The following is a 72,089-nucleotide window of genomic DNA, read 5'->3' on the forward strand; positions in this document are numbered from 1 at the left end:
GGAGAAGAGAGCTTGAGCTCTACAAAACCCTAAAAGAGAACACACAAGGTGAGAGGCTGAAAATCTTCTTCTTCTTCACACAACACTCAACACACCATATACAAAGATAAGAGTACACACAATATGAAAAGATACTCAACCAAATACATACTAGGGTTCTCTATAGTGTGAACCCAACTAAATGAGCTAGCGCTATAACTATGCCAGTCTCTAGGATGGCTTTCACATAGCCTGTCATCCCACTGGCCGCATATCACCCATGATCTCACCAACCATGCCAGTGGTGTAAGTGTGGGGCCTATCCCCCAGGTGGGTCATCAGTGTCCACCGCCTCACTAGATGAGCTCGATATCTCAACACAAACTCCCTTTGAAAGATGTCCCACCATCTCATTTATGAAATCTTCTTCTTTATCCTTATGAGGCAAGGGAGAATATGGGTCCTCATTGTTGATAGTCAATGTAGGATGCTCATCCTCCATGTGTGCCACTCATTTCCACACATTTATTGAATGCTGACACCACCTGAAGGACTGAAAGTTATTTGTTGATGTAGAAGGCTGAAAGCTGAATGCTAAATGCTAAGCACACTAAAAGTTTATTCCTAAGCTATTGATGCAAAGGCCACAATCAAATGCCAAATGCTGACTAAAAACTGAATACACAAGCCAAGCACTAAGAGCGAACTGTGGAAAGCTTAGCCAAATGCTATAAGCAAAAAGCCGACCATCAAATGCTAAAGGCTCAAGCCTAATGGCTTAATGTGGAGACTCTGAAGCCTAATGGCTGAATGTAGAAAGTCTGAAGTTGAATGGTTAAATGCAAAAAGCCTGAAGCGGAATGGCTGAATGCAAAAGTCTGAATCGGAATGGATTAATGGTTGAGTGCTGAAGCCGAATGGCTGAATGCAAAAAGCCTAAAGCCAAATCATTGAATGCTGAAAGCCTAAAGCAGAATGGCTGAATGCTGAAGCCAAATGCATTAATGCGAAATGCCTAAAGCAGAATGGCTAAATGAGGAAAGCCAAATGATGCTAAATGACTGACTGGGCAAAGCCAATTGAAACAACTAATGACAAGAAAGTCTGATGTCGAAAGCCGGAAGCCCAAGGTTCAATTGTTTGCTGATGACAGGGCAAAACCGATGAAAGTAGATGAATGGCTCATCAATCATCAAGTACAACTAAAGCTGAAGCTGAATACGGGATGTGCAAGTGCTGATTGCGGAAAGCCAAAGGTTGATCTATTGACCAAGCCAAGCTAACAGATGTAGCTTAATGGCTGATCAGGTAGAATCGACGAACACAAAAGTCCAATGCTGAAAGGAGTGTTGAATGGCTGACAGGTAGAATCAATGGACTCAAAAGTCCAATGCTGAAAGGAATGCTGATACAATAGTAACAATAGCAAAACTCGACGGATACCAAAATCCAATGCTGAAAGCTTCTGAAATCTTAAGCTGTGTAGTGCTAGTGTAGTTCTGAAATCTTAAGCTGAGTGTAGTGCTAGTGTGTGGGATTGGCCAAAATGTACAGCAGCATAAAGAAAAGATAACCAATGAATATAGAGGAGGCAAAAACCATAGATCTGCATAAAGTGAGAGTGCAAGAGCTTACCTAGCTGGAAAAGATGGATGGATGTACAACGGTGTAGATGTAAAACATTAATAATATACATCAAGCTTCACCGCTCCTCCAGAGACTAATAGCAAGGAGCTAATGGCTCTGAAACCAGCTTTGAAAAGCCAACAGGTGGCCACGCCAATGAAAGGCAAGGCATCAAGGCCAATTTTGTAGGAGCTCAAGTCAAGAATAATAGCAATCAAATGTGAACACAGTCTTAGAAAACAAGACTCTGACAATACTACTCTGATATACCAATGTTGGATAAGGGAGAAGATGCTCTGCACACTCACATAAACACACGCACACACACACACACATAGTGATAAAGAAGCTCAAAGAGAAAGAGAGACAAAGCTCAATGCTAGAAAGTCCTCGATAACAATAATAAGAAATAAGTGGAATACAAGAGTACTAATAGAAGCCCTAGCCCTAGGCCGATGTGGCTAACACACGAGTGTGTTTACATGGGGGGAAAAACCTTGCCAACACAGGGTAAAAAGTGCCCGTGTGTGTAGGGTTGGTCACACACCATGGACTTCCGAGCTAACCAGGCTAACACCGCTCTCCTTAAGGCTATTGTTTGATGTGCTAGATGCTACACTGAAATAAGTCCTCCTCTACTCTCTCCTTATCTCTCTCTTTTTCTACCTCCTTAATGTCTAAAGAGAGTTAACTATGCTATAGCTTGAAAACGTGCAAATTGGGAACTCTCTCTAATATCAAAGATAGCAAGAGGAAAAGTTATGATGAAAAGAGGCAAGAACCCTAATTTGGAAAACCCTAATCACACTAAGAAATCCTATTGATAGAGATTAGTGTGAATAATGTGCACAAATGCCAAACTTAGCTAGGAGAGCAAAACTAGGCTCTAATACCATGTTAAGATCATGGATCAAGCTCTCCTTAATGACAAGACATCTACCTAATCATAAACTAATCTTACACTAATGATAATACTAATCTGAGGTGGATAGAAATGAAGAAAACTCAAGTATAATTACACACTAATGAGACTGACAGGAACCACTAAAAGGTAAGACTCAGAAATATTATTTATACGTAAAAGGTTTGCATACAAATAAGGTTCAAAGGATTTCAAATAGGAAATACCTAAACAATGGTTAATACGCATAAAAGTTAAAGTAAAAGGGGAGGTAAAAAGTGTACAATGGAAGCTCGAGAGACACAAAAGAGGGTGCCCCCTTCCAAGGGTAGCTGAAGATTCATTGGTGGCTAATGAAAAGGCATGATTAGCTAATAAAAGGTCAAGGGGATAAAGTTGGAAGGTCATGCACCATTTAGGCCTATACAGCCATGAGTTTAGGGTCTATTTGGAATATGGTTGGGTGGAGAATCAAAACTCTAGTCTTACAAGTCCTCAAGCTTATAATGCAAGGAGCATTACATTGGTATCATAGCCAAGTTCTTTCTCTTCCATGTTTCCATTGAACCACTCATTGCTAATTCTAATTATACTTATACCCATTAATCTCTACATTTCAATCTCATTTCTATTTATTGCCATAAGCTAATCCCTATATTTCTCAAATCTTGTCCATACAAAATACCTCTTGCCTAATAAATTGGGCATACTTTGGAGTTCTACATGGAGCAAATGGAGTACATGACAACCTTGAAGAATCATTGAAGCAAATATCAACGAGTAGGAATCCACAAAATTATTCTTCACATCATTAGGGTCAATTCATAATTATCCAACCAAGTAAGGCCATTGTGACACATTTTTTTTACTTTGTAAGAAAATTTCCATTTGCTTAGTGTTAGAGTAAATGGCTTCTCAAAGTGGGGAGAATGAAAATGTTGAAAAGGGGGAAAACCAGATGTCCTCTTTCCTTATGGAAGAGGATATTGCAAAACAAAATGAAATAGATATGCAACATTTATACTTTAGTGATTATGAGGATATGGAAATGGAGATGAAAGAAAAAATCTCTAATATAGAAAATAAACTTGACAAAATGATGGTCTTCTTAGCTCCTTGATGGGAGGGAAAGGATTGGGAGTAAAAGAAAAAAATCACATTGGTGAGGGAAGGGAAAAAAATCTAGAAAAAGGGTTGAATGAAACCATAATGGAAGAGGGTTCCAAAAGCAGAGATCAGGGTATGGTATTCAAAGATTTAAAGGCACCCACTTTCAATGGAGAAGAGAAGTAGAGAAACAAAGATGTGGTCCATATTTTTCTATAAAAATGGCAAGATTTTCATCTTTTAAGAAATGTGCTTGAACATAACCTCCCCATTGAAGCTAGCCTATCGTTACAAGGCAAAGCTTATAAGTAGTGGATGAGTTTAGCACGGAAGCTAAGCAAGTACCCGATTCTTGGGATTCATTCAAGGAATTATTCTTAAAGAAATATCTTCCTAAAAAATAAAAAAGATCAAAATTGGGAGGAGTGGGATATTGTTCTATGGAACAAAATAATTTAAATCTCACTAAATATATAGCTTGCTATAGAGAAATTGTCTTAAAGCTTAACGGCATAGATAATTTTCAAAAATTAAGAGGCTTCATTAGAGGCGTGAAAAGGAAGTTCAATCTAAAGAGCCAAAAAACTTAGATGAGGCTATAAAATTTACAAAAAAAATTTGATGATACCATGGGTAATGGTAATCGTAAAGAAAAAGATTTTAAAAAAAATCATATAAACCTCATGAAGAAATTTTGGCTCTCAAATAAGAAAGGGTTTTTCTTTAAAAAGGAAGAACCTCCAAAAAAAGTAAAAATCCAATCCTAGTACATTTCTTAAAAAGCAAGATTTTGAGAGAGTGATTAGAGAAAAACTTTATTTCTCTTGTCTTGATTCGAGAAATGATAATAGGAATTTTCCTAAGTCCCAAGGACAAGAACTTACTGGGAATGACAATGATAAGCCTAAAGGAAAAACAATGCACACTTGAATTATTTTCATTGTGGAGAAAACACTTTCGAGAAGCTATTTGTATAATACACTAACATTTGAGCATAAAAGAAAATTTAATACATTGCAAGGAGAGCACAATGTACCATCTTCTCCTTTGATATGTAATATTGAACTCCAAAAGGTTCAGCAAGATAATGAAATAGAACAAATTGTGAAAAGTTTGATGTAAGTATTTGTGAAGTAGATAACTCTTCTTTGAACAATTTATTAGTAAGTATTTGTGATAATGTAAGTATTTGTGAAGTAGATAACTCTTCTTTGAACAATTTATTAGTAAGTATTTGTGAAGTAGATAACTCTTCTTTGAACAATTTATTAGAAGAATTTAAAGATGTTTTTTCGGAAACATTTCCAAAAGGTTTACATCTGGATAGAGGAATAAATCATCCCATAGAAGTTTTAAAGGATTCAAAGCCAATTAGTAAGTTACCTTATAGAGTAAGTCTGACTCAAAGACAAGAAGTTGAAAAGAAGTTGGCTGCATATTTAGAACAAGGCTTTATTAGGCCAAGTAAGTCTCCCTAGACTTCACCAATATTATTGGTAGAGAAAAGATGGATCTATGCACTTGTGCATAGATTATTATGGATTAAATGCAACCACAATAGAAAATAAATTTCCTATTTCCAAGATAGATGAGTTGTTTGATCAACTCAAAGGTACTAAATATTTTAGTAAGATAGATTTAAGGTCTGCATGTCATCAAGTAAGATAGATTTAAGGTCTGCATGTCATCAAGTAAGAATTAGACAACTCAAAGGTACTAAATATTTTAGTAAGATAGATTTAAGGTCTAGATATCAAGTAAGAATTAGAATTGAAGATGTGCCAAAAGCATTTAGGACATCTTTTGGGCACTATGAGTTTTTAGTTATGCCTTCTGGTCTAGCTAATGCTTTCGCTACTTCTATGACAATGATGAACACGATACTTCATCCTTATTTAGGAAAATCTGTGGTGGTTTTTATTGATGGTATATTAGTCTTTAGTCAAAATGAACAAGAACATATTAAGCACCTTAGAAAAGTATTTTAATTTATTGAGAAAAAATATATTATTTACTAAAAAATCTAAATTATTTGAAAGTAAAAAGTTAAACAAAGCTCAAAGTAATTATTCAGCTTATGAAAAATAACTATTTGCAATTGTACATGCTCTTAAAAAGTGACGTTATTATATGTATGGTGCCAATTTTGAAGGATTGCCTGGCCATGAAAGTCTTATATGGTTAAATACTCAAACGGAGTTAAGAGATAGGAAGGCTAGATGGGCTGAAATTCTATAAAATTTTGATTTTCAAATCAGAAATAGAAAAGGAAAATTTAATGTCTTGGCACACCCATGATAAATGAGCTAAGTTTTACTCAACTAGAAAGTGAGTTGCTAACTCACTTAAAAGAAAAATGTGCTAATGACCCTAGCTATCCAGTAGTTTGGAATTACTTGATTAAAAAAGATAACTCTCAAATAGGGAGTAAAGAAAATGCAGCTACTGCTAGTGATATAAGTGTCTCACTTAAAAAAGATAGTGGTTCAAAGGAATCACTTAAATAAGGGTCAATAAGTGAAAAAGATAATTAGAAACATTTTTTCATCTCGATAATGGATACTTGTTATATAAAGGTCACATTTCGGTACCCAAAGAAGAAAATATTCTTGAGAATATTTTACTAGAATGTCATGACAATCCAAGTGCAGGGCACCAAGAATTTCTAAGCCCTATGCACTTGTTAAAAGACAGTTTTATTAGGCAGGTTTAAAGAAGGACATCCAGAATTATGTTATAAAATGCCCTAAGTGCTAAGTCAATAAAACTAAGCACCTAAAAGTAGGCGGTATATTATAACCACTACAAATACCTGAGGGTAAGTGGGAAAGTATTTCTATGGATTTCATAGTGGAACTACCCCAAACAAGTAGAGGGGATGATTCAGTGTGGGTAGTAGTGGATAGGTTAACCAAGTTGGTATAATTTATACCAACTAAAAAAGAAGTAAAAACACTAGAATTGGCTAGAATGTTTATCCACCATCTATACAAATTGTATGGATTACCAATAGATATAGTAAGCAACCGAGATATAAAGGTTACAAGCCATTTTAGAAAAGAAGTGTTCAAAAAGTTGGACACCAAACTTAGTATGAGTACATCTGAATATCCACAAAGCGATGGAAAGGGTTAACCAAGTCCTAGAAGATATGCTTCGAGCATATGTTTATTACAAGCAAAAATAGATGTAGGCTTTCTTAAAGACATGCAAGACATGCTAAACATTGCAAAAATCAATATTAAAAGAGCACAAGATCATGCTATTTATTATGAGAAAGGTAAAGGAAGACCAATTGAGGAAGGTGACTTGGTCTATGTAAAAGTTTCGAATAAGTCAGAAACTTTAAAAAGTGGAAAAGTTCCAAAGTTAAGTCCAAGGTATTGTGGTCCTTATACAATACTTAAAAACGTGAAGTGTAGCTTACAAGGTAGCTTCCAATGATCAACTTGGGAAAGAGTGGCTACACTAAAGAAAATGTTTCCTAAGTTTGTTTTTGAGAACAAAAACTTTTCTTTCAAGGGGGAAGAAATGTTACGAGACTGACAGGAAACACTACAAGGTAAGACTAGAAAAGATTATTTATATGTAAAAGGTTTGCATATAAATAAGATTCAGGGGATTTCAAATAGGAAATACCAAGGCAATGTTAATAGGCATAAAAGTTAAAGTAAAAGGGGAAGTAAATGGTGGAATAATGGAAGCCCAAGAGACACAGAAGAGGCCCCCCTTCTAGGGGTAGCTGAAGAGTCATTGGATAATGAAAAGGTATGATTAGCCAATGAAAGGTCAAGGGACTGAAGTTGGAAGGTCATGCACCATTTAGGCCTATATAACCATGAGTTTAGGGTCCATTTGGAATATGGTCGGATAGAGAATCAAAGCTTAAGTCTTACAAGTCCTCAAGCTTATAATGCAAGGAGCATTATAAAGATGAATTAGCTTGGACACATAAAGAGACTTGAGATAAGTACAAGTGATATGTTTATTGCTTGAAAATGGCTAGTTGGGTACATGCTCTTGGGTTTCCATATGTGAGATTGTCCTTGCTTTGCCTATGTGTCTTCTTACTAGGCTTTTACTTTATTTGGGCTACTCATACTCACTCCCTACCTCTTCCTTGTGCTCAATTGCACCACACTTCTCAACGCACTTTTCTTGATGCTCTTGCCTCAACCTATTTTGTGACATAATTTATAGCTATTAAAATGTACCTTGCTTGGGTGCCACGTGCAACATGGACTAATGGATCCCACAAAATCAATATAAAGGGTTCTACAACTTTAGCAAGGTGTAAGGGCATCATGTCCTTCTTTTGTGGTTTAGTGCAGTGTTAGCACTTGTCACATCCTCTGACAAATAATTAGTGCACAATCTTTGAGGAGTCTGGACCACCAATACCCTAATTGGAATATTTTCCTTACAGTAACATATGTTGAAAAGTGACCACCAACTACCCCTTGGTGTGCTTGTTCGATGATGTATAAGTATTCATCCTCCCTAGGACAGCGTCTTAATATGTCATCCTTACTCCTATAAAGAGTTCTATTAATCAATTGGTAAGGTTATGTTTCTTTAAGCAACCTTCTTGCTAGATCTTAACTTTGCTTCTTTCCCTTTGGAAAACCATTTGCTAGGAAAATCATTAGCTAATTCTTTCCTACTTCGGTCTCTTCTATGCAAGTATAGCAGTATTGCAATGGAGCTAAATGAGTGATGGCATCCGAATGATTTTCAAAAAGTCCCCCACTACCCATAGGATGTACATGACTAGTTCACAATGTTGAAATATACAAGTGAATAGGGTTTGTGCGGGAACAAGCCCTTGGTTAGAGGCTATAAAAGAGAATCTGTAAATGTGAGAGAACCTGTGAAAAGGTGAGAAGAATCTACTGGGAGAGAATAAAGGGTAGCATGAGAAGATTTAGGAAGTGTGGAGATATTCTGGGAGATATTCTAGGAAAAGTGAAGAGGTGGAGAGAATCAAGCAAAAGAGGTGGAGTGAATCAAGGAGAAATCAGTGGGATTTGACACTTGGATGTAAACTCTATAAATTGAGGCATTGGCCTAATGAGAATTTGCTGGTTTTTGATTATCCATGCCTACATTAAGCTATTTGCTAATTAATTATGTCTTAATTATTTACTAATCACTTTGTTAATGATGTTGATTCTAGTATTTGATCCACCATAGCTCATCACATTGCTCTAATTTCAATATGGTATCAGAGCCATGACTGTTGCAACAACAAGTCTCTTCTTAGTTAAACACATATCAAATGCTTCCTCTAGCATTCTGGCATAAAACAATCCTTTAAAAGAAAATAGAGGTTCTATACGAGTAGAATTCTCGGTTTGAGATTGGTTCCACAAAACCCTTTTTTCTTAATCCATATTTTCTTAATGAGAGTAATTGATCTCTCATCAGGGTAATCTACCCATCATTTGACTGAATTTTCAACTAGATTCTTGGTGATTTCGGTTAAGGAAAAACTACGCTAATTCAATGGTAGTCTATTCTTTGTGTCAAAAATTTGGAATTGGTCACGAGGTTTTTGCTTGATTCAGATTCGAGAGATGGGCAAGTAGTTTACTGGCCACCATTCTCACAGTCGTGGTCTAACCAAAATTATTCGGTTTACTTCTAATTTTGATTCCTAAGGATTTTCTTCAGATAAACATCTACTGAACTTCTAACCGTAAGGAAAATTCCAACTTTATGAATTTCATTCCTTCCTAACCATAATAGATTAAGAACTGGTTCTATATGAGAATATCAGGTTTTTATAAAAATACTCTTCTTCCATTAATCTAATTTTAGGTATATATCAATTTGGTGATTTATCCACATAAAATATCTAAGAATATTCTTTCTACCAGTTTAATTATCAACCCTAATTTTCTAGGTGAAATTATGGTGAAAATTCCTCTTTTGTCACCAAAATTTAATTTAAACCTTTCTCTACTTAAAATACCATAAAAATTCTTCTTTTAATTAAATACAAATATCCATTTTTTTAATATGCTTAAAATCCCCCTTTTTATATTTAAATGATTGAATTTCGAATGTCATGGAAATTTCTCTTTTATCATTTAAAAATGTCTTATGCATAAAATAAATTTGTCTAAAATTTCTCTTTAAATAAAATAAAAATAACCATTATTTTAAATATACCAAAAATTCCTCTTTTATCATTTAATTACTTGGATCTCAATTATCATGGAAATTCCTCTTTTCGCATAAAATAATTTTACCAAAATTTTCTCTTTTCTTTTAATTAAATATTTATGCATAAATACTAAAAATTTATTTCCCATGAATATGATGAAAATCATTCTTTTTGCATAGAATGTCCAATCCTAGAATATGGTAGGAAGTCCTCCTTTAGCATTATGCATAAAAATAAGATATGTATTTTTTTCAAAAAAATTTACATAGCTTCGCTGCTGCTATTACTGATAATTTTTAATTTTCCTAAAAGAATAAAACATTATAATGAAAATATGATAGAAGATATATTTTTAAGCTTAAATCTAAACTATGAATTTTAATCATAATTTTAATCATAATCATAAACTTAATTATGATTATCCTTCTAGATTAAGCTAATTCCATTTATTCCTCTTTTTTTAATTTGATAGGATTATCTCTTTCTCATTTAGAATCAATTAAAGTAGTTTTTAACTACTTATAAATAATCTAAAAAAATTAACCATTATTTTGTTGAGATAAAATCATAAAAATACCATTCTCTTATTCTCTAGCTTAACAAGCCTAGAGTTTGGTTTTGAAATAAGAATTTATCAATGAGAAGCATTCTTTTACTAAAGAATTAGCCATAGGAATGACTATTCTTTTTGAGAGAGATATACATAAGAAAGCATTCTAAATAAGCATAAAGATTGACTTTTTCCTGATTGCTCATTAAGATTCTTAGGGAAAGCTTGATTTATTTTTAAAACAACCAATTAAAAAACTTCTCAAGCTTGTGAGGGGTTGAGAAGAGAAGTCATTTGAGAAAATTAACAAAAAACCATAAAATTCATTCTTACCTCAAGGATTAGCTTGCTTCTTTTTCTAGAAGTGAAGCCCCTAACCAATGAATTGGTTTAGCAAGTGGAGAAGAGAGCTCCAAGAGTTGTTGAAGAGAGAGAGAAGCTCCAAGCTCCCCAAAAGTAGAGGAATTTTAAGGGATAATAGAAAATATGATTATTTCAATGTAATACTACATGGTATAGCTCACAAATGATAATACAAAAGAATGAGGGTCTATTTATAGGTGAGGGAGGCCACTAACTGAATCCAACTGGGTTTTAGAATTTTTCAACTTCAATTTGACTGAATTTGGACAAGATTTAGACCAGTTTAGCTCCCCTTTTGATCCAGTTTGATCCAAGAGAGAGGAGAGATAAAAATATCATAATTTTTTTGAATTAAAAACCCTTCCACACATGTGAAGGAGGCGCCTACCTCAAAGGTCCCCCTCTCCTTACCAAGGTGTCAAAAATTTATCATTTCTCCAAAATATCTCATTTTTTTAGTAATATCTCTTAATTTTTAACTAATAAACCTTGTACTCAGTCAACTCTTCATCTTATGTGAGCATTTACTCATTTTTGGGTATTTTCTTTTATTCATTAGATTTATCTCATCCCAACACTTGGATTAATCCTATTGGCCCATTGGAACCTTAATTGGACCATAATCCAAAAATTTCTGAAAATCTAGACCCTTAGGCTAAGGTCCCTTATATCATTTTTGATTGATTCCTAATGCACTTTGGAGAATTTATTTTGAACTTTTGTTTGAGGGAAATATATTTTAGATATTAGGAGAATTTTTATATCTAAAAATATCTCAATATTGAATTACTCTCTCTCTAGAATTTTTCTTCTCTCTAGGCAAAAACAAGGAAAAATAATATTTTCTTGTATTCTGAAATAGGGAATGATTACAAGGGATTGAGGTAAAAGCTTATTCATTATTCAAGCTGAGGAGGAATCTTACAAAGAGCCTTGATCTTTAAATCTCATAATATCACAATAGGTTTAGCGATAGTCCCATCAGCATCCATCTTGGATAATGATATCTGAGACTTCTAGATGTGGCTTGGCCATCTTCTCCCAACATTTCTTGGTGATTATGCTCACTCCTACAACACCATCTAGGACTCCCATTACTGTGATGCCCTTGGCGATGACTATGGTAGTAATGCATTAGACTCATCACCTTCAAATTATTGTCCCAATTTATTAAGTGGACTTTTAACCATAGATTTGGCATTTTCTTCTTCCACTGAGATTGTTGGTTCAGGAACGACTCGAGGTGTCTCCATCATATAGTGGGACGTGCCTTATGCATGTCAGCAAATGGTGGTAATCCTACATTGAGTTATCCATTAAGGAGAGCACTTGTTGCTTCAAACAATTGAGGATCTCCACTCAATTGAGAGGTTATCGTTGTACTTGTTTGTGAGGCCATAAAATCCAACAACTTGGGGATGTTCAGTGGAAACCCTTGAACTAATTAGGGATCAAACTACGAGTGGTGGAGGCCTCAGTCTCTTTCATGTTGACAATGGGTACATCCAGGGGTTTGTGAGGCTCAGTAGTAGTTTTTAAGGTACTAGGGTGTACACTATCCGAGACTCTCACCTGCTTGGGCTTTGATTCTCGCTCCTCTTGTGTTTTAATAACTAAATCACAGATTTCTAGGACTTGCTTAATCTCCTTTTGAGGGTCAAGATAAGAGCCTAATTTCATCATGTCTAATCTAATTTCAAGAATTATAGGTTCCCTTGAAATCTCCTTTCTTGTGCTTCTAGTTTTGAGTGGAATCTCCCTGCCAAGTTTAGAATCAAACCTTGTGTGTCTAAGGAGTCTGAGTCCTCATCCAGGTCCCTAAATGAAGACTAGTTCTTGAGGTGTTCCCAGATTTTTCTTTTTAGTCTCTTTTATTTTCCCATTCTTAATCAACTTTTTTCTCCTATATGGCCCTTCTTCTTCTTAGACTCTGCTATCGAGGCACTAGATAATCTCACATATGGCAACCAAAGAGCACGTACCCAACTCCTATAAATGGAGCCATTTTCAAGCAATAAACATATCACTTACACTTATCCCAAGTCTCTTTATGTATCCAAGCTAATTCATCTTGGTGTCTAATTGTACTTGAGTGCATTGGTCTCTTCTCTGCAAGTATAGCAGTATTGCAACCTAAATGAGCAGTGGTGTGTCCGTACGATTTTCAAAAAGTCCCCCACTACTCATCTTGGTGTCTAATTATACTTGAGTGTATCAGTCTCTTCTTAGCAAGTATAGCATTATTGCAACAGGGCTAAATGAGTGGTAGTGTCTGAACGATTTTAAAAAACTCCCCCACTAGCCTTGCTAGATCTTGCCTTAGCTTCTTTCCCTCTCGAAAACCATTAGCTAGGACATTAACGATTTTCTCACTCCACTCTGGTATGGGCTCAACTTTGGATAGTGTAGCGTCAAGTAGATCATCATCTACCCCAATTGGTGCCTCACCATTAGGTACACGGAGATAGATAATCAGGTATGACATGCTTTTTACTAGGTCTTACAACCACTGTGAAGTCAAATTCAAGAAGAATCAACAACCACCTAGTGATTCTCCCTATGGAGCATGGTTTAATACAAGATATGGGAAGGCTTGATGATCAACATAGGAAACAAATTTATTAGCTGTAAAAGATAATTTCATAACTTCTTCACGGCATATACCATTCCTAAACCTTCACGCTCCATGGTGGTATAATTCATCGCAGTCTCGTCTAGTTATCGACTTACAAAACTAATAGGATAGTCTAGTTTATGTTCACCTGGCTAAGCTAGGACGCATTCAATGGCAAAGTTAGAAGCATCAATATGAACATGGAAGTTAACATCTCAGTTTGACACTTGTTTATGTTCACCTGGCTAAGCTAGAACGCATTCAATGGCAAAGTTAGAAGCATCAATATGAACATGGAAGTTAACATCTCAGTTTGGCACTTGTAATGTGGGAGTGCTGGCCAAAGCTTGCTTTAACATATCATAGGCTTGTTGGCATTCTTCTTTCCACTCAAATATGATGAGAAACTTGTATAAGGAATGTGCCATCTCGGCATAAAAGAGGATAAATTGCCTGTAGTAGCCTACATGTCCCATAAACCTTTGGACTCCCTTGTAGTTTGTTTGTGGGGGTAATTCCAAAATAAATTTGATTTTACTCTCATCTATGGAAATCTCATTTTTGGACACTATATGTCTTAAGATGGCTCCATGTTTAGCCCAGAATTGGCATTTGAACGGGTTTAGAGATATGGGATAAAGTACACATCGTTAAATACCTTTCATAAGTAGAATAGTAGGATAAATGCTCTTTCCATGACCAATGAACACATAAATCATCTAAGAAAGCTTTCAAGAATTCCCTTAGAATATCTTTAAAATACCTTTCATCTCATAAGCAAGATAAATGCTCCTTCCATGACCAATGAACACATAAATTATCTAAGAAAGCTTTCAAGAATTTCCTTAGACAATCTTTAAATGTAGTATTCAAGTGTCTCTAAAATGTGGCTGGTGAGTTGGTTAGGCCAAATGGCATAACGTAGTAGACATCAAACACAGTGTCTTCGGTGACAAAAGAAGTTTTAGCTTGATCCTCAAGTGCAATAAAGATCTAATTGTAGCCCGAGTGACCATCTAAAAAGCTATAGGCCTCCTTGCCTACAACTCGTTCAAGCATATATTTTGAATATGGTAAGGGTAGTGATCTATGCTCAAAAATTCATCTATGAGATTGAACACTCGTACCCTTACCATAAGAGGGTAGCATTCACTTTCTAAGTGTTCAATCTCATAGATAAATCTGCACTCAATGAGTTTGTCATTTTTTTTTTACAATTTTGGCATATTTAGGATTCATTGGATAAGGTCGTTGATGGATAGGTTTAGCATTTGGTACCAACCTCAAAAAGTACTTCCTTCATATCATGGCGAAGCAATCCTTATGTTCCTTGAGGAGGTTAATGAGTTCAATTTCCTCACTTGGAGTGAGGTCTTTTTCTATAAAGACTGGCTTAGGGTCTTCCCTGAGTTTAGCCAAGTCTACTTCCTTTACTTCAGCTAAACCATCATAGAATTCTTCTACCTCACTTGTCAGTTGTGTGGCATTATCAGATACTAACTTGTGGTCCCCAATTGTAAAAGATTTATAGTGCTCCAGAGCAAGGCGCAAGCTAGGTGTTAGCTCCTAATTTTCTTCAGCTACCTTAGCTATAGCTTCCGCTTCCTTCTCTTTTTGGGCAAACTCTTTGTTCTTCTTTCACCTCTAGTAGAACAATTAAGATTTGGTTCATTGGTGACATTTATTTTGGCTATCAACTCAATGGGGGGATAATTGCAATAGATAACTTTTTGTCATCTCCCTAGTCATCAATAAACTTATGATGTGCATCTAATGCAACAACATACTATAAGCCATTGAGTCATAGTTGTTCTTTCTAAAGCCTTTTATAATGATTAGCTATATATCATTTATGTCTCCATTATTTTTTAAGATGCTCCTTGATCTTTTGAGGGACATCTTCCCTTTCTTCAGATTGGGGCTCAATATCAGATTCAGAGCTACTCCTCACAATTTTGGTTTCACTTCCCACGGTTTCTCCTGATGATGTCAACTCTTTTTTTTTGGCTCGTAATACCTAAGGAGTTAGTGTCGCTTCCGATCTCTATTTCAAACTCCTTATACCACCGTTGCTGCTTGTGTCAGAGTCATCCCATGTAGACTCAAGTTCACTATAAACCAATCTCTTCAACATTAGAATGCAGAGAGGACTAATCATTTGTAATGGCCCAACCTTGGGGATCTCTTCACCATCAGGTGTAGCCCATGTAGATCCTCTTGTTCCCTAACTATCGATTCTAGCCATCATATGTATACAGAGTTTAGATCATCTTCAAAAATCAATAACTTGTTTTTTAGCAGGGGTTCTTCCCTACATTGGTCTCTTCTCTACAAGTATAGTAGTATTGCAATGGGGCTAAATGAGTGGTGGTGGTGTCCGAATGATTTTCAAAAAGTCCCCCACTACCCATAGGATGTACGTGGCCAATCCACAAGATCAACTCTAATGATAGAATCATCTAGTTGAAGGTAGACATGGTTCTTAGACGACCAGTCATGTACCATCTTTGCCTCTCTCATGAAGGGGTGTCCTAAGATCATCATACGATTTGGGTTATTTGGAAAACTCCATAATGATGAAAGTATGTTTAACCCAATGTTTAAGAACCTTGTTCTTTAAATCTCATAACATCCCAATAGGGTTGGTGACAATCCCATCAGCCATCTTGAAAATGATATCCAAGAGTTCTAGACGTAGCTTAGCCATATTCTCCCAACATTTCTTGGTGATTATGCTCACTCTTACACCACCATCTAGGACTCCATTACTGTGATGCCCTTATGCTGTGTGGTTGGTCACAGGTGGTGCCGTTATGAGGGGTATAGTACCCAATACCATCGAGTCTAGGATTGTGTTAACAACATCTTGGGTGGGTATCTCTCTACAATCGAGGAATGTGAAGCCCCTGCTCGTCGATTCTTGGAATCTTGCATAACTTTGAGGAACAATAGCAATATCTAGGGCTTGGTCCATCGTGTAGCCAGGCGTCACCATATATGTGGGATCAATAGGGGTGATTGATGGTGTTTCCATCTCACTCAAGGTAGAACCTTGCACATTGCTTGTCCCAACCTATGTCACACGGAGTCTCGTGGGGCATGGTGATTCCCTGTCTGAGCCTCTCTTGCTCTACCATAGCCTAAACATATTCCATGACTATCCAAAGTCACTCTTCCTTGTCTATGGAGAGATGGCTTGCTTAATTTCCTCCCAACTAACACCATAAATAAGGCCCATATCTAGGTCCGTCAAGGTTTCTTGGGTTACATCGAATTCCCAACTCTCAATTTGCAGTAATATGCCTAAAAATCTTGCACCTAGATTCACCTTGGATATGAATTCATGTGGTGTGGCACCCTCTAGGCTGTCAGTCACATGGGCAATTGGTGCAGCTTGGGTGGTTTGCACAATTGGTGCAGTTTGGGCCGCTAACCACTATTGGGCTTGACCTAAGGTCTCTTCCTCTTTTTCCCTAGCAACTTGAATTAGGCCTTCTACTTCTTGCACTTCCTCTTCCGTCCTGCCATCTGCCAATAAGGTTTGAACAAGGTTTTGGTCTATAGGCATTAGGTTTCGGGTCAAGATTGTTCCCATCTAGACAAGGATTTCCCACATCCATGGGACTTGTGTGAGGTGACACTAGGTGTGGCCTTGGCCTTGGAGCTAACCACTCCCTCATCCCCAAATTAATATGTTGCCTGGTTAGGTGTAGAAGTTGTAGTCGAAGTCGAATCCCTGAAGTAAGGTGACACTAGTGTGGCCTTAGAGCTAACCACTCCCTCATCCCCAAATTGATATATTGCCTAGTTAGATGTAGAGGTTCCAGTCAAAGACGAATCCCTCAAGTAATTGGTCATATGACCTATCAAGCTAGTGGGCAAGTCTAGCATTTATTGCTTAAGTGGGGTTTTCTCCCCCTTGGTCTTGTATCCCTTCCACTGATTCAAGGTCAGAGGAAGTGTCACGACTTGTTGAGAGTCTCAAGCCCTATACCACATTGAATCTCGTTCCTAACGAGGGTGTCGAGACAAAGGTGGGTTCATATGAGCCTAATTGGGTCGATGTAGTTTCCTCTAAACATGTCTCTAAAACGTGCCCGGATCGCCACTACATATCATTGCAAGCTGTTTTAGGGCTAGAGGGATGTTTCAAATTATTTTAGGGCTAAGGAGATGTTTGATTGTTTTTGTTTTTATTTTTTTATTTTTATTTTTAAAAATATCGCCAAAGTATGTCCGAAGTGGGTTTTAAGCACTACTGTATACTACTGTGAAAAGAAATAATGCACTTTTTTCTTGCCAACAAGAGGTGATTTCCTATAATTAAGGTGGGTCCCTTAACTATGGAAAATTGTAAATTTTTGGAGTCTTGTATAGGTTACACCAAAATGATCGCAAACAATGGCCTAAAGCCTATAAATAGACAAGTTTGTGTGTGCAATTTTTCAATATTTTCTTCTTCTTTTTTTGCTTATATGTCAGGGCACCTATTTCTTTTCCTTTTTTATTTTTATTTTTTTTATTTTTTATTTACTTTTACAATTTCGATTTCGACTTTTTGGTTTCACAGATTACCCAAAAAGGGGTGGTGATAAGATTTTTGGATTTTTCCAAGATTCCCTCTGACTTAGGGCTTAAAAGCCTGCACACATTAAATGCAGCCCACAACCAAAAGGCTAACAACTAGTGGCCCAAATTATAGAAAGGTTAAATTAGATTAATTCATGTTATTAGCCCTAATGTAAAAACATTTTTATCCAAAATTCTCCATGTAAGGAGTCAAAATTAGGATAAACCCCATGCTCGAAAACCAATTTTAAGATCTATTAACCTAATTCATTCAATTTCAAGTCCAAAAAACTATTTTTATCTGTGCAAAATGAAAAAATGAATAGAAAACAGGAAATGCAAAAATTGACCAAAAAACATGACTTGCAAAACTTAAAAGATAGGGCAACAAGAAAAGTTAAACATAGATTTCCTAAGGTAATAAGAAAACGTGACAAAAACAAGAACAATTTAGCAAAAGCAAAGGTTTTTTGGGATTCCTTATCTACTTCTTTCTTTTAAAAACCAGAAATGTGATAGATTTAACCTTTCACAAACTTTCAAAATGCATTGTGGCTATGTAGTGAGGCTATTTCCCGGTAGCAGTGTCATAGAGCTTTGTCAAACTACACTCGGGAGCATAAACAACTCAACTGAGAAACTAGTATGCCATGGCTTAAAACATAAATGCAAAATTGGGATGTGTCACTCACCTCGTGAAAGCCATTTGCTTGGGATTCTCATAGGTAGCATTGTTGCCGCACAGAAGCACCCAAAAGCTCTACTCCGCCATCGCCGCCCACTCCAATGGAAGCTCAACCCTCCTCACAACTCAATCTCACACATTCACCCTCTCACATGTATACAAGTAAGCACACAAGATCTCAACAAGCAAGCAAGCAATAGCATAAGATAGTAGGGAAGAAAATCATTTTGTTGAATTAGCATAAAAGAATGAGAGGTTTTCACTACAAGAGGTATTATATAAAAAAAAATTAATGGTGTACACCATTGGGTGGGCCAAAGCTTAAAAATCAATGTCCTCAGGCATCCTAGGCCTCCTAGGCTAGTGTAAACACTCATCCAAAGCTAGTAACCTAAACTCCTTAATCTTGTGGTGTGCCTTTCATAGTGACACGGATCTAATTCTAGGAAAATAGAGTAAAAAGAAACTTGCAAGAAATTGATTAAATCAATCCAAATAACTCATAAAAAAACACATGTTCAACATCTCATTCAACATATTCAATATTTGAGTGAATAACAAGTAATAGTTAGCTCACAAACCACGACTCCAAGATTGGGTGCAATTATCTCCCCTCATGTGTGTGGCCTCTCCCCATACATGAGTATTTACTAGATACTTTATTCCAAATTAGGCCATAGCCTCCAAAAATACAAAAAGGTGCTTTTCTTGCATGACACTCTCTTATTCTCAAAATAGAGTGTTCATAAATTGAGGCTATGGTTTAAAGCATATCATACTTTACAAAATATTAAAGTTCAATTCTATGCTTGATAAACTAAGGCTTTCCAAAATATTAAAGTTCAATTCTATGCTTCATAAACTAAGGCATTCCAAAATAAATCAAAATGTGCACAACCTAATACATGTATATACAAAGCTTGTTTACAAAAATGTGAGCCAAATAATAATTATGTACAAATTCTCCCCAATCTTCAGAATCCTCTTCACCTAGAAAATAACTAACAATAAAGTAAACAAATATTTCATAAGTATACAAACCATAACCACACACATTTTTTCTAGGCGTAAAAAGTAACGCAGGAATCACCCTTCCATACAAACCAACTGAAACAAACATTGGAGGCCCCAACCATATGTCAATATACACCAAACATATTAATATTTATAATGGCATCACCCATGATATTAACATGAGTTGGCTTGATACAAAGATAATCCAAGCGTCCCTGAATTATCTAAGAGAGTAGAATAATATTTTTAAGAGGGCTTAAAGTATATTCCCATAACATTCCCTCTTGCTTGAGTTTGCAATTGCCCTCAATTGCGGGTTTGTTGAAAAGAATAGAGGATCTCAGGGAAGGTATGAAAATATTTCTCAGGCACCCATCTTGCATCTTCATGAGGATGATTTTGGAAAGTCACTAAATATTTGATATATTGATTTCTAGTACAAGTTAATGCAATCCGTTGATCAATGATAGTGTCTGGAAGTAAAACTTCTTCCTCACCTCAATAAGAGGTGGTTCCTCATACACAGGGTGAGTGGGAAGTGATCCCTTGAAAGATTTTAAAAAATTGACATGAAATGATTTATGAAACTGCCAATGAGAAGGTAATTCAAGTTTATATGCAACATCATTAATTTGTCAATCACCTTAAAAGGTTCATAAAATCTTGGGTCAAGCTTAATAATTGGAAATTTTTCAACACTCTTGAGTCGACACTTTTCAATTCTTAAAAGTACATAATCTCCAATTTCAAAAGATATTGCTTTACGCTTATGATTTGCTTTCTTAACATATTGTTCTTGAGCATGAGCAATAGAATGTTTTACATCATTCAAAATGCTACTAAAATCAATAATGAATTGATCAGCAGCTTTGATTTTGTGGGAAAGTCAAGTTACCGAAATAAGCAAAGGTTTTCTATACACAATTTCGAAAGGTGCTCGACCAGTAGCCGAATGAAGAGTATTATTGTAAGCAAACTGGAGAAGATGAATGTACTGATCCCATGAATTAGGTTTTTGGGTAACATAGGCTCTGAGTAGATCCAAGATACTACTATTAGTAACCTTAGTTTGTCTATTCGTTTCTAGATGAAAAGCTATGGAAAAATCTATCTTAGAGCCTAAGTTGGAGAAAAGAGTGATCCAAAAGTTACTACAAGATCTTGAGTCTCTATCAGAAATAATGAGTTTTGGAAATCCGTGATTTATGAAGATTTGTTTGATAAACATAATCACGGCTTGCTGAGAAGTCAAAGTTTTCTTACAAGGTAATAAATATGCTTGCTTACTTAAACGGTCAACTATAGTCCATATCATATCATTATGACTTGATGTAATAGGCAAACCTGTAATGTTCATCGATATTTGTTTCCAAGTATTATTAGGGATTGGTAGAGGAGTAAGAAGTCCTTGGGTCTTACTTTATAGCTTTTAATTTTCTGACAAACATAACATTTAGCCACAAATTTAGCTACATCTTGTTTAAGAGAAGTCCTTGGGTCTTACCTTTGTAGCTTTTAATTTTTTGATAAACAGAACATTCAGCCACAAATTTTGCTACATCTTGTTTAAGATAAGGCCAAAAGAATTCTCTAAAGACTAATTGTAGAGTAGCTGAAACACCTCGATGACCCATATATGGTGGTTGATGCATTTTCTCCAATATGAATTGTCTGAAAGGTTATGTAATACACAATCTCTTTTGGAAGAAAAGATAACCATCATGTCATGAATAATCACCAACAAGGTTCCAATTATTATGTCTAAGCTTAGTCCAAAGTTCAGCGAAATTTGGGTCCATATCATAGGATTCTCTCATAGGACTCAATGGTTCACTTTAAATAGCAGAAATGTTGTAAACACTAGGACGTCTACTTAAGGCATCTTCCACTACATTTTCTTTGCCTGGTTGATATTAAATCATGGGTTGAAAACTTTTGATAAATGAAGCCCATTTGATATGTCGATCAGAGATCAATGGGTTGGGTCAACAAATGACGAATGCTTTACCTGTTTGTCTTGATTAAGAATTCTGATCCCATTAAATAATGTTTCCAAAGTCTTAAAGCATCAACAATAGCAACTAATTCTTTGTCATATGTACTATAATTTATTTCTACTGGTTTAAGCTTACTACTTTTATAAGTAATGGGATGTCCATCTTGCATAAGAACATCACCAAAGCCTTATCTACTATAACAAAGAATGGTCGTTGAAAATCTAGTAGTGTAAGAACTGGTTCATGGGTCAATGCTTTCTTAAGTTCAAAGAAGGAATGATCCTCTCTACTAGTCCAATCAAAATATCTAGCTTTCTTAAGAAGTTCGATTAAAGGATGTGCAATGTATGCAAAATTTCTAACAAACTTCCTATAGTAGCTACATAATCCAAGGAAAGATCGGAGTTTGTGAATATCACGTGGTCTAGGCCAATTAGTAATGCTTTCAATCTTTTTAGGGTCTACTGAAATACATCAACAAAAACAATGTGTCCTAGGTATTCAATTTCCTTTTGAAAGAATTTACTCTTTTTAGAATTGACACAAAGTTGATTCTCTTGAAGAAGTGAGAACACTTTTTCTAAATATTCATCATTCTGTTGAAAGTAGTCAGAGCATTAGTCAAACCGAATGGTATAACTAAAAACAAATAATGACTAGTTTGGGTTCTAAAGGCAGTCTTGAAGATATCCCCTTCGTCCATTTGAATCTGATGATAATCGGACTTTAGGTCAATCTTGCTAAAGACTTGGGCTCCCTTAAGCTTATCTATCAAGTCATCTACTTGAGGTATCGGATATCGATTCTTAATAGTAATCTTGTTTAGTGCACAATAATTGATGCAAAATTGATATGTTCCATTCTTCTTTTTAACGAGAAGAATTGGAGCACCAAATGGAGAACTGCTAGGTCTAATCAATTCTTTCTCTAATAGTTCTTCAACTTGCCTTTAGATCTCTTTTTTCTCAAGCATGTTGACTTGATAAAGGAGTTTTACATGGCGGTGAGCTACCAGGAATTATTTCAATTCTATGGTCTTCTAAACGTGGCTTGGGTAAGCTAGGAGGTAAGTAATCCATGAAGGAGTTAGAGAACTTAGAGATGAAAGAATCATGAGACACATTTGATTTGGAGTCATCCTGAGCAGTAAGTTGGTTGACAAAAATAAAAAATGTCTTCTCCTTTTTTCGTACAGCTCTTTTTGCTTGGGTATGAGTAAAAACTAGACTTAAGTCACCCTTGGTCTAACATTGGAGACAAATTTCTTTGTCATCTTTTATTAACCACATGGTGTGAGTTTCATTTTCAATAAAGCATGAATTGAAATCTTACCTTCATCCGAATAATCGGGATTAGAGCTACCCTCTTGCTTGAAAGAATCATCATCATCTTCTTTAATAACATTGAGTCAAGCCACCCCGATGCGGAGTTCTTCTTCTTCTCGAGACAGTCTTGTGCGAGATGTCCTTCCTTATGACGTTTCTAACACTTGAAGATTCGATTCTTTGGTTGACCATTTGAGGGTTTGTTGTTTTTGTCCTTCCGAGTATATCCTTTAATCACATCTTTACCCTGATGTATCTTGGATTTATCAAAAGTAGTAGAAGGGAAAGAAGGTTTAGAAGACTTTGTAATTTAGACTTATCCTGCATCCTAAAATCTCTAGGAATAGATGTTTTACATTCAAAATTTAAAGCGAGATCCATAGAAGAACTAAGATCATGCGGATGAAACATATTAACGTATAGACTTAAGTCCAACAATGAATTTACTTCGTTGCTCTTTTTCCTTGACTTTTTCAATCACTTGAACCTGTCAAAGAATGTCCCAAAATTTGTCGATGTAAACTTGAACATTCTCTTTCTCAGTTTGGCATAGAGTGTCCCATCGTTGATGCACTTTGGCCTTGTACTTAGATGGTAGAAAGTGCTTCTTTAAAAGTTTTTGGAATTCTTTCCATGTTGAAGGTTGATGTTTACCCTGCTTGATCACATTCCACCATAAAGCATCACTTTCGATCAATTGATTATAAGCACATTTAATTTTGTCCTTTTCCAAGAACTTTTCGCCTAAAAAATAGTTATCTAATTGGCTAAGCCATGCAATAAGAACTCGTGCATCCTTCTGCTTTAATGGATACACCCAACTATATCTTGAGTAATCATCAATAAAAGTGACGAAGTAGAGATATCCCCCAATAGATGGTGTCCTCATAGGACCACATACATCACTATGTATGAGCTGTAATTTCTTAACAACTCTCACTGATCCATCCTTTGGAAATGATTCCTGATGCATTTTACCAAGAATACACCCCTCATATACATGTCTAGTAGGGATCTCAAGAGTTGGCAACTCAGACACCATATCATGCCTTTGAAGGTGTAACGAACTACCACAATCCAGATGGCCAAATCATGCATGCCATAATTCTGCATCACTCATAGCATGAGTCGTATAGAGACTGAGAAAGCATCATTGTGTAACTTCTCAAATGCATCCATCTTGTATAGGCCATGAAACAAGGTACCTGAGGCAATGATAGAATAACCATCATTTCTGTCCTAAACTGTACATCTGTCATCCACAAATTTCATCGTCAAGCCTGACAAGGCTAAGGCTAAAACTGACAGCAAGTTCTTCTTAATGCCTGGCACATATAAAACTTTAGAAAGAATAAATGCACCCCATTTGCAGCAGTGAGCACAACTCTACCAACTCCTTTGACAGGATATGAGGAACCATTTGCACATGTGACGGTTCTTGCACTTAGGACAGATTCTAGAGACGAGAACAAAAGTTTTTGTGAAGTAATGTGCTTACTAGCACCACTATCAAAGTACCAAGCATCCGATTCTGCCATGCATACATCATGAACAGAAGGGTCATATAGCTGCAATGTACAGTCCATGCCCAATCATCTTGAGCAAAACTTGTAGATTCCTTCTTCTCTGCACTTGGTGTAGATGCATCAGCCATAGCCATGCCTGATTCTTCCTTTTTCTCCTTCTCTAGCCTTTTCTTGCACTCATGTATGTAGTGCCCTGATTTCCTGCAATAGTGACACTCGCCCTTCTTTTTAGGCTTATCGCCTTCTTTCTCTGCATGGGATTCTGATTTTGGCTTATAGCCACCATGCAAAGAAGCTTTACTTTTGCCTTTCTGATTGGCAACAAAAGCTTGGTCCTCACCAACTCGCATAACAGATCTGTTTTGCCTAGACTACTCTTCTTGCAATAGCACTGAAACCAGCTCATCAAATGTAAGGGCATTTGGATTTCCCTTCATATCATGAGTCTAAGGGTAGAGGCAAAACTCTAGTAAGAATCCGGTAATGTATTGAGAACTGTGGGCACCAATGTACTATCAAGATATATCTCATCCACACTAACAAGCTACTCCTTAAAATCTTTAATCTTGGTCAAGAAGCTGTCCATTGAGTCTCCCTCATTCATGTGCTCAAATTCCAACTGTTTGTGCATATATGCAACACGTGCTTCATTGCGCACCTGGTATAATGCAGTAAGTGTATCCCATGCTTGTTTTGAAGTCTTACATGACCGAATATGAGAAATAATGCTTCACTTTATAGAAAGTGCAAGCAATGCATGTGCCTGTGCATCTCTTCCATCCCATCTCATTTGAACAACAGTGGGAGATACTAGTGGTGCATGTGGAGGAACCACATCTGTATCAGATTCTACTTCAGATGTACCTACCGCACCTAGTTACACTGATACTTGTGAAACAGGACAAGTTTCACTACCACTGACCACATTCCAAAGGCCTTTAGCAACCAATACATGCCTCATCATATAGAACCACAATGGGTAGTTAGTCCCATCAAGTTTGTCCTCAGCAGACAACATGTTGAATACATCACTACTTCTAGCCATGGCTTTCTACCAAATGCAAAATCTTTCAATACACTGCAAGTACTCAGTATTCACTGAATGCAACCCTAGATGGCTGCCAACTGACTGAATCACCTGAAAAGTGTATAAAAAATAACACAGAGTAGAGAATAGAGTGTTACTGGCAAAGGTATGATGGTCGATGTTGTTTAAAACACTGTAGATGCTGCTGCACACCAAATCTTTGCCACTGCATAGTCCAAACACCTAAAATTGAGCAGAACCAATCCAAAATGATGCCTCTCCATAACGTATGTAGAAATCTTGCGGTGCCCAAAATGCACCCGAATCGTGTCGCGAACCCCGAAAATTCTGTAAGAGGGGTATATACAGCACAGTACAGTATATACCTTCTTCTCCTAAGAGGGTATCTCAATCGGAGACAAAAAAACAGAGTCATGATAAGGGAGGCAGACTACTAGATCAAGTGTCAAGGAAGCTAGCTCTGATACCAATTGTTGGAATTAGGGTTAGGGTCGCAACAATGCACACACACAAGATAGAGAAGCTTAAGAGCACACAAACTCACTAGATTAGAATGAACAAATGTGTGGTAGGTACAAAAGATAAGTACACACCCCAAAATGAGTAGATAAGAGGGTGTACATATGCACGGGGAAAAAAACCACATGAGTAGATAAGTACAAACCCCAAAATGAGTAGATTAGAGGGTGTATAATCCAACAAAAGCCACATGTTCAACATATTCAATATTTGAGTGAATCACAAATAATACTTAGCTCACAAATGACGACTCCAAGATTGGGTGCAATCATCCCCCCTCATGTGTATGGCCTCTCCCCACACATGAGTATTTACGAGATAGGCCATAGCCTCCAAAAATATAAAAAAGGTGATTTTTTTGTACGACACTCTCTTATGCTCAAAATAGAGTGTCCATAAATTGAGGCTAGGGTTTAAAGCATATCATGCTTTACAAAATATTAAAGTTTAAGTCTATGCTTGATAAACTAAGGCTTTCCAAAATAAATCAAAATGTGCACAAGCTAGCACATGTATATACAAACCTTGTTTACAAAAATGTGTGCCAAATAATAATTATGTGCAAATTCTCCTCAATCTTTGGAATCCTCTTCACCTATAAAATAACCAACAATAAATTGATAAACAAATATTTCCTAAGTATACAAACCATAACCACACATATGTTTGCCAGGCGTAAGTAATCCAGGAATCACCCTTCCATACAAACCAGCTGAAACAAACATTGGAGGCCCCAACCATACATCAATATACACCAAACGTATTAATATTTCTAATGGCATCACCCATGATATTAACATGATTTAGCTTGACACAAAGATAATCCAAGCATCCCTGAATTATCTAAGAGGATAGAATAATATATTTTAAGAAAGCTTAAAATATATTCCCATAACACATAGACAAGCAGTGAGCACACACGCAAAATATATAATATATCCCGGCCATTCTAGCGCCTGTGGCCCAAAGGAAGTGAACATGATATTGTGGTTGGCATCGATGCAATAGAGGTCTTTGGTAAAAGGTTAACAGAGAGGCTAAGGGGCACATCCTTTATTTGAGGAGGTAATCCTATTACCATATGAGTTGCTTGTGCCTTTTCCTCAATCTTTGGAATCCTCTTCACTTATAAAATAACCAACAATAAATTGATAAACAAATATCTCATACGTATACAAACCATAACCACACATATGTTTTCCAGGCGTAAGTAACCCAGGAATCACCCTTCCATACAAACCAGCTGAAACAAACATTGGAGGCCCCAACCATACATCAATATACACCAAACGTATTAATATTTCTAATGGCATCACCCATGATATTAACATGATTTGGCTTGACACAAAGATAATCCAAGCATCCCCGAATTATCCAAGAGCGTATAATAATATATTTTAAGAAATCTTAAAATATATTCCCATAACACATAGACAAGCAGTGAGCACACACGCAAAATATACAATATATCCCGGCCATTCTAGCGCCTGTGGCCCAAAGGAAGTGAAAATGATATTGTGGTTGGCATCGATGCCATAGAGGTCTTTGGTAAAAGGTTAACAGAGAGGCTAAGGGACACATCCTTCATTTGAGGAGGTAATTCTATTACCATATGAGTTGCTTGTGCCTCTGCCCCTACCAATCTATGTGCCCCCACTATCCACTATTTTCACAGGGACACTGAGCACTTGTTCGAGGCCTCAATGGTCTTCTTGTAAATATTGTTGAGACTCAATTTGAGGAAATGGTACCAATATGTATGTATGTGTGTGTGTGTGTGTGTGTGTGTGTATATATATATATATATATATATATATATATATATATATATATAGAGAGAGAGAGAGAGAGAGAGAGAGAGAGAGAGAGAGAGAGAGAGGTGGGTTCTCTAGTAGCTCAAGCAAAATGTAGCAAGCAATAACTTTCGCAAAACATAGAAAAAAGCTCCAAAATAGTATGAAGCTACTCCAAGAAGCTCGTATGTCTCGGAATGCACACCTAAGTAACCGAAGCAATCAAATCTATAACTTTTTTAATAGTAGATAGATTTAGAGAGGTGCTCCTATGTTAAGGAATTCACACCTAAGAACCAAAGCAATCAAATTTAAAGCTTTTATAAAGGAACCTCTCCAAATTTTTAGTAGACAGAGAGCATAATAAAGAAGCAGCTCTCTTAGCATGGTAAACCAACTCAAGCAAATATATTTCTAGCAATGTTGACTCAACCTACTAAATCTATAATAGATGTATGTATCATTAGATAGAGGCATCAACATGCATGAGTACTAAGAACATTAGCATGGCACACTTCAACAAAGCAACAAATTGGTGCAACGTCGTTGTGTCAATGCGCTACAAAGTAACAAATTGGTGCTACATCTTTAGTTAATGAACTGCATAGTATGTAGTAGTGACTTAAGGGAGACATGACACATTTTTTTTTGTGTGTGGCTAGCATCACACACTTCAACAAAGCAACAAATGGGTGCAATGTCTTTGTGTCAAAATGAGCTACAAAGTAACAAATTGGTGCTCCTTCTTTAGTCAATGAAATACATAGTGTTTAATAGTGACTCAAGGGAGACATGACACAATTTTTTGTGTGTGGCTAGCATTCGTAAAAGTCTAATGTAAAGAACACCAAAGTAATCACCTTCAAAAAACCTCAATTTGTAATGATGATACAACCTTAGTCACTTACGTTTGAAGTGTCCAAATGATTTTTTTAAATAAAAATCATTGGGGTGGTTTACATGGGTACATCATACTCGTAGTTGATTTGGGTTTTACCAATGCTTTGGCATTAGCCCAAGAATCATTGACATTGGGATATACATTAACTTCTTCATCAAGTTTATCTTTCATATTTGCCACATTTTGTGCCTTAACTTTGTGTGTCTTTGTGGAGCCGTTTCTTGTTAATTGTGTTTGGGGTGCCTTGCCTAGAATTTGATTAAACTGAATGTAGAACTTGAGAATGATGTAAAGCTTGAGAGAAATGGTTGTTTGCATGTAGATTAAGGGCTTATGTTTATCCCTTAATGTACACAGAATATGTAGGCAAGTTCCTCTAAGATGGAAGACGCTATAGCATCTACATTGGTACATGATCTACCTTGGTGTAACATGGCCCTACGGACCTATGGTGTTGCATGTGGTTAAGTAGGAGTCTTCAAACCCTAGCCCACCTTAATCTCACCCAAGGGTTGTGGAGATAAAAGGGATAGGTGAGGGACATACAAGCCTTGCATGTGTGTTGGAGTGGTAGGAGTTCACAGATGTGTAGATATAGCTTTTGTGATTTGAGAGGATGCATGTGTTCTCCTAGTTAATAAGTGAGAGGATGCGTGTGTTCTCCTAGTTAATAAGTGAGAGGAAGTAAGGGTTTGCCAAACTTATTGTAATTTGTGAATGGTTGAATTGCTCTAAAATTATATGGTGAGAAGAATGTAAAGAGGGTGAAAAAGTTGAGAGTTTGGAACCATATGATATAAACAATGATGCCTTTAAGAGTCACATGGGTTACTCAAGAGAATCATGGGTAATTGAGAGACGAAAGTATTGATTGAGATAATTTAGGGATTTGGTGGAGATAATCATAGAGAGAAAAGTGGATATATATGTTTCCTTATTGAGCTCTAAAATGATGTAATAAATTGCCAATTGTGTGAGATAGATTAATGAGAATGGTTACTAGTTTCATTCATGTGTTGGTAAGCGTGCATTGTTTAATCTCATCTTAATCCAAGTTTCAATAACTTTACAATTTCCCAATTATAAAGTTCATTCCTATCTTTTATCCATCCTAACTTGCATGATTACATGCTATTGAGATCTTCCACACAAAGGAAGATATAATGACTCTTCACAATTTGAGAATGGCGATTTGAGAAGAAAGATATAATGACACTTGATTTGAAAAGAAGAATCATATTTGTAAGCTTTTTCAAAATACAATATTATCTTAATACAATTAAAATCATATAAATTTATATTGATAAACTAAGGTTCTTTTTTCACCCACTCTTTTAATATTAATAAAATAAGTCTCTTTCTTTTTCATCATATGACACATAATACAAGATGATAAATGCTCCTCACATTATTCAAAAATGGGATAAATTAAATTAAAATTAATAATATATTTAAATAAAAATCCATCTTGTTTCATGACAAAACAAATGGTTTTTGTTTGTATTTTAAGTGGGATGTGGAAACTTTTGCTACCACCCCAAGGTCTAGTCTTGTAGGTTCAAATACCTTTGGTCTTGCAAGTTCAAATACCTTTTACTACCACCCCAAGGTCTAGTCTTGTAGGTTCAAATACCTTTGGTCCTCTTAATCACCTTTTAAATGCAAATGTTTCCTATGGGAAATCTGCATTTTGGGTCCTCCTCATGTGGGTAGCAAACTTAGTGCGAAAGGCATAATGTCAAGGCTTTGCTTTAGATGCTACTTTGCATGGGAAAATCCATTGCATTGCTTTTGGGGTGTCAACCTTGAGATAAGGAGCCTATGGAGTAAAGTGTCTAAGGAGGCATGGCATATATTTTCGTGCCCTATTTATTAGACTCATTGGGTGTTGTGGAGGATAGATTGATTAGAGTAGCTTCGATGTGGACTTTTTTGTTTTATGGTATATCTGGAGAACAAGGAACCAAAGGCTCTATGCTGGGGGATGGGAGTTGGTCCCTCTTTTTTTGAGAGAACATTGCCACACAAAGTTATTTACAAAGAGCCACTAGCTAGCATGACTATTTACAACACTAAACAAGGCCAATTCGCCACACAAGCTTATATACAAAGAGCCATTAGTTAGCATGACTATTTACAGCACTAAAGAAGAAGAACACCAAGCCAACATCAAAGAAGACAAACACCAAGCCAACATCAAAGTCTAGAGTCCGAACTGCTAGTATTTAAGGCACATGGCTCTAATAACCACTCATTTTTAAAAAGCAAGATTGGGTAGTCGATTCAATTGAGGGATTTTGTGAAAGTTAATGCTCATCTACCTTTTGATGCTCTGTTCTCACTCATACAATTAGATGTTGTGTTCTCACTCATACAATTGTTGTGATGTTGTCCCAGAGAGTATCTAGAGTGTGAAAATGCACTCTGGATGATGGCAAAGGGCTCCTCACATCTAATTTGGGCATTGAGGGAACGTTAGGAACATCAGGTCATTGTAGATGATAGTCCGCTATATGGCTTTGTGTGTCTTGTTGGAGGTGGGAAGAAGGACTTTGATGCTTTTAGTGCTACTAGGCTTTGGAACCACTAGGTTGTCACACCATGCAGCAATGCTCACGAAAAACAGGCGCTTAGTGTATTTTTAATCGACTGAAATTCAAATTCCCTGACAAGAATTTAACTTCATCCTTAAGAAAACTGACAAATGTTTTATATATTAGTTATAAAACCGGTTAGTAGCAAGGTTTTTATTAATGAAAACAGGCTAGGCTTCAACCTTTGTCCTTTTTGGACAGGTTGAGAAAAAAGTTTTTCGTGAGCAAAGGTCACATGATAACTTTAACAAGATTGTATGATGGTTCTTATTGGAAAAAAAACCTTTTTTATTCCCTCTCTCTCTCTAAAAAAAAGCAGAAAGCCACTCTCTCGCGCCGTCTCCCTTTCTCTCTCTTCCTTCTCGTCCTTCACACGGCTTCGTTTCTTTTCGTCCCCGCTTTTGTTTTTGCTTCAACTCTAGCGAAAGTGCAACGGAGGCGATACCCCTAACCTGCAGCAGCAACGGCTATGGACTTTGCTCAAGCTTCTGCAGCCCTAATTTGACCAGGTATGCTCAGATTTTCTCACGTGATCGAATCGAACTAATACATTAATTATTCAGGTTACGAAATAATAAATCTGGCGTGTTTATGTACAATTTAGGGTTCTGTGCGTTGCTCTATTTTTCACTGTTTTCTCCCGGCCTTGAATTCATGTTATTTTGTGTGGGATTTTTTTCGGGTTTATGTCCTATTCGCTGGTGTTTGTGATGGTCTATCGATTGTGTGCGATATATGAGAGAGAGAGAGAGAGAGAGAGAGAGAGAGAGTTATAAATAATATACGGAAGACCCAAAGGGTCTATGAGACCAAAAGTGACCAAAAGTGTACAATGATGTCCATGGAATCTCATCATCATGGAAAAAGAGAAAAACACAACAACAAAATGTATATGTGGGAAGTGACCCTATGTCATTCAAAAGTCTCCTGAATTTGAAGCTGGTGAGTGGGGCTGGAGGTCTGGGGAGCCGGGCTTGCTAGGCTAGCTGGAATGTAGTCCAGGATGACTGGTGCAGGCAGGGCTTCGGGCTCCACCATGGGAGGTGGGTCCGTTATTTGTGGCCTGTCCTATGGTCGGAAGCAACAGGTGATGGCCGGGTGGAGGGGTTGTTGGATGTGTCAGGGTCGGGACTCTATGAGGAGTGACTCTCTGTGTCGACAGAGCTCAAGGAGGAAGAGTTTGAGGTAGCGCTGGTCTGGATAGTCTATGATCCTATCCATAGGCCCAAAGCCCTTTCTGAAAAGGCAATGAAATCTTGCCCGGATCTCGTAGTATACTGGGCAATGGTGCTGGCAAGAGAGACAGAGGGAGGTTGTTGATACACACACACATATATATATATACATATAGCATAAAGAGAGAGAGAGACAGAGAGAGAGTGTAGTTGGTTACTTCCTTATGGGCATGGGCCTTAATTGTTTCTGTACGGACATGTACTTGTTGATTGGGTGTCATGGACCGTAACCAACAACAATCTCTCTCTCTCTCTCTCTCTCTCTCTCTCTCTCTCTCTCTCTCTCATTTCTCTCTCTCTCTCTCTCTCTCTCTCTCTCTCTCATTTTAATTGTTTCTGTACGGATATGTACTTGCTGATTGGGTGTCATGGACTGTAACCAACAACACACTCTCTCTAGAACCTTATTCTCTTTGAAGAAATGAAATGATATATTAACGTCTCTAAGAGGCCATAGTGGCCTATGAGACCAAAACTGAGAGTGAAGTTGGTGTCTCATCAAAGAGAACAACTAAATGAGACTAAAAAGTACAATAAACTGATTGTCCTACAATTATAAGAATAGAACTGTAAGACTCCGAGATGATACTGAGTAGAAAATACTGGAAAATACTGAAAAATGTATATGAGGTAGATCCATGTATGCTGATCAGTTGAAGTGTTGCCCTCTCCTTAGATCAAGTATCTCCGCCATGGGGCTGTCTAGAATGGAGAGGTCATAGAAGCGAGGTAGGCGCCTCCGATGCCGAGCAATAATGGCTCTAATCTGGCGATGGTGAGGATGCCGTGGTCGGGATCCTGGTGGGCGTGGCCGACAAGCACGACATAAGATAACTGCTCTATCAGTAGTGACTCCTTGGGAGCGTGGTCGGTGCCCTGATGGCCCAATGGAGGAGGTATCAGGAGGTGTGTGGGCTGGGTTGCTGGTGCTGGTGCCGGTGCCGAAGAAATCTGTTAGTGTCCTCTATCTAGGTACATCATGGCTCGGCCTCCTTCTGCCAAGAGGGTCTCTCTGTGTCTTCTGAGCTCAAGTAGAAACAATCCGAGGCATCTCTAATCCTCAAACTCCATGACCCTACGTAACGGCCCAAAACCCTCTCGGAAGAGGCAGTGATATCTCCCTCGGATCTCATAATAGACTTTACATCGGCAAATGTAGTGTTCCTCTGTCTCTACCTCCTGAAGAGAGAGAGAGAGAGAGAGAGAGAGAGAGAGAGAGAGAGATTGTTGTTGATTGGGCCACCCAATCAGCAAGTACATATTTCCATGACACCCAATCAGCAAGTATATATTCCTACATATTAATGCCCATGCTCATGCCCATATGGCATAAGTGCCTCCCCTGCCCACAGGTGCAAGTGCAATGACGGTGCTGACCAAAGTTCCACCATCAGTGTGGATGCCCTCACTTCAAAGAAACATGTGCAGATACTAGTGAAATTCACGAATTAAAAAAAAGGTCCTCTCCAGGCTCCCACACTTCATAGAGATCTCTCATGCCAGTGCATGAGGAGAGCTTATTCAAATTGCAACAGTTTTGTGCGAATTGCAATAGTATTAGCCCTCTCCCACACTTCCTCACCAAGGGCCTAATGTCCACTACCACCAAACTGACCCATGGGATTTGGTAGGGACGGGGGATGGTTTGTCCATGGGATCTCAGAATGATGCTGGACATTTAAAACGCGTTGGGCCAAGCACTGGCTTGTAACATCATCATTGTACTGAGATCTATGGAGATCAACCTTTTGGTTACTAAACAATCACTTGTATTTCTTTCTTTTCATTATAAATAATATAAGGAGTAGAGTAGGATACTTGTGAATGCTTGTGTGTTGAAGTCTTCCATTGGTCATTCTATCTTTGTTCACACTTGCATTGCACCAATAGTCTTACATTAACTAAATCTGTTTATGGTTTACTCTGTTGCACTTTAGGCAAAGTACAGGGCAAAGTAAGGGCAGATTGCTAGGCATGCATGAGTAGGATCTAAAATAAAATCCAGAGCCATTGTATATGTGATCATTTTTTACAATATGTAGTCGTTAGGGCTACATCTCTTATCTCTCCCTTCTCTTGTGTGTTACTAGATCATTAGGATTATTGTTATCTATTTAAACTAGGATTAAGTCTTCCGCTGTTAGCATGCATGTGACATTGCTGTCCTGCCCGCACAAAGCACAGCCAAAATGGCTAGCAACATGGTTGGCCACCTGTAGAGGGGTTGTAGGTGTATCACACTTCTCCCAGGGCTGGATGGTCTTGTTGAGCATATGTAATAGCTTCTTGAAGTGGGCCAGCTAGCCGGGTTCATGCTGGCCCTGCTTTTGTGCCGAATTCGCCCATTGCCTCTGCAACTTGTGCCCATAATCAACAAAAGTAAAGGACTGCCTTCATCCTGCATTGAACAACATTGTGCTTCAAGTAGTCCTCCCACCACAACACGATGGCATTGGTCAAATCTGTCCGGATAATGTCCAACTGAAACCAATGCGACCCACCTGCTGCCTGCAACGTTGTGGTAATCTCCCGAGCCCAGTCAGTGACTGCCTTACAATTCATCGTCCCATTTTTAGCATCTCCAGCATCTAGGCCTGCTCAGTCGGGGTGCCGGGGCCACAGCAAACCAATCTAGTGCGGGAAGTCCGCTGTGGTGATGGTGAACGGAAGGGGGGCCACTGGCAATACCCCATCCGATGGGCTTCTCTCATGCCTGCTCTCCCGACAATCAGAGTAGTCACAAGGCGGGGAGTGACACTTGGAATGTCGCTCACCAGGTAAGAGATGATCGGAGTGCTCGGCGTTTTGTAAGATGTTAATACAATTTTCTTTTCTTTTCAAATGTAAGTGCTCTATGTGGTGCTTTTTTTTTCAAATTCTATTGTTGGCATCTGCATTGCCTTGAAAGTAATCAATACTGCAGTGTGACGGTCATCTTTTGCTTGTTTTCTGCCACAGTACAAAACGTGTACAGAAGGGTGGATTGGAGAAGAATGAACCTGTGTAGGTTCTTTCTGGGTTTGTTGAGAGAGATGGTTGTATAAGAGATTTATGGCTGTGTATTGTGCAGGAAGAGCATGGAGACTTGAATACATTGGATTTGTTCTTTAATGCTGCGTTTGAGAAATAGTCAGAAGTCTGCTCAGCAGGGAGCACAATCTGGTTCGGTGTTTTCCAAGGCTTCCACACCTGGTTGCTTTGATGGTGCAGTATTCTCGCCTGGTAGTACTACAGATGCTTTCACTTCAGGATCAGGAGGGATTTTGAACACGGGTAGTGCTGCCACTGCTTTTTCTTTTGACATTGGGAGTATTGGCCCTGCAGCAGGTTTCGGTAGCAACATGTTTGCTTCAGTTAGTAGGCGACCTCCCTCATTGGGTCTATGTGGGTCTGGATTTGAAAAAGATGGACAAAGTAAGTCAAGTGCAGGCATTCCAATGGCAGGGAGCTGGATGATTCCAACTCCTGGCTTGAATCTCAGTAACAGTGAGGTTTCTTCTAATCCTTCAGAGACGGCCTTTAATGACGGATCTATGGGCATGTCGAGTGACTCCCTGTTGTCTACAGGGTCAGGTTGTCAATACTTTGGTGGGGGAACAGGTTTCCAAAGAGGTGATTTTCTCAGCAACAATGCTCAGATGGGAAACATAGGAATGCCTACTGGAGTTCAGGTGATGGGGCAGGAACAGGGGCTTGTCAATGATGCCTCTATTTTTCATAGCTCATTGAATATGCAAGGGGGTTCTGTGCAAACACATCCTCAGTATCCACGTCATGTTGGGCAGTCATTGCCGCAACAGCAGTCATTGCTGCAACAGCAATTATGTGGTAAGCTGGAGCCTAGTATGGTGTTTAGTGTTAGTATGGTGTTTAGTGTAATTGGGTGATGGCATGTGTTCAATAGTCGCCCTTTTGTATTTTTTGATGTGCACTCATTGTTGTCAAGTGGTAGAACTATGTTGCTTAGAAGATTGTTTTTTTGCATGCAGGAGTTACAGGGGGTGATGCATATGCAATACCTTCCACTGGTCTTGTGGAAGGTCGCAGTTTCTACAACTCAATCCGGCCCATAGGGTTTGCGACTGGTAATCCAAGCTCCCTGGTTCTGACACCAGCAAATTTGATCCCTGGTCTGCCTACTGAGCAACAAGATCTTTTGCTCCCTCAAAGTTTTCCTTCTCAACATTTGTCTCATGGTTGTGCTTCAGTGCAAAGTCCCACGTTCTCGATCCTCTCTCGACAGCAGTCGGGGAGGAGTCTCGTCATTCCAAATCAGTGTAGCATAGTAGGAAAAGATGCTGATTTGTTGAGGTCACATGCACCTCCTCCTAGAGCCCCACCAGACCAGTGCCAGTTGAGAAGGGACCAGCTCTTTTTGCCACAGGCATTGCAAGTTTTTGAGACTCAAGGAAACCAGCAGATCAGCTGGATGGAAAGGTGTGCTGGAAAACAAGGTCAACCGCAGTACGAGCCACAGAAGTCGCAGCATCCCTCTCGGCAGGGCTCACATACTGATCAACAGGTAGAGCACAGTGAACAGGCTTGTGGAGCTAGTAGTGCTGATACAGGACAATCGGAAGTAGTCAGCAACGATGACAGTCTGGCACCCAGCCAAGTCAAGGAGGCAGGCAATTTATTGCATTCACAACAAGTGAAGAGGCAGCAATGGCTATTAATCTTCTTAAGGCATGTCAGCCGGTGCACAGAATCCGGACAGTGTACGGTGGCCCATTGTGCAGTTGGACGTGAGTCATGGAAGCATCTTACAACCTGCCATGCTTATCCATGTCCATACCCAAGGTGCATGTCCTTGAAGTGTCTACTTAGACATCATCAGAAGTGCAGGAATTCCAAATGCGTAGTTTGTGGTCCAGTGCGCAATTATCTCTCACATCAAGCAGCAGCTGCTCGAGCTAAACTGTGTAAGGGCCCAAGTATGCAACCTGCTGGCACTGTAAGGGATTCTGCATCTAATGAGGTGGATTCACCTCCTATGAAGCGAGTGAAAGTGGAAGCTCTAGGTCCAGATGCCCCAAAAGTGATCGAGCAGCCACTACAATCAATGAGCACTATTGAAAACCAGGAAGGCTTAAGCTGCCAAGATACAGTGTCAACTCCAAAAGCTGCAAAAGATGAATTTAAGAACTCGATTGCTGTCATGGTAGAAATCGAGCCTCACACCTCAGATCAAGGAGTTGGATTGTCTTCTCTTAAAATTGAATCTCCTAGTGAATCATCTCTGAGTGAGGGATCACATCTACAAGGGAACACAAAACTTGATATCATGAATGATACGAAAGTGGAATCCAACTTAATGGACAAAGATGCGACTCTTCAGGTAGCAGGCTCAGTGACCCTACAGACAGATGAGAAATCAACCAAGCAAGCTGCGGTTGTAACTACTGTAGTACCTTTCAAAGGTCCCTCAGATGCTGACAAGCCTGTGAAGGCAAAAACCTCTGGAATTTCATACATTGAATGCTTTTCCCCACAACAAATCAGACAACATATCTCCAGCTTGCGGAAATGGATTGGCCAGGTATTGTTATCTGTATGTCTGATCTGTTAAGAGGCGTTGGATTGGCTTGTTCCTGTGCTTAATGTGGATTGATGGGACTGGCTTTTGTGGTGTTGCTGATTACTTTTTGTCTGGCAGAGCAAAGGTAAAGCTGAGAAAAATCAAGGCATGGAGCATCATATGTTGGCGTCAGCTTGCTCAGCATGTGCTGTTGAGACTCTTTATTTTGATCCAATACCGAACTTCTGCACAAAATGTGGGTGCCGCATAAAGCGAAAAGCTACTTATCACAGTACAGGCTCTGGAGAGAACAGCTTTAGTTTCTGTGGGCGTTGTTACAATGCCATTCGGGATGATGTACTGGAGACTGATGGTTTCAAGGTGCAAAAGTCTATGCTTGTAAAGAAAAAGAATGATGAGCAGCGGGTTGAAGGGGTAAGTTGAGCAAGACCATTGTGATGTGGGTGCATAGGCATTTGGTTGTAAACGCGTTCATTGGATTTTGTGTGGTAATGACAAGTGCTTGGTTTACCAGTGGGTTGAATGTGACAAGTGCAAGAAGTGGCAGCATCAAATATGTGTGTTGTTCAATGCTCGAATCAACAAAGAAAGGTCGGAGTATGTCTGTCCAGAATGCTGTATAGAAGAAATGGAGAGATCTGAAAGGATACCTCGGCCTGCGAACTCTGTGCCTGGAGCGAAAGACCTTCCACGCACAGTTTTAAGTGACTATATTGAAGAGAGGTTGGCCTTAAAGCTGGAAGAAGAAAGGGTTGACCGAGCCAAGGCACTGGGCAAAAGTCGTGAAGAGGTAGCAAATGGGTGTCTTGTGTGTGTGTGTGTGTGTGTGTGCACTGTGTACACGCGCGCGCATGTGTGCGCATTGTGATGAAATCTGTTAACATTACTGGCGTGCTTGTTGCTCATGCCAGGTTATTACAGCTGAGGGCCTTGTTGTGCGAGTCATATCATCTGTAGACAAAAAACTGGACGTCAAGCCTAAGTTTCTAGCTTTATTTCAGCAGGAAGACTACCCCAAAGACTTTCTATATAGATCCAAGGTTCAAACCCCCTAACATATGAGTTTTTTAATGCTATTTCCTAAGGGGCATTTATCATAGAAGCTTAAAAACACCAAAACTGGTGCATGTTGCAGATGTTAATGCTTTTCCAGGAGATAGAAGGTGTGGAGGTTTGCTTGTTTGGCATTTATGTACAGGAGTTCGGGGCAGAGAGTCCTCAACCGAATAACCGATGGGTGTATCTCTCGTACTTGGATTCTGTGAAGTATTTCAGGCCTGATGTGAAGACTGTTAGGGGAGAAGCCCTTCGTACTTACGTTTATCACGAGATTTTGGTAACTATTTTTCACATTAAGCACCTTCTTTGGATCAGAATATGCATCTTCACTGGCTGTTGATGGAGAGGTGCTTGTGCATATAACTGCACTCATGTTTAGAATATTTTGCATCTAAGGGCACTTATGTTTAGTATGTCATGTGTGCCTGCACCTTGCTTGGTCAGTATCATTCTGGTAGAGGTTCTACAAAACATGGGACTCTTAACAGGTTCTAATTTGGTGCACTCAGGCAGACACTTATCCTAATCAAAGTGCAAGGCCTCTACTGGGGTTGATTCAACATCGCTTATGACCAAGGATGGGCTGCCTGATTTAAGTGCAAGGCCTCTACTTGGGCTGATGCAACATTGTCTATAGCTGTAATGCGTAAGGCTGGGGTTCATGGCTCTTACAGCTTCTAATACATGCCCTTGCGGGGTGGAAGCCAATTGCCAATAGTGCACGTCTTGACAAAAAGATCACACTGTGACTAGGTTTTTTGGTTAAGAAACAGCTCACCAATGGTGTGTCAAAGATCTAAATCCACTTCAATTTATTTGTCAACTCTTGCCCCAAATTATTTTCATGTGAAGGCCCACTTCCTACACCTTTTAGTGCATAATTTGGTGCTGGTATCATCTACTAATTTTCCACCCTCTGTTGGACTAATTGCTGCTACCTGCGTTGCTTCAATTTGTGTTGCTTGCTTCTGTAGACTCTGGGATTTTGCTTCAGAGCATGTTGGTCTTTGCCTTGTGTTTGTAGTGGTGTATGGGAGCTGTTGAAGAATGTACACATGTCTCGGCAAAAAGATCACACTGTGACTAGCCTTTTTGGTTAAGAAACAGCCCATTTATGGTGTATCAAAGATCTAAGCCTTCTTCAATTTACGTGTCAACCCTTGTCCCAACTGTACTTTCATGTGAAGGTCCATTTCCTCCACCTTTTAGTGCATAATTTGGTGTATCATCTGCTGATTTTCCACCCTCTTTTTGACCAACAGCGCTACCTGCATTGCTTGCTTCTGTAGACTCTGGGATTTTGCTTCAGGGCATGTCAGTCTTTGCCTTGTGTTCATAGTGGTATATGCGAGCTGTTGAAGAATGTATACTTGTGTATTCAACTTTTGGTTGCATAATGTCTATGAATTGACAGGTCTAAAATGCAAATTATTGCTCAGTTTACATTTTCCTTTTTTTGTAGATTGCCTATCTAGACTATTGTAAGAAGCGTGGTTTTAGCAGCTGCTACATCTGGGCCTGCCCACCTCTCAAAGGCGATGATTATATACTTTACTGCCATCCTGAGATCCAGAAAACACCCAAGACGGATAAGCTTCGAGAATGGTGAGTTAATACTTCATTAGATTTGTGAGGGTAGCTAGCTTGACAGATACAAGGTTAAGATAGCTTGCTTTTAGCTTTGCCAGTTGGTAATTACAGTAAACAAGCTCATTTTGCAGGTACCTAATTATGATATCAAAAGCAAAGGAGGAGAATGTAGTGGTTGCTAACAAGAATTTGTACGATTACTTCTTCATATCCAATGGTGACTGTAAAGCCAAGGTAACTGCTGCATGCCTTCCTTACTTTGATGGAGATTATTGGCCAGGAGCAGCTGAAGACATACTTCAGCAGCTTCAACAAGAGGAGGAAGGCCTCCATTCTCAAAGGAGGGGCAAGACGAAGAAGATATCCATAAAGAGAACAACAAAGACTTCATCACAGGCAGAGCTTGCAGGCAATGTGTCCAAAGACCTCCAGCTCATGCATAAGGTAATATTGCTCCCCTCCTCCCACATGGAAATCACAACACAAACCCACACTTTCTTTAGTTAAAAGGGATGAGTTTGTTTTGCTCCCATGTGCTACAGCCATGAACTCATTAGAGTTGTGATCAATACCTTTGCCACAGCTGGGACAGTCTATTGTGGCAATGAAGGAGGACTTCATTTTGGTCCATCTGCACCATGCATGCTCACGGTGCCGTAACTTCATTATCTCAGGCTACCGTTGGGTCTGCCAACAGTGTGTGGGTAGCTTCCAGCTGTGCAATAGGTAAGCAACATCTTCGGCTTGTAAGCCGCATTCCTTTGTTGGGTTGTGGCTGCATGGTAATGATATTGATATGTGGCAGTTGCTATGAAGAACATCAAAAGCTAGAAGAGGAGGAAAGACATCCTGCTGGCAAGGAAGAATGGCATCCCTTATCAATGGTATATTTTTTTACAAAATTACACTCTTTTGCATGCTCTTGTATGCATAGGTTCTGAAATGCAGAAAGTTTTCCTAATTAAGATGCACCATAGTTAGCCTGTTTATAGAATCCCCAATCATTTGGGTGATCAGAGATCCCATTGTCTTGTAGATGGAGGATGCACAAAGTGTTCTGTGTAAGTTGTTTGAAACCATACAAGGGTCCACCTCCATGTTGAAGAGGAAAACCCATGAAAGGTAGCTGTTGTGAGTCAGCTATCAGATGCTGTAGAAAAGGAGGCATCAGTAACATGGGCCCATTTTAGAAGTCCCCTGGATCTGCTCCTAATCGTATTTTTGAAGTATTTTGTTCATGAATTTCGGACGGCATCAGGTATGCCAATCTGCCTACTTAACTTTTGAGATGGATGGGCTCTAGTTCATGAGGACCACAGTCCTTGGGCTATAGAGAGGAAAGGACGGAGAGTGAGGGGCGAGGTCAAGGATAAAAGGAGGGAAGCTGGAATGAAGAGACACCATGCCTCGGGCAGTCCCTCTGATGGCTCTACGTGTTTCTGGTTTCATACATAGATACATGTGTACACACGTACATACATATAGTGAAAGAAAGAAAGATTTTATTAATGTCTACTAAAGACCCAACGTGTCTATGAGACCAAAAGTTTTACATATGTTCCATGTGTGAACTGAAGATCATTGCCTTCTCAATGATAGCTCTAAGGGTGAAGATGTGGTCTAGCGTTGAGTAGGTCCTTCTGAATCCTGCTTGACTAGTGGCCCTCTATGGATTGCACCATAAATCGTGGCCAAGGTATGGCCGATCATGAGAGTCTGGTAGTCATTGGGGTCTAAGGGATCTCCTGCTTTTATGGATGGGACAATCATGAGACTCAACCTCTCGCTGGCACAAGCTGCAGATCCGGGGTATCCTCTCAGCTCTCCCTGTCTCTATCCGAAGGCGATGTGAAGATACCCATGGCAATCCGCATGGCGTGTGACATGTATATATCAAGGTACCCCGGCCTCCAGATGAAGCCATCATCTGTGAACCTCAAGAAATGATCCCTGTAGTACTGCATCTCGTGTGCAATGGCTCTAACAGTGTAATCCCTGTGGCCTGAATGTAAAGTCCGAGTAGATCATATCGGATCACCTAGTTCTTGTCCTCGTGTGTGAGCCTAAGGAAGGGGGCATCTAGACTGTAGTGAAGTGGGAGTCGATCCACTTGGAGTCTATGAGCCTCAACACACATACAAAAGCATACCATGAGGATTGTCCCTGGGCTGCCAGCTGCTGGGATTACTGTAAAGCAAGCCTTGGAAGTTGTGAGGGATGCATGTCCTGGATGCGGTGGATGTAAATGACACTCTAGAAGAGTGCCTCCACTACCATAGGAGGTTGCATCAAACTCAGCCTGAGTATATCATGTGGGACCAATGGTTTGTTGTGGATCATGCAGGAGAGCATCATGACCTGGGGCTGCTCTAGTCGCTGCCAGGTGTCTGTTGAAAGATCTGGTGCTAGAAGGGTGCTCTGTATGGCCAAGTCTCTGAGGGAGAGTCTTCACAGTTGCTGCTGCACTCGATGGAGAATCTTTGGCTTTAGTGGCGGTTGCTTCAGTTTCTGGTCGTTCAGGAGGACTCTTCTCATGTGCTGTATCTTCAGTGTCTGATGTCATGGAGGCACCACAGGAGGACATGTCATCTGATTTATCTATGTCATGGGAGGATAGGCCAGTTGATGTATCTTCCCAGCTTCTTGGAGACTGTATTGACAACAACCGGGGTTTTGACTTCAGTGTTTCAAAATGACATATTACTTGGAGTATGTTCCACAAGACATGGGTGGTTTAGACATACAGGTGCCGAGCAGTACTGATGGATATGAATTTGGTGCTTCTAAGGAGTATGGTTCTTGAATCCTAGCTCTGCTTTCTTCCTTCAAGGTGCATTGGAGACAGTGCAAGCAGTTCTTGTGCTCCATTTGAGCCGATGCATTAGTGGCTGGAGTTTGGATAGCGGGATTTTGCTTGGCCGTTCTCTAGTGTGTTCTTCTCGTGGGCTACCGGAGAATAATTAGAGGTTTGTAGTGTTTTTTCATGGGCGGTTGGACAGATGGAGAGTGCTTGATCAGGTGGAAGTTGGTCATCCACAGGCCTTTGTGCTGACACAGCGAGGATGGAATGTGAGCCTTCGCAGTGGACAAAGTGGTCTCGTAGTGGGCAGGATTTTGGGTGTCGTGGATGAGCTTTGCTTGGATCTTTTCCTTTTATGGAAGGGCACTTTATATGGACACCGTACAGCTGAGGATAGGGTTCTCGATAGAGACGACCGTTACGAGAATGAAGGGCGTGAATTCGTTAGCCGTAGACACTGATACAGAGGGTACAACTACAGGTACATGTGTTGGTACAGAAGTAGGTACAATAGTGACGATGTGACCATACGGACCGGTACTTTACAAACTATAAGGTGATGACGTGGTGGCCGGTCATACGAAATGTTGCTGTGGCGTGACTATACGGACAAGTGCAGGCTCGCAAGGATGTACAGATAGGTGCGGGGCCATGAGTATGTACGGGGTTAATCCTAATGTGAAATGGGGGCAAAAAACATGAGAGAGAGAGAGAGAGAGAGAGAGAGAGAGAGAGAGAGAGAGAGAGAGAGAGAGAGTGTGAGGAAATGAAATGAAATGTTATATTAACGTCTTCAAAAGGCCAAAGTGACCTATGAGACCAAAGTTACAACCATGTGACATCTGATACACTGTCTGGAAAAGAAAAGAAAGAACTGAAGGTAAGTATCTAGCCCTACAATACATCAGTAGGGAGCATCCAGAAGCAGCAACTAGGGAGAGTGGGAAGCTAATGCTATTAGTCAAAATGGGGTACATGAGTACATGGGGGAGTACAAAAGTGATAGTGAGTACAACAGTATATGGCTGGAGTGGTAATCATCCTAGGAGCTCTAGCATGGGTCTCTGCCGGATGGCCTGGATATCTGCCATAGTGAGATGCCTGGTCGGACCAGCCCGATGCCTCGCAATGATGCTCTGAATCCTCCAGTGTAGGCACCGTCTCCGATGTGAGGATCCGCGAGCCCTCGGGCGTCTGGATCTGCCCAACTGGATAGCTCTCTCAACTAGAGTCCCACGGGGTGCCCACTGTTGGGCTGTCAACTGTGTGTCCTCTCGGGTAGTCCCTCTAAAGAAGTCAGTAATCTGTCTCTGTGTGGACTCCCTATCAAGCATCTACTAAAGACCCAATGGGCCTATGAGACCAAAGTGATACAATAATGTCTATGGCATATCTCATCATGGAGAGAGAGAGAGAGCAACATGATGAATGTATTCGAATGTGTGTACACAACCACAAGTACAAGGCATAATAATAGGTTTTCCCAAGGTTAACTGTAAGATCCCGCTGCTCACAGAAGGTGTGCAATGCGTGCAAATGCTTCTGAAGTCCCTCAGCTGAATCTGAAATAAACACCATCATTTGCATATAGCAAGAGTGGGACCAAGATGCTTGCTAGAGGAGAGCCCGCACCACCTAGTCTATCAATGAAGTTTGAGATCTTGTCAATGTGGATCCCAAACAGAGTCAAGAGGGCAGCCATATTTCACCCCAATAGTGCTAGTGACCTCCGGTGACATACGTCACATATCTCTAACTCAGGTGGGGATTAACTGACTCATAAAGTGCTTTGATGCCCTATATCATCTCCGAGTGTAATTCCACCGGTTGGTGTGGAATGTTTGGCTAAACATAATGCTAATCAAAACACCTAAATACACTAAGATTTAATGGACAACAAGCATAATACAAGATGTAATTTGCTGAATTGACAACAAACGCACAATGAGCCGAAACGGCCGACCTCTCTCTCAAATATTGTATATTGATCTTGGGAGAATCAAGTACATGTATCATGGGCATTTTTGACTAGATTTCCATACCAATGCATATGAATACAATATTGCAAACAATATGGTTGTTGGTGAAGATCTTCAACTCACACTATCCTCTCAAGTGTCCATGTTCTCCACCATCTTCTCTCTATTGTTCCACCTACATTGTTATCTCGTTTCCCCTTCATTCTATTTCACTCACTTGCGCTTCATTGTTATCTCATTTAATGCATAAGGAGGCAAGAATTGGGCATAAAGGCTCTGCTTGAATTTGGGCATGTTCCTGGATTCATCTAGGTATATAATTCAGTTGTATCAGCGGACATGCAAATTTCACATTGTGAATTTTTCGTCCGAGTTGCGGCCAGTTGATATTGTGCTTATTCTTTCTCTCTTTGGCGGTGCATTTGCCGTATCAACTACTTATTTGCTATACTAATTCTTTCTATTTGCTACTTCCCTTAGTGCTAGGTTTCATTATGGCTGAGTCTGCCCTGCATCTCCGAAGGTTTAACAGAAACTCAATACGAAGCCTTTGTGTGAATATGTGTACTAATTCTTTCTATTTGCTACTTCCCTTAGTGCTAGGTTTCATTATGGCTGAGTCTGCCCTGCATCTCCGAAGGTTTAACAGAAACTCAATACGAAGCCTTTGTGTGAATATGTGCTCTTATGTGTGTATGTGTGTGTGTGTGTTTGTGGAGTGCGTGTGTGAGAGCAGTCTACAACCACTATTGGGCACTGATGACGTTAGTGGGGATGTCGTAGTATCTAGTCCATACTATGCATAATGGAGTTGATAGTTATATAGTCTTGTGGGTTGACTACCATGAGTATATAACATGCACGTTCCTAAAAGGTGAATTTGGGCATGTTCTCGGATTCATCTAGGTATATAAAAGCTCTGCTTGAACTCTTCCCATGATTTAACAGGATTTAGGGAGAGCTTCTCAGTAAGCCACTAGTGAGCAGCTGTACCTTTCATAAACATGCTTACATGCCGGATCATAGATTTTTGAGTGAAATCCTTATCATTAAAAGCAATATCAAATTGCGCAGTAAAAGCAAGTGCCTTTGACACATCATATTTCCCGTGATATGTATCGAACTTAACAAATTTGTCTCTGGCTTTGAAGTCACGGGACTTTGATACATTAGCTTGCATCTCAACATGTTTTCCTGTATGCATGTCCATTGGACAGTCCCTGTGACTAGCATCATTTTGGGAACAAAAGGGGATGCATTGGACATAGAAACATGTGTCCTGTAAGCATGAGACATGGCTGGCCTCTCAACATACATTGGTGCATTTTCACCCATAACTTCTCCTTCACATAGAAACATGTGTCCTGTAAGCATGAGACATGGCTGGCCTCTCAACATACATTGGTGCATTCTCACCCATAATTCTCCTTCACAAGCACACTTGAGGGCATGAGTAGCACGAGAGATACATGGAATACCTGCACCAACAGAAATTTGCAGCCCATGTTGCAAGTGTTGTGCATGCAATTTTCAGCCGGCAATGGCATTTGACATACATTTTGACCACTGCCATAAACATTGCATTCTTCACGGACTACATAAGGTACACCTTCAAGGCGTGAAGTCATCCATAGTTCCTTTCTAATTGTATGTGGGTTCATCCTTTTAGACATGTGCTTTTGTTCAACCACCTGTGGGGATACCAGGATGGTTGCATTTTCTCCATAGGCATGCTCAGTACGAGCCAAGTATGCATGTGCTGCATCCCTCGGTTGCATGTGCAACTCCTGAGCTATCATTGGTATGGCATGATCCATAAATGATTTAGCTTTCTTGGCCTTCAAACGATCATGTAACAATGGATCCTGGCGGTAGAGCTTCCATTCTTCTTCTTGTGCACAAAGAAGAGCTTGCATACGGGTAAGTTCAGCCCTTAAGGCTATGGACTCTCCTTCTTGCATTTTCTCTCTACCATGGGACAACTGTCCCACATGTTCTTGTTCTATGGTATGCACCACATGAGTATGTTCTTACTGTAAAGAATTGGAAGCATGCATATCATTGTCCCTGCCTCTTGTGTTGGCATCTTCAACATTCACTGTAAGATTGTTCATAGTGTTCCAAGTGTAGAGATAGCTAGTGTCCGCGGTGATCATCTTTCACAATGGAAGTGAAAGAGAACCGTATGCTCTGATACCAATGTAATTCCACTGGTTGGTGTGGAATGTTTGGTTGAACACAATGCTAATCAATACACTTAAATACACTAATGGACAAGAAGCACAATACAAGATGTAATTTGCTAAATTGACAAGAGACGCAAAATGACCTGGAATGGTTGGTCTCTCTCTCAAATAATGTATATTGATCTTGCAAGAATCAAGTACATAGTGTCATGGGTATTTTTGACCAGATTTTCCAACTAATGCATATGAATATAGTATTGCAAACAGTATGGTTGTCGGTGAAGATCTTCAACTCACACTACCCTGTCAAGTGCCCATGTTCCCTACCATCTGCTCTCTATTGTTCCACCTACACATGGTAGACACAATCTACAAGAGAGCACGTATGACAAGAGAACACTACACAGGGTATGTGAACATGGAGTCTTGCTCCTCCCTTTTGCTACTTGCTTCCATAATTGAGCATTAAAGCTTACCAATTGCAAGCAGAGTCGATATTAACGGAAGTTTTCACGGGATGGAAGCATCTGGAGTGTTGAAATCTTCAATCGGTCGTGATCCTTCACGACAAAAGTCTTCAAGTGGTTGCAGGGAACCCTGGGAGAGCTTCCCCTATGGTTCAACTTGAGAAAGAAAGGCTGAAATTAGGGTTTTCAATAAAAGACTAGAAATTACAGCAAAGAAAAGGACTATTTTGTTAAATTTCAGCCATTGGGACATAGTCACAGGGAATGGGCATTTTTTAGACTCGGGAATGTTGGGGATGGTAGCATCTTCCCGTATTCCCGTCCCATGTCACTCTATAGTCACAGGGAATGGCCATTCTCAATCTTTTCCGTCCCCGTTCCCCGTCCCCATTTCGCGTCCCATGTGACTATGCATTGGGAGTGTGTAGGAGAGGCTAACCAGCTTGGATATGGTGTAGAGAAGCAAAAAGTGCAGAAAATAAAGCCATAAAGCCTCTTGAAGGAGGGGCCAACTTCTAGAGAGAGAAAGAAGAGAGATGATGAGATGTCCACCCTGGGTGTCAGGTGGAGAGGGAAAGTGAGTTGGGGTCCAAGTTGGGATTGACATATGGTTGGTTGCTCCCTTTGAACAAAGGGATAAGGTCAAGGTGGTGGACATTGAGCTATGTCCATCTCGGGACATCAGTGTGTGCGAACACAGGACTGATCATAATTTATAAGTGAGTTTTGGTAGCCTAAAACTTAAATAAAGTGTGTACACACTCACTTATAAATTATTGCTAGTTCCTAAGGCTCAATTTTGACCAATACTTACCACCTGTCACACGCCACATAACCATGTCAACAGACAATTTCACATGCACGGTTCACGAGCGGGTATCCCCTTACCCAAAACTACACATTGGTCAAGCAAGCATGAAAACAGCATGCAAATTCAATTTGCAAGCAAGCACATAAAGAAGCTATGCAATGCAACATTGGTATGGACAATTTGTAACTATTTGGCCCTCCTATCTCTATTTCACATGATGGAACCTATGCCTGGACACCAGACAAGTGGAAGAAGACATGGGAACAAGGACCATAAGGTTTGCTTAAGAAAAAGCACTAGTCTTGGTCAAAAAGCAAGAAAAAGTAAAAAGTCGAACTGGGTTGACCGCGAGCCAAGGGCACCACTGGCAAGAGGAGACTGAGTTGGACCAAAAAGCTAAAAGCCGCTTGTTCAAAGAGTAGCTCTAGGGCCAAAAAACAAGGTCCTGAAGTTAGAAAAGCAAAGCATAAAAGAACTGGAAAAGCTGGTCAAAAGTTGAGTAATATTTTATTATATTAAGTGAAAAAGGGAAAAGCAAAGCATAAAAAGGCAAAGCAAAAGCATGATGGCTTTTTGGCAAAAAGCAGGGCCGTCCTACAAGTATAATAGAAGCAAGAGTCCCTCTTGAAGGGGCATCATCAAGGACAAGACGTGAAGATCATCGATCAAGGCTTGGGGGTTTTCTTCATCATCAACATCAAAGGGGTGGCCTCCATTGTAGAAGAGAGAAGCTCATTGTCATCTTCATCAACCTCGCCAATTGATGAGCGTACAACTGCGCCACCTGAATTTCCATCGCCTATTTGCTGCCACCTTCCTGCGTGCTACTGCCACCGATCGGAGCTGCTATTTTCGTGCTGCCTAGCCGTTCCGTACAGCTGCGAGTGTTGCCTCCGCTCTGTGCTATTTGCGCCAGCCACTGCCTACTATTTACCACCTCTACTGATTGCCGCCTTCTGCTTGTGCTTGACCAGCTTCCGACACCAGAGCCGCTTTGCAGCCAAGAGCTAGCCTTCAGCACTCAGCCCAGCCAGTGCTGTTTCTTGCGCTGTGGGCCAGCACTATTGCTAGCGCTACCAGCTTGCTGCTCACGTTGCCCTGATTCAGCACCATCGCTAGTTTCAGTCACCCAGCCCATCAGAGATGCCTTTACCAGCATTGCTACATCTATTCACTGCCATCTACTCCTCGTCTGGCAGCCATCTACAGGAACTGAATCACAGGCTGTTGCTACTATCTATCAGGTGTTATTCAGCTCATCCTTATTGCTGTTCAGAACTGCTTGTGCCCGGCTGCACCATCGAAAGCATTGTTCCTGCCTGTGTGCCACCTACTTTCGTCATCTACACATATCACCTTTGAACCTTGTCTACAAGCCTGGGGACTTAGATTTGGACTTGGACTTCGATACTTAGACTTGGACTTGGACTTGGACTTGGATCTGGATATTGGATATTGGATTTGGTACTAGCCGGGTGAGAGATTCTTGTGGGTCATCTCCATGTTGTGCTCGGCATGAGAGATCTCGTGCCTCAACATCGACATCGACTTGGATATACTACAATGGCATATTTGCTTGCTTTTGTATTCAGTTATGTATTGATCCTGACCAGTGTGCCCGTGGATTGTTCTTGAATAAATTCCTGAAAGAGGGCGGGGCCTATTCCTCGCTCAATGTGGTGTACTGTGCAAGATCCCTATTCCCTTCTCTCTCTCCCCTCTCTCTCTATATCTTTATCCCTTCGACACGTGTCACGGCACGTCCCGCTGGGCTTACACAATCCCCGTTCATGAGACTATACCAAAATAGATGTGTTCTAGCCAAGTACACGAGGTACCAGATCCAATGGAACACCAATCCTCCAAGCATTTCCGGGCATGTACACACAGGCACAAGTCCTGATGGAAAGCCAAATCCACAGTATTACATGACTAGCATCAATCCCCTACATATGCAACTGCCATGGACGCCAGTCCAATGTATATACATAATGAGAAAGCAAGGGTGGACGAGTTGGGTGGCCAAATGGTGACATTGAGGCTACACCCAAAGCTTGCAAGTGCCTAGGGGACAATCAAAAAGGCTTGCGGAGGTCCACAAAGCAACGGTAACCCGAAGTCTAAGAGACCTGGCCTCCTCAATAATGGCCCTCAATGTGATAGAGTATGTCCTCCAGAAACCTGGCTGTCCAGAGGCCCTGTATCCATGCCTCTCTACAATGGAGAGAGAGAGAGAGAGAGAGAGAGAGAGATTCACGTTTTCAAAAGACCCATAGGGTCTATGAGACAAAATGGTAGTGTAATGTATCTATGAAAAGAAAAACTGTACGAAACTAGCTAGTATCCATGTAATTCGACATGATGACAATATGCGGTTATACACTGATACCATCCTCCTCCAAAATAGGGTGCAAAGCAGCCATAGCATCTCCTCTGTGTGATGGGAGCTTGCCATGTGTGTGTGTGTGTGTGAGAGAGAGAGAGAGAGATGATCAATTGATGTGCTTTACTTTGCAGGAGGAAGTGAATGATGTTCCTGCTGATACCTTGGACAGAGACGAGATAATGGACAGTGAGTTTTTTGACAACCGACAAGCTTTCCTAAGTCTTTGCCAAGGGAATCAATACCAGTATGATACTCTTCGTCGGGCTAAACACTCTTCAATGATGGTTCTTTACCATCTTCATAACCCCAATGCACCTGCGTTTATCACATCTTGCACCATCTGCCATAATGAACTTGAGGCAGGACATGGTTGGAAGTGCAAAAGCTGCACTGACTTTGATGTTTGCAATGTGTGCTACTCAAGCCAAGTCCAAAGCCATCCTCACAAGTTTGTAGCACGCTCCACAGCAACAGATCTGAGTGGAGCAAACATAGATCTCAGGAAGCAGCGCATGCTACAGGTTTACTTTCATCACTGCCTTTTTTCTCCTCCTGCATACATACATACACGCAAATGCATTTATCTGTGGGTACGTCCATCCATCCTTCCATCTATCCATCCATCCATCAATCCATCAATCCAACCATCCATCCATACATAAATACATCCATCCATATTGTACGTACATACACATACATCCATGCATGCAAGCAAAGAGTGTTTGCCGAGTTTTACACCTTGGCTCATGTACGTGTCCATGCCTAGGTTATGTGATAAAATCTTATGTGGATTTTCTCTTTTTTTGACCTTGTAGCTAAGGATGATGCTGGATGTTCTTGTACATGCATCCACGTGTCGGGAGGCATTGTGCCAATATGCCAAATGTCGGAACATGAAAGATCTGTTCCGGCATGGTAACTCATGCACAAAGAGAGCAATGGGTGGCTGTTCCATCTGCAAAAGGATGTGGTTTCTTCTAACTGCACATGCTCGAGCCTGCAAAGAGACTGTCTGCACTGTACCTCGGTGCATGTAAGACTACTCTCAAAACCTACAGGTTGCTGCTTGTACTCCTTGCTTTGCAGACAATTTTTATTGATTTTCAATGTTGGTTGGGTTCAGGGATATAAGGAAGCATTTAAGGCGGACACAGCTGCAGCAAGAATCACGGCGTAGAGCAGCTGTAAACGAGATGATAAGACAGCGTGCTGCTGAAGCTGCAGGGGTTCAGTAAAGTTGGGGTCTACAGCTGGGCTCACTTTATGCCATCTTCATGTATGCTCTCTTTTTCTGACTCATGCTGGGGCCTCTGAGCAATTGTACATACCACATCCAGGAGCTGATACTGCTGTAACATGGCTTCTGTAAAAGCATCACTCACCCCACCTTCGGGTACAAGTTTTGTATTTCTTTAGTCACAAAAACCAGTAGAAATTGATTTATCAGCCTTGCACACACATATACACATACTAAGGTCAGTTCTGACGTCTCGTATATGTACAAGTGTATTGTTGGGAAGGTGAGGGTTTTGGCTGTAGTTCTGTGGAAGTGTACTGGGAAATTCTTGGCCATGCATAGTTTTGGGTCTAGGCGCCACTTGGAATTGCTGGTAATCCCTGGTCTTTTGTACAATTTTTTTGCCCCTGTACGGGGTTGCAATATTTCTGATACATTTTGTATATTCTTATGGCTTAGTACCTTGCTGTTGCAAGGGTTGATACCAAGTTGAACGGCATATAATAATGAGAGAATTTGGGGTTGCAATATTTCCTACACATTTTGTATATTCTTATGGCTTAGTACCTTGCTGTTGCAAGGGTACATTCTTAAACTCTTTAATGTGATTACAATGTGCTATTTTGGGGGAATTAAGAGCCACCACATAAATTCGATGGATTCAAACACCTATGTAGTAGGATATATCCAATGACACATACTTGTGAAATAAATGTAGGTGACTGTGGTACGATGAATTTAATCGTTTAATCCATTAATAAGAAGAGAACATTCTTGGATGATGCAAAAAGCTTAAGTTGGGTAGTGTTAATGTTGAATATAAGGTGCTTCTAAAAATCACATGCAAATAGGTGTACACTTGCTTCTAAAAATAGCACATCTATTAGTTTAAGAATATGAGTGTAGTTTCCACCCTATGAATCATGATGTTGGTGGAGTGCAAGTGGTAGAGCTCATGAGTCACGACTTCCACCAAGGTTCAAATCCCCATGCTCTCAATTTTATGTGTGGGAGTGTAAATTTCTCTGCTAAGTGAATGAATGGAATTTGGACCTAAGGTTTCTCCTTGGGAACAAATGAAAAATGTATTTAACCAATGAAGCATGGATTAAGTACTACATTAGTGGAATGGCCCTCAACTCACAAGTAGATACAAGGTGAGAATGATACATACTCTAAGCTCAATTCAATGTATCTAGCATGCATATCATGCTTACAATGATCAAATAATCAAAATCTTAAACATAGCTAACAATCATCTATTTGATATGCCTATGATCACGATAATAGGCTGTTGGCACCATGTAATATTGCATATGCAATAAAATCATATTTAATTGTGTAAAGAAACCCTACTGAATAACATAAACTTAATCCAATGCTTTGACTAAAGAGGCTCACCAACTAATTTATGCTCAAGAGCTTTGATTATCAGAAAGAATAACCAATTATACTTTGAAATCATGTACACTAATATCTTCCTTTAATCCTTTTTGACCATAAAGCATCTCTCAACATTATTGATTAACTGAACAACAAAAGCTAGTTAGGGTAATTAAGAATAACTAATTGTACTTTGAAATCATGCACACTAATATCTTCCTTTAATCCTTTGACCATAAAGCATCTCTCAACACCATTGATTAACTGAACAACAATAGCTAGTTAGGGTAATTAGCAAAGGAGTTTCGATTTGAGATCTTTATGGTAATGTGCATAGCCTTAAAGTAAAGCCATGGATGGCATAAGGGAATGCCTGGAAATGTGTTTAGGCAAACACTTAGTGTTATTAATAAAAAGAATCAGAGAATAGTTTGATTAGCACCTAACCATCCTTGACTATTAAGAAGGCTAAATTGTTATTAAGGTTAGTCATTTTGCTTTGCAAGTTGTGGTTTTCATTCCATTTGTGCGTCGAGTTTAACATTAATTGTAGATGCTTATTTGTGTTTTGATTGCTAGGTTTTGATTTTAAAAAAAAATTTGTTGATTTCAGCTAAATTTTATTTTTGTTAATTTTATGTTGATTTTTGTACAATTTTAAATTTAATCTCTTCTTTTCGATGTGTAGGTTTTTTATGTTTAGGAATAGCTTTGGTCTTAATTTTATTCTTCATATGTCTTAGAATAGGTTAATCTTATGTTAATCTTAATCAGGAAGTGGTAGCACCCTTGAATTTTTATTTAATTGGCTTTTCTTGGTTAGCATAGGATGTAAATTATTTATCAGTTTAATTTCCTTGCTTTACTTAGCTAAACATCAAATCTTTATAAGAGATTAGGCATTTTTCTTTTCAAGGATTAAAATCATAAAAAGTCCATCAAAATTGGTAGATTAGTTAAGTTTTTATTTGATTTAAAATCTTAACTAGGCTTTAATCTTAATTGGTAGATTTAAAATCTTAACTAGGCTTTAATCTTCATTCGACATCTTCCATAGTCCATAAACACACAAAGAACCAAAAATTAGGCTAGTCTTCAATCATCACTAAGGTGTTTAATTTATCATACTATGAGCTAAGTCATCTCATGTTGTGAGCTAATTCATTTAACATCATGAAATAAGGCATTTCCAAATACAAAAATAGTCATTTCACACCATGAAATAATCCATTTCACATCGTGATTCATCCATCACTCATGCCATGAACACAGTCATCACGTGATTAAAAAAGTTATTTCTCAATGTGAGAAATTTCTCTCTGAATTAAAACCAAGCTTTGTGTAGGTTACCATCTCAGGCTAGGGAGGTTGCCCCCATTGGACCTTGCAGAGAGGAGACCCCCTCTTTAAAAAATAAGGGTACTTGCAAGAAATAATAATAATAATAATAATAATAAGGGAGGTTGTAACCCCTTTGATCCTATGGAGAGGGTACCACCCTCTTTGAAAAAAATTTAAGGGGCTATTTTTAGTCCAATGGCTATTTTACAAGGTCCTCCCTTGACCAAGGAATCCCCTTGCAAGAGGATTCAAAGTAGTCCCATATACTAATGCATTTCCTAAACCGCCGCCCGGTAAATATGAGTACCAACCCAAAGACATTGTAGGATCGATTGCCTTCTTGTCCACATAAGTGAATGTCACCCTAAGCTCTCTATTATGAGAGGAAACATTGGATTATGGAGGGACCTTAAGGATTGGATGGAAAAAAAGGTGCATGCACACATTAAGGGCCCATCAAACTCAAGCCTCAAGCTATCACTGAAGCTCATCATGGACTACCCAAAGTCCACATAAACAAACTTGAATACTATCTTGAGACATCTTGGATGGTGGTACTGGTGTCATCATAATCACCATGTATGGCTAGGAAGGCTTGGGAGAACCACTCCTCTTGAAAGAAATAAACTCAATGGTAAAGCTTGTAGAGATGGCACAACTAAACCAATGGGAGTCATGAAAGATATTAATAAAATCAAAATATTTTGGCTGAGCTAGTAACACAGACATGGATTTCTAACAAGATGCCCATACATGACAGGAGCAAGTGGCTACTAGGACACTAACCATATCTACCTTAGAAAGTGGGACCAAATGTAAAGATTAATATTTATACAAGGAAATTGCATCCAATGGCATGAATATCAAGAAGCAAGCCAAAAGTAGAAGAAGGTAAGAAGAAAAAATACAGTTGGAGAAGTTTGTAATGGCTCAAAAGAAAGCAAAGATGCAGACACTGATGCTTAGGGGAAAAGAGCAAAACCAAATAGCAAGATTAGCCAAGCAATTCAAACCAATCAGATAACGCTCCCAAGAAAGATGCAGCAAAAATGGAGCACAGGCTATCAGATCAGAGCAACAGACGATCTGGTTAGACCAGTAGATTGTTGGATCTGGGCGCAACAGACTATCAGATCTAAGCATTGGAGTCGCAAACCAGACCAACAGACTAGCAGACTATCAGATCAGACTAGAAAACTGTCCAATCTGATCAACAGAGAGAATGGCAGATTCAACCCTAAAGAGAATGCTCACATGACTAATGTATCCAACACATTTATATCCAGCAGGCAATCACATTCCCTTCAGATGAAGACCTTGAGTGAAGATTCATAGGGTCAGAACTTGCAATGCTACCCTAATCTGATTGTGCTAATCCAAAACCCTATATTGATGATAAAAATCACACTACAAGTACAGATGATGCAGCTACAATCTGACAAATATAGTTGCACCATAACAAATAAGCACCTTAGGACATCTCTTTGAATCTGACCACCCCCACTGGATCTCTGGCACTTCAAAATCTTCTTTGGCATAAGCCCAGCTCATATTTAGTGCGCGCCACATTTTGGCAGATGTGCACTCACAACCACTCTAGGGGGAGGATAGGTGTTAGCATAGGAAAGCACCCAAGGATGACATATATTGTCACCCAAGGTTGTCAACTTATCACTTTCCATGTTGACAACCTCTTTCTGCTACTATAATCTTCCTTCTTGATTGCCTTCCTTACGACTTTTCTCTTTTTCCCTCTTGGAGACCTTTCCATCATTTTTCTTCTACATATAGCTTTCATCACATAATATAAGCCATAAAAGTTCCCATCCACTTCATCTGTCTTTTTCATGCTGCTTTTAATATCACTTTCCATGTTGACAACCTATCATGTCTGTCTTGATCTCCTTCCTTACCACTTTCCTCTTTTTCCCTCGTGGAGACCTCTCCATCATCTGTATTTTACATATAGCTTTCATCACATAATATAAGCCATATAAGTTTAAACTTTTATTACTGATTACCATCATATACTAAACAACAAGAGAGACAGTTGAAGAGAAATTCACCTAAGATATAATGATTTTTAACCACAAATTGAAACTTCTTTTTCTTACTTAAAAAGACACCTCCAAAAGTCAAATAACAAAAATGGATCAAGTTAGTGATCATAGCCATGAAAATGGCCAACATTTTTTTAATGATGTCATACCCAGTAGGGTCCTTTATAAAATTCATTACATAAACCTATATCATTATAAAATAGATTCATGCTATAAATGACAGGGGTATTACAGTCTAGTTTAAGGACCTCATAAATGGAGGTTTTGATAACAAAACCTCCCATAGAGTTCTGATAACAAAACCTCCCATAGAGTTCTCTTCAAAAAATCATGCCAAATACTCTGATTGTAAGGTCCCACAAAAGTCCCATAAGCTTCATGGTAGCATCATCAACAAGCTTCACTATTAGACTAGTGTTATCCAAGGGTAAGTTGTCCCTATCTCTCCTAGCATTGTGGTTCGTGATGATGCTAACTGCACCACCACCACGATCTAAGACTTAGTGATGATGTTGACTCCATATATAAGATTGTTGTGACATGAAGTATGTTATAGTAGAAGTGCCACATCATGTCGTCACTCTCAAAGTAGTGATCCCCAATTTTTTTATTTGTACTTTTAGAATGGCTTTTGTTCTCTTTCTTTAGCAAGTTCCTCATGGCTTCAAAATTGTCGGCTTAAGACTCATATGAGGAGTCTAGTGGTGGTTTTTCCTCCATGTCTTCAAAATTGTCAGCTTAAGACTCATATGAGGAGTCTAGTGGTGGTTTTTCCTCCATGTCTTCTCTTAGTCTCATGTCCACCCAATCCTTTAAGTCCTTTCATAGGCTTGAGTTTCCTTGAGACAATATGTACTTGTGAGTAAAAGAAGGACAAAGGCCTATTATGTGTCTTGGAGCATAAGTGCTTACTTTGGTAGCTATACACTAACCCCTCTAAGAGTGAAGTCATCACACAAGACCTTTATGTGAATTATGTCTATGTACCCATGCATAACCAATCTTATCCTTGTTCTAATCTTTTTACATGAGGGAGTTCTTCTATGACGTCAAAGGTAGTTTTGCATCAGGTAAGTAGTTCTTCCACATCCTCGGAGGAAGTTCTTCTATAATCATAGTTTTGATCTTTATGTGTCATGTAGTTCTTTCAAAACCTCAAAAAGATCTAATTCCTTTTGTGTCTCCATTTTAGTAGCATTGAGTTTGTATATATGATAGGAGGGGTCCATGCAATCAAAATGGCTAGAGTTTCTCCTTTGATTTATGTTTGTTGATTGGATCTCACCAACCTTCAACGTGCTCTTCTCCTCGTTGGGGTTAGGGTATTCCACCATTTTTTGGTAGGTTGTTTTGGTCAGTCTAATATTTTTTAGGCTTTATATTTGGCCTAAAAATCATCTTCTCCTTGGAGGTGTAGCCATTTATATGGTAGTGATGTGTGGATGTAGACTATGCGTTCAAAGAGAGGGATTATGGGAGATCTAATGAGCTGATCCAAGCCATACCTTTATATAGTTTTAAATAGGTCTAATTATAGCCTCCACATGTCACTTTCAATAGGGGCATCTCCTTTTTTTATTGCATGCAAAAAATAGTGATTAAAAGAACACCTCTCATTTTTTAGTGCATGCAAAAAAAAGAGTGATTAAAGGAACACATCTCCTTTTTTTGGTGCTTTCAAACTGGGGAGAGAGTGTGGAAGAGAGAGAGAGAGAAAGATCTCACAACCCTCCCGGTTGTTTGGTGGGGGCGGGGCGACCCACCTACTCCCAAAAAAGGTGAGGGGTGGGGGCGGTCAGGGGGGTTGTAGCGAGCTCGCCACAACCCATCCCGTTGTTTGGTGAGGGTTGTGGCGAGCTCGCCAAAACCCTCCCTACCATTTGGTGGGGGCGAGACAGGACCCAAGGATAAGCTTGAGGAAACTAACTACCCATTGTGGTCATATATGATACATCATGTATTGGTTGCAAAGGGCTTTGGAATGTTGTCATTAGCATTGTAAAATGCCCTATCTCACTAGCACATTATAGTGCAAGAACTTTGGATGGTGATACTAGTTCAAATGTAAATATTGCATAGGCCTCTACACCTCCCACAATGGAACAAGCTAAGTGGGATAGCACAGGGATGCATAGGCACATGCATTGGTGGCACTCTCTATGAAGAGGAGAATTATTTCTTATACTCACTCATGTAAAACTACTAAGCAAACTTGGGATGCAATTATTGTGCTTTACCAGGTGCATAAGAAGGCACGAGTGGTCTACTTGCACAACTAGTTAGAGTTAGAGCATTTACATGAGGAAGATTTAATGGATGAGTTCCTCATAAGGATTAAAGATCTTAGGGAGAAGCTTGCATGTATTGATGAGACTTATCCAAACATCTCATTGGTTTCTATTGTTCTCATAGATTTATCAAATATACCAAGGTTTTGCATCCACACTTTGGGTCATAATGAAGAGTAAACCCATCGCCCTTATGTTTGATGAGTTGGTTGTAGTGCTCTTGCAAGAAGAGCAATCTCAGCAAAACCAAACTAGTATACTTGTGGGAGATCAGGCTGCCAATCTCATAAAGGTAAAGGCAAAGCCTTTTGTTAGGGTGGCTATAAGACAAAGGCAAAATCAGCCCAATCTTCTAGAAAAGATGTCAAGAAGGGGAGTGATAACCCTAAGAAGAAAGGAAAATGTAACTATTGTTGGCCATAATATCAATGGATGTTGAAAAAGGCTGGAGAAGAAGAAAGAGTCAGGCATGCTTATGGCTGATGCATTAGCACCAAGTGCTAAAAAGGAGGAGTCAAAAAAATGTGCACAAGATGATTGGGCATTTATTTTACAATGTAGTTATGATCCTTCTATCCATAATGTATGCATGTCAGTAAAAGATCATCATGTCTGCTCTGGTACTTTGATAGTAGTGGTGCTATAGCAAGCACATTACTTCTCAACATGATTTATTTTTCTCCCTCGAGTCTTCTCCTCGAGAATGAATAATCACATGCGCAAACAACTCCTCATATCTAGTGAAAGGAGATAGTAAGGTTGTTCTCAATACTCTTCAAAATGGTGGAACAAACACTCTCTCAAAACTTTTGTTTGTGCAAGGTTTAAGAAAGAGCTTGCTACTATCAGTCTCTTTGCCATTGTTAGGGAAAGCCTAGTGGTTAGATTTGTTGATGATTGTGTATAGTTCATTATCACAGTGATGGAGAAGTCACTATGTTATCTAGTCCTCTAGATAGGTATGAGAGATTGGCACATAATTCTTGTTCAGTTATGCTACTGCACATAGTGATGGAGAAATCACTATGGTATCTAGTACTCTAAGCCATGGGCTTTACATCTTGGATAGGTATGAGAGATTGACACATAATTCTTGTTCAATATACTGCCACACTTTTTAGGACATGGAGCTATAGCATGCCGCCCACTTTGGTCACTTGAATTTTGGCAGTTTGTTGTGTCTTAAAAGTCAAGAGCTGGTACCAGATTTGCCAAAGCATGAGTGCCTTATCATACATGTATGTGAGGGTGAGGGGTGAATTTTGGACAAGATGTAATAGGCATAATTCCCAAAAGATGGATTAGTTAGGGCTGTCTAGAAGTTTCAATTTATACATAATGATGTATGTGGTCCTATGAGGACACCATCAATCAATTTATACATAATGATTCCCAAAAGATGGATTAGTTATTAGGGCTGTCTAGAAGTTTCAATTTATACATAATGATGTATGTGGTCCTATGAGGACACCATCAATCAAGGATATCTCGAATTTGTGACATTTTGTGGGTTCTAAATGTGATGAATTCTAAGCATGATAACTTTGTTGTGCCTGTAGAAGTTGAGAACAATGAAGGAGCCAATTTCTATGTTCTCAAATGTTGCAGCTATAGAAAAATGGATGAACGTAATGAAAGGGATGGAGGGAAGACATCATGTCCTCACAGTTTCTATTATGTTACAGGGTGGTATTACAAAAAGCTGGATGATCAACATTATTGTCTACTGGATGATAAACCACTTGCCATAGCATTATCTCATTTAGTAAAATCCATTAAGTTTCCAATGGAAAATATGGACAAGGAGTCTAACGAATACCACTTGTCCTCTAACGTTCATGATGCTATTCTCAATAGTATGCCATATGGTGTTGCCAATGTTAAATGACACATGAGGTCACTTGTAACCAAATATTTTTTATGCTTCATTGAATCCTTGAAAAATCTATTGTGTCTACTCTCTTGCACTTCATTCTTTTTCCCATGATGTTTTCAAATACAAAGTACATCTTCTCAGTGTTGCAAATGTCTTACAGATTAGTTTAACTAGGTGTACGGGTTGATGCAAATGTTATCAGCAAGCATGTTTGTGTGTATATATCATGTTTGTGTGTGTATAAAGCATACATCCTATAAAGACTATGAATGTAAAGCACACAGTCAGTGTGCTATAAAGCATGCAGATCTTTGTTATCTGTGCATTCATGAAGTTTGTATACTAAACCATATTTTATTATATATATGGCCATCATAACACAATACCTATATTTGACTATGTGCTTCAAAGCACAAAAATGTGCTGTAAAGCTCATGGGTTAATGTGCTACCAGGCACCTAGATTTCATCTAAACCACAAGAATGTGCATTTATGGATTATGTTATTTGAACCACATGGTACTGTAAGTGTTACCATCACTGTCCTAAGTTGACTGCATGCTATCAACCAAAGATTTTGTTTGCTATAAAGCATAAATATTGTCTACTATAAAGCACAGTCTATGTTATAAAGAACAGAGTGTATATCCTGTAAATTTGTCAAATATTCTATAGGATTAGAGGAGACTGAAACACTTTACAGGCATATACAAAAGTGTTTAATGAAATAATTGGCATGTATAAGAAGATTAAGATACCTAAAGCTGACATATTGACAATTTCATATAAATATGAGTATCTACCTTTACAAAAAGAAGTATATGTCTTTACAAAAAAGAAGTATATATGTTTACAAAAAAATAGTTTTTGTCCTATCAAAAAGTGTAAGATGCAATTCCAGCATTTAGCTTCTAGGGGGGCTACCAATGGGGCTTTGCACTCACCCACTGCTACTTTGTATGCATGAAAATATGTTGACACCTCATCATGGGGGTTGTAAACCTGGTTGTGTCTAACATAATCCATTGAGTTCTCATCATTTTTCCAACCACTCAGCCACCACCATTGCAATAGGGTCCTTGTCAAGTGCCATGGATCCCACCTCTCATCATCGCGACGATCAAAGTCCTTGGGGCATATACAAGAACACCAATCATTCCTCAAGGACTTGTACCGAGTGTCGTTAATGAGCAAGATATTGTTGCAGTTGTATTCCAGATGCTTTTGCCATACAACAGTTAGATTCTTCAGGAAAACTAGCTTTGTCCACCAAGAACTAGGCACTCTCTGGACCTCCTTGAAGCTAGGTAGACACATTTCACAGTCATTCTATGACAACACATCTGCAAGATGCAAAAGAACATGGCATTACATGGTTGTGAGTGTTGCAGCACTAGAGACTTGTACAAATCATGTACATGATGCGATAGCCTTTAAAGAAACCTGGCTATTCCCATATCTATAGAAAGCATGCCTTCATGGTTTGCCGCCATGTTTTCCTTTACCCATGAACTCCATAATATGATGTCCAATTGTGCCTCTGCCATACTCAAGAAATTCTTAGCATCTGGCTACACTACACAAACTAGGTTACGGGTGACTCTTCACACTCTAAAGGTGTGAGTATCAAGAATGTACTTAGGCCTCTGCCATGTCTTCATTCTCTTCATTAACAACCCATTCATATCTAGAACCAATAGCTTACATGTCCAATATGCAAATGTATGGATACTTGTAGGGGGCAATGAAGTACCTTCTTCTACAATTTCCTCGATGAGACGGCTTTACTCTTTTGCCCTTTTGAGTTAACTACTTGTAGAGACTCCTTCCCCACATTTGACTCATCTAGAGAGAGCTGCTTTACTGCATTAATGATAGTCCAAACTAAACCAGTGGCTTTCACTATTGTTGGCCTTATGTCCTTTATGTGTACATCATTTAACACATTGCCAAGATGTATGTGAGGCTCTGCCTCAAGCTGATTCATGTTGGCATCCATGTGTGGCACAAAGTTCAAGCCACCAGCACCTATGACCATCAACCCATACATGTCTACATCATTTAATATGCCATCCTCTTGGACTGGAGACTCTTACACCGTTTCTCATTCTTTGTCCATCAACATGCTTATGTCATTTAATATGCCATCCTCTTGGACTAGAGTCTAAGATTCCTACCCTCCATCTTTTGAGGTGTAAAGGTGTAAGAACCTCCCCTTCTGTTCTTGCAATAATTCCCCTCTCTGAAATAGAAGAAAGATCTTGTTTTACCTTGTTTTGGCCTAGAGAGAGATAATCCAAAATTGAGATATCTTTGGATATAAAAATCCTCCTAGTGTCTAAAATGGATTCCCCTGAAACAGAAGTTCAAAATGAACTTTCCAATGTGCATTAGGAATTAATTGAAAATGGTATAATGGACCTTAGCCTAAGGGTCTACATTTTCAGAAATTTTTGGATTATGGTTCAATTAAGGTTCCAATGGGCCAATTGGATTAATCCAGTGTTGGGATGAGATAAATCCAAAAGAATAAAAGAAAATACCCAAAAATGAGTAGATGCTCACATAAGATAAAGAGTTGACTGAGTACAAGGTTTATTAGTAAAACATTATGAGATATTACTAAAAAAATGAGATACTTTGGAATAATGATGCATTTTTGACACCTTGGTAAGGAAAGACACTCACACCTTCCCCAGTCCATTTATTTCCATTAAGTACCCAAATCTTTAAGAATCGTGATGTGAGAGAGCATGACATAATATCATGTTGCACCAAGAAGATCCAGGCTACCATCAATCCATGATAATCATTCATTAGTGGTCTTAGCGCTCATTCCACCAATCATGGCATGAGTTGCTTCTACTAAAACCATAACTTTTAAGGGCCCAAGCTATTTTCATAATAGAAGGAGGCCTGAAGACCTTCTACTTCGCATCTACTTTAAAGATCCCAAGCCATTTCCACAAATAGAAGGAGGCCTCACATTGTAAAACTTCTACTTTGTATCTACCTTCCATGCTACCTCGATAAGCTACCTATGACTACCCAAAGCTTATTCCCAATATGCCCTACATTCAGCTGGGGATTGTTCCTAAATGATACCACTTAAGCTTAGGCACCAACTTCATGGCATATCGTGGAACATCTCCATCTTTCCACCTTGGCAACAACTTTACCCACCAACTTTTGGTGATGCGAGAATGTAGTTAGCATTAGGAAGGGTGGTATGTTAACCAAAATAAGTAGGTTAACATGGTTTTATCTTGACCTATTGTAAGACCTACCCGTAATAAGGATCTTCTCCACCCCACTCACACCCATCATACATGGTTTTATCTTGACCTATTGTAAGACCTACCAGTAATAAGGAGCTTCTCCACCCCACTCACACCCATCATACATGATACGTTGGAAGAGAAGAGGAGAAGGAAGGTTTGCACTCTTTATGTGAGGGGTGGCAGGCCTAAAGGAGGGGGAATCTCCCAAGGCTGACACTCTAGCCTTATGCAAGAAACCCAAAGTGGAAAGGACCCCTTATGTAGACACAAGGTATGTGTGACGAGACACCTCATGGAAGCTCTCCCTCATCTTGAAATTCTCGGACCTTGCTAGCTGAGATGCCTTCATGGACACACGGATAGCTCTCCGAGGGGAGAAGATATACCTGGGGGATAATCTCACCCAAACCCACCAGGTAGAGCATAGACGAGCAAACATGCCCAAGGTGCACGAGGCATGCAAGGTGAGGAAGTGGGTAGTATACATGCTGCAATGTTACTTCCCACCTAGGAAGTCCCCATATGTTATTCTGGAGGAGGGAGAGAAATTTTATCCCCTCCATGCAGACATCATTGAATTCTCATGCTTGGGAAGTTCTCCTTTTAGGGGACTTCAACGCTAGGACTCGAAAAACAAGGCATCTGTATATGACCAGGGGAGAGGAGTGGATGATGTAGGAGATTGACATTCAGCAAGAATCACATGATAAAGGGGACATTACGGTATCAAGGAGCGAGTTCCTTATGCTAGGGACCACATATGGCTTAGCCATCTTCAACGAGATGTCCCATTGGCCTTCTTCCGGAGTTCTCACATGCTTTCCACATGGTGGAGGCTCAAGTACAATGGATTACTTGATGGGATCTCCAGCTTTATCCACATCCATACATACCTTTGCCATTCCCACCTGCCCACTTGGAGCCAACCATACCTATCTCTCCTTCAGCCTCATCTTTTTCCCTTGAGGGGTTCATCTAAAATTATGTAAGTATAGCATGGGAGTTCAAATGAAAGAGTTTTTTTATTCAAAATTTTAAGGTAAATGTACATAAATACATTTATAGAAAGGGGTTTGTAAATCAATTTTGAAAAAAAAACGCGTAAGTCCATAAAGAAAAATGGGTCAATTTATTCATGAAAAATTCATAGGTAAGGGGTTTTTAAAATACCCTTTGAACACACATGATACATAGGGTTTCTTAGTAGTGCACCCCCCGAGCTTCACTCACCACCACTGCCCATCTCCCACTACACCCACATTCACTTCCACCATGATGGGGACTCCACTTACTCCAACCATATCTACTGACATCTAACTTATGTAGACCCCAATCTCCCAATAGCCTACCTCACCTCTCAGCTCACCATAATCTTACACATATGCCATAGCCGCATTTCCATCCACCAACCTTTCTAATACTAGACCCCCCACCGGTACCATATGTGAGAATGATGAGGAATGCCGCACAACACATGATGAGCATGTCTTCAACACATCCCCACTTTTCACATATTGATTGAGTTTCACCTACATGAGCAGCAGCCCACTGGAGATTGCATACTCATATGTGTACTTGGGAGTCACTTTTATAGAACCAGTCTTCTTTATGAGCCATGCTGCAGATGCTAGACTGATGCGAGGGTATGCTTCTCTTGCTCTCATGGAGAGACAGTGCTTCCAGGCCGACTTCTAGGAGCCAAGGACCAAGATGTGACTATTTGACACCTTGGTCACTTTGACATTGATGTATGGAGCACCCTTCTGGGCACCTGATCTTATAGCGGCCAAATGGCCTAGGATAGAGAGGCCTTAGATCATGATTCTCTCCCAAATGGCCTAGGATAGAGAGGCCTTAGATCATGATTCTCTCCCACATGATACGCAACAACAAACCATCGGTCCCACATGATATTATCCTAGAAGAGTTTGCTACTATAGCACCCATGGTAGTAGAGACACTCTTCCATAAAGTCACATACATTCATAGGATCAGTGCCATGCCCCCATAGAGACTCACGAGGCTCACCCTATAGTCTTCCTAGAGAAACTAGCAATAGATGGGCACGAGTCATGGTATAGCCGAGTATGGTTCATGAGGCAGGGACTCAAGATGGATAACCTTCCCCAACTCCAGTATGACTCGGAATCTCCATTCATTAGGCTATCTCAGGATGACAAGAACCAGGTGATCATATATGATTCATTGGGAGGACTATACATATATAGGATACCTAGATCACAACACATGAGCCTCTCACACAAATGATACTACTACATGGATACTTTCATGAGTCTTACAGAGGATGGTTTCATACTGAGGGCTAGATATCTTGACATATACATGTCACATGTCATGTAGATTGCAGTGGACTAATTGTAGGTGTCATCGCCCCGCCTGAGGATAGAGACAAGAAGAGCCATGTAGATACCTTGTGAGGAAAGGGTATGCACTATGTGCCAATAGGAGGTCGAGTTAGAGGAGCACTTCATATGCAGATGCACCATATGTTATGAGACTTGAGGGAGCTTCCATTGTCTCTCTAGAGAGGGGTTTGCACCCTTATCTAGGATTACCTAGATCATCAATGCATGGGCCTCTTCCTACTAGAGCTTCAATGCCATAGAGACTCATTGATTAGGGAGTCAAGACCCTATGGTAGACACCCAACCCCAACCCCAGGCGACCATCACTCAATTCTTTCGACCACAAAAGGATGCCCCCTACCAGTGATGGATGACATACCCACAGCCTCATCAAGCCACTCATTCTTGAGTGCCCGACCCCCCACCAGACCTCACTCTGGCATGACTCTAGACCGCGCAAGGTTGCTACTTTCGTTGCCAGCACTCCAGAGTTCGATGCGCAAAGGGGGCCGATCCATGACACTATGATGAGGCCGACACCCTAGACTCCTTGGACCTTGCCAACAACACAGACATCAGCCCGAGCTTGAGGAGATCTTAGAGAGGCACAGATCCACCTTCCCATGCCTAGCGGATTTGCAAAGCCTTATATAGGCTAACCCCATGCTTGATATCCTTGTTTGACAGTCCCTCCCCCTACTAGGGGTTAGCTCCATAGGTTGTATAATGATGGTCCCACTTTGTATCATATGTCTCGGATTTGATATTCTCAGCTCATAGCTCTAGTATTTGTTTTCTTTTGTACCATGATGAGATTACATGGACACTATTATATCATTTTTGGTCTCATAGACCCACTAGGTCTTTTGAAGACGTTTAATATAACTCTCTCTCTCTCTCTCTCTCTCTCTCTCACACACACACACACACACACACACACACACACACACATGCACGCGCGTTGTTTGTTAAGGATTTTGGAGGATGGTTTTATTCGAGAACCATGAATATCTCCACAAAAATGTCATATGCCATACAAATTGCTATTATCTAGAGTTGAGGGTATCAACTCACCATTTATGAATCGAATCTAGCAGAGTAAAAGGTAATCCATTAGGGATATGCAAAGGCTATACAAATTTGGAGGCCGTAATAGAGGAGGATATAACCTATTGTGATTCAAAGGCTATAGAACTTTGGAGATGGCAATAGGGGAGGATATAACCTCCTATTATACCCACCTCCCTACTATACAACTTTGGAGGTGGCAATAGAGGAGGATATAACCTATTCATATGATCCCCACCACCCTACTATGAGATCCATGGGTCGATCGATCTGGTAGTGTCGAGTGCACATTTTTCAAGTCTCTGAGTTCTCGTCTCTCAAGAGGCCTTCCACACAAGTTATCATACCTAATCATTATGCGATGGTGATGAAACTTTGCAAGAATGTGGGGGGGGGGGACCTGCCCATATGTTTACAAAGTTTTATCACCATCGAAGATGTTTGATTGGTCAGGTAACACCCAATGCACATTTTTTGAGTCTCTTAGTGGTAGAGAGGCCTTGAAAAATCCCACTCTTCCTCAAGCCATAATACCCAAACATCATCCGATCGTGATGAAACTTTGTAAGCATGTGGGGTGGGGACTCTACCCACATGCTTACAAAGTTTCATCATCATCAAATGATTTTTAATTTGTCAAGTAGTGCCCAGTGTGCATTTTTCAAGTCCCTTAATGCTCGAGAGGCCAAATCCCACTCTCCTCTAAGCCATCATACCTAACCATCATCCGATGGTGATGAAACTTTTTTGCAAGCATGTGGGGAAAACCTTAATCACATCCTTGCAAAGTTTCATCACTATAGAATGATTCTTACAAAGTTCTATCACTAAACCATCATATCCAACCATCATCCAATGGTGATGAAACTTTGCAAGCATGTGGGGGGGGACCCTGATCACATCCTTGCAAAGTTTAATCACTATCAGATGATGCTTGCAAAATTTCATCACTATTAGACGATGTTTGACTGGTTAAGTAGTGACCAATGCACATTTCTTTAATCTCTTAGTGCTTGACAGGCCTTGAAAAATCTATCTTTCTCCCATGCCATCATACCCAAACATAGTCGAATTGTGATGAAACTTTGCAAGCATGTGGGGGACCCCACCCACATGCTTGTATAGTTTTATCACCATCGAACAATGTTCAATTAGTCTGATAGGTCCTAATGCAAAAAAAATTAGTCTCTCAGTGCTCAAGAGGCCTTGAAATTTTTCGCTCTTCCCCAGGCCATCATACCTAAACATCGTCCGATGGTGATGAAACTTTACAAGAATGTGGGAGGGGACCCTACATGCTTGTTTTTAAGGGCTTATGCTAGTATGCAAAGAGGGCTTATGCTTCTACGCAAGGGGCTTACGCTAGCATGCAAAGAGGGCTTATGCTTCTATGCAAAGGGCTTATACTAGTGTGTATGCTTATGCTAGGCTATGTAATGAGTGTGTATACATATTGTGTATACATATACTAGTGTTGTGTGCGCTTATGCTAGGCTATGTGTGAGGGCTTATGCTAGGCTATGCAATGAGGGATTATTCTAGTATGTAAAGAGGGCTTATGCTTCTATATAAGATGGCTTATGTTAGTGAATACAAGGCTATGTGGCTATGCATACGACTATGGGATATGGCTATATGGCTTAACACATAAGCCATAGCCATATGGAAAGGCTTATGGCTTATGTGTTAAGGCCTATGATGCAAGGCTTATGACCTTTTGGCATGCATAATAGCCACATGGCTATGCACATGAAGCCAAAAGCGTTACATTTAAAACCCTTAATACATAAGCCATAAGCCATAAGACATATGGCAAGTCTTATGGCTTATGCATTAAGACACATGCATACAAGGCTTATGGCTTTATGGAATGCATAATAGCCACATGGATATGAATATGAAAGGCTTATGGCTTTATGGAATTCATAATAGCCACATGGATATGAATATGAAAGGCTTATGGCCTTATGGCATGCAAATACACACACACACACACACACACACACTATGTTATGTATACATGCTTATCCAATGCCTAGCCATCTTGCTACATTATCGGCAACTTCGTATGTGGGACAACACATGGGCCACTTGTCTTTGATGCATATACAATAAACAAAAAAAAAAGAAAAAGAAAATAGACTAAGAGCTTACCTTATGGCTAAATGTGAAGGGGTTTTGTTATATGTTAGTCTCCAATGGGTTTTGCCTCAAGGAGAAGGTAAGAAGCTTGCTACTTCACCACTCCACCCTCCAATGGCTTACAAATTATAGTAAAAACATTAGTAAGAATATTAAAAAGCTACGAATTAAGACTACTTTTAGGAAGACCATAATACAAAGATCTAAACATAAAAAGCCTATATACAAGTTAACACACAACCTTGTCAAAGGAAGCAAGCAATCAACCTATCAAACAAAGATTAGTGCCTAAACATTCACTATTTAATCTACACCCACACACACACACAATTTAATCTACACACACACTTAGATACATACACTATTTGTAATCCCACACACATACACCCTATTCAACGCACACGCACATGCACACGCACACACACAACATGTAATCTCCAAACCCTTATGGGCAATAGGGGGGGAGAGAGAGGGAGAGAGAGAGAGAGAGAGAGAGAGAGAGAGAGAGAGAGAGAGAGATGGAGATGAAACTCCACACCCTATTCACCAAACCCTCATGAGCATGGCTATGGAGGGAGGATGTGTGAGGGAGAGAGAGGAGGGGAGAAAGGGAGATGGAGATTGAGAAACTCGACACCCTATTCACTAAACCCTTATGAGCATGGCTATGGAGGGAGGGTGTGTGAGGGAGAGAGAGGGGGAGAATTAGCTTATACATGAGAAATGATGAGAAAAAGAGGTGTAGTCTGCTACTATTGCTGCACTGCAATACCTCACCTAGAAAGGGGGGAAAAGACACCCGAGAACCCAAACTTGTGCCATGCTAATATTTTTTCTAGATCACTCATAAGAGCACTGGTTATTACTCATAAGAGCACTGGTTATTACCAATGATTATACCAGCAAAACGCAAAATGCTATTTAGACTTATGAAATGAATTTTTTGAACTTGCAACCGATGCCTACTATGATAACTTTTAAATGCCTAGTTACATATACTTTGGGACATACCTCTCTTAAATTTTGATTTTTATAATGTGTTGAGAGTTTGATTTGATTGCATGTCCTTCTAGGCCAATGGCATCCTCAAGTGATGAGGATGGATTTGTGGGGTGGGACCTTGATAGTGGCAAGAGGAGAAGATTTGGTGCCCATGTGCCTTATGCAAAGGGTGCTATAGGCAGGAGCACCATATTACCATCAATCACACAAGCATGCATCGCCTACACAATGCATTGCCTTGTGGACGACAAAGCGATGAAAACTTTAATTTGCAAAAACATCTTTCATCCACAACTTTTTCTTAGTGATGTATTGTATGACATAAATGTGTAAAGTGACCTATTTTATGACATAAATGTGCTTTGGTGTGTGTATAGGATGAGGATGAAGGGGAGAAGAGGAGAATGATAATGCAGTAATTAATTTATTGTTGGGTGATCCAATAAGTAAAAAGAATATCTTGGGTGACCCAAGTGTGATTAAGTTGGTTGTGAGTGAGCCCAACCAGTTGTGACACGTGTGAAACGTGTGGTTACTTTTTGAATACGTGTAACACGTATGAAAAATATTGTGAGTGAATCCAATGTACAAGTTTGATTGTGAGTGAATCCAATCAACTCTTTTGAATCAATGCTTGATAAGGGTGACCCTAGTTGATTGTCAGTGAGTCCAAGCAAGTGTGATGTGTGTGAGACGTGTGGTATACTTTTGAAT

General features: G+C 39.6%; 1 protein-coding gene across 3 annotated transcripts; it reads left to right on the top strand.

The window, feature by feature from the left end:
* The first annotated feature begins 31,549 nt into the window (after positions 1–31,549).
* LOC147618909 (histone acetyltransferase HAC1-like) lies at positions 31,550–53,106 on the top strand. Of its 3 annotated transcripts, XM_086774042.1 has the most exons (15): positions 31,653–31,789; positions 35,586–35,737; positions 35,840–36,343; positions 36,505–38,054; positions 38,172–38,468; positions 38,569–38,844; positions 38,966–39,094; positions 39,190–39,390; positions 40,576–40,718; positions 40,835–41,147; positions 41,287–41,429; positions 41,509–41,587; positions 51,464–51,853; positions 52,148–52,365; positions 52,456–53,106. In XM_086774042.1, the coding sequence occupies exons 2-15, from the start codon at positions 35,626–35,628 to the stop codon at positions 52,565–52,567; spliced, it is 4,467 nt and encodes a 1,488-aa protein (XP_086630168.1). In that variant the 5' UTR covers positions 31,653–31,789; positions 35,586–35,625; the 3' UTR covers positions 52,568–53,106. The 3 variants fall into 3 exon arrangements, with proteins under 3 accessions (XP_086630167.1, XP_086630166.1, XP_086630168.1); XM_086774041.1 differs by having other exon boundaries at positions 31,550–31,789; positions 35,474–36,343; XM_086774040.1 differs by having other exon boundaries at positions 31,550–31,789; positions 35,586–36,343.
* Positions 53,107–72,089: the final 18,983 nt, after the last annotated feature.

This window comes from Cibotium barometz, chromosome 34 (genome assembly GCF_041138505.1).
Source record: "Cibotium barometz isolate CiBa-2024 chromosome 34, ASM4113850v1, whole genome shotgun sequence".
Taxonomy (NCBI): Eukaryota; Viridiplantae; Streptophyta; class Polypodiopsida; order Cyatheales; family Cibotiaceae; genus Cibotium; species Cibotium barometz.

Coding starts and splice junctions, on each gene's coding strand:
- LOC147618909 (XM_086774041.1), top strand. CDS start 35,626: ATGCTGCGTTTGAGAAATAGTCAGAAGTCTGCTCAGCAGGGAGCACAA. Junction 41,430..41,508: donor AGCTTCCAGCTGTGCAATAG/GTAAGCAACATC, acceptor GATATGTGGCAG/TTGCTATGAAGAACATCAAA. Junction 52,366..52,455: donor TGCACTGTACCTCGGTGCAT/GTAAGACTACTC, acceptor GGTTGGGTTCAG/GGATATAAGGAAGCATTTAA.